Genomic DNA, 69440 nt, shown 5'->3' on the forward strand with positions numbered 1-69440 from the left:
GCAAATTTTTTTGCAAGTGTATAGCCAGTCCTTCTTCCTAGTCTGTCTTAGTCTGGAAGCTCCACTGAAACCTGTCCACCATGGGTGACCCTGCTGGTATTTGAGATCCTGGTGGCATGGCTTTCAGCATTACAACAACATGCAGCCGCCACAATATGACAACCAACAGACGAGTGCTATGGTTCCCTGACCAGGAAACAAACCCGGGCCAGGGCAGTGAAAGCACCAAATCTTAACCACTAGACCACCAGGGCAGGCCAAAAAATCATAATCAATAGTAAATAGAGGGCCGGCCCGTGGCTTAGCAGTTAAGTGTGTGTGCTCCGCTGCTGGCGGCCCGGGTTCAGATCCTGGGCGTGCACTGACGCACCGCTTCTCCGGCCATGCTGAGGCCACATCCCACATACAGCGACTAGAAGGATGTGCAGCTATGACATACAACTATCTACTGGGGCTTTGGGGGAAAAATAAATAAATAAAATTATAAAAAAAATAGTAAATAGAAAATTAAACAGTTGCCCACCCTAGAGAAGCCCAAAATCTCTCAGCAGGCCTGCTAGACAATACTTGGCCTTCCATGGAAAGGACCCACTGCCATCCTTTTGCCTATTCATAAGTTTCAGAAAACTTTTATTAGTCCCCCCCTTATGATGATGAATAATCTCCAAAGGTTATTCTTGATCACAGAAAGCTGATCTTCTGTTTAGACCTGATTCATCTACACAGGTGCTGTAAGAAGTGGTAATTAACATGCACAAGCCTCCTTGTTGGGCCGGTGCATCTAAGCCGTATGGCATTACCCAACGACCAAGGCCAGAAAATCAACTTCTGTCTGGAGATGTCATCATAAGGAATGTAGGAATGAGCCTGTTTTATGCCTGAGATTTAAATTTCTCTTATTTGCTCTTCTATTTCTAGGTTAGGAAACCAAACCAGACTGATCTTCCTCTGTTTTCCTGCAGTACCTGTCCATGTAGGTAAGTTTCTATCTTCTCGAGGACTGTGGTGTCTGCCACAGTTCTTGTCTTCCCTACTACTTGTAAGACTATCTGATATACCGTAATACAGGTACCTGACCAGTGTGGGTTTGAGGGCTGTGTGGGCACTGGTTCAACACAGATGCTACAACCCTTGTGCCTAAGGTGGGTGGGTCATACTGAATCACATGAGATGTATTCTCAAATATGACACCCACATAAGGCCTTGGTTGCACAATCAATTTGTCTATCCTGGTAAAGAGGAGGACTGATTTCTATTGAAACTATGCAAATAACTAGATTTCTATTAAAAGTGAAGATTCAGTAAAAACTATTTTTCCTGAATTCTGAAGTGAGAAAATATCATTTGAAGAATGTTTTACTTGTTTGTGAAAACACAGTCTACTAAATTAAAGGTTCGAGATAGATCAAGAAGAAAGAAAAAGGATTTTATCTTACTTCTGCCAGACTTCTTCTATCTTCTGCAATAGAACATTAAAAAATAACACCAGTGCCCTTCTCCTTGCCCCTTTTTTGGGTCAGAGCTTTCAGCACAGATCTAATGGTGTGGAGGTGGAGGTGCAGAGTGGGAGGAGGCAGTGATGTTTACAGAGCTGAGCTTTTGGCTGGTACATCTAATGGAGGGGGTGGTGGTTATGTGTCTAGGGCCAAGTTTCTGGCTGATATAGCCCTGACACACAGTGAGGACTGAGTTATGATGAGGTGAATGCATAGAGGCTTCTCACTGTTGAAAAAGAGTTATATAGAAAGGGGGAGGAGTAGAATGAACTCTGTTGGATTGGAATTGGAGCTATCAGTATGAACTCAAAGTTTGTTAATAGATACTGAAAAAAGTATAGGAGTGTGTGTACATACTTACACATATATTTCCTGGCTCTCTCTGCTGAGTGTAAATGGAATCATGCTTTATATTACAGTCTTCTGTGAGTTGTTTCTCCCATTCAGCATTATGTGTCTGAGACTCAGCCATGAGGCTAAGTGGTGCAATTCATTTATTTTAGTAGCTGTGTGCTATTCCATTGTATGGACGTACCTTACTTTATTCATTTTATTGTCCATAGACACTTTAGTTTTTTTCCCCAGTATTTTTGCTATTAAAAACAGTGTTGCTGGAGCTGGCCCAGTGGCGTAGCGGTTAAGTTTGCATGTTCTGCTTCGGTGGCCTGGGGTTCACCAGTTTGGATCCTGGGTGCGGACCTACTCACTGCTCATCAAGCCATGCTGAGGTGGTGTCCCATATAGAAGAGTTACAACTCTACAATTATGATATACAACTATGTACTGGGGCTTTGGGGAGAAAAAAGAGAAAAGAGGAAGATAGGCAACAGATGTTAGTGCAGGGCCAATCTTCCTCAAAAACAACAACAAAACAGTGCTGCTTTGAACATTCATGAACATGCCCCCTGAAGAAGAAGTGCAGGTTTCTCTGGCATACATCTAGGCGTGGAATGTACCTAGGAATGTATATTGGCTTGCCTAGAGCTGGGAGTGGGTATGCATATTGTGGCAGCTTGCAGTTTCCCAAAGTGGCCACAACAACTTCTCCTACACCACACGCTCGTCTTAAAATGTGACTTTGAAACTTCTCTTCACAGGAAGTAGGGATCGGTGTCCTCCCATCTCTCGAATCTGGAGAGGCTTGTGTAGATGCTATGTGACTTCTGAGGCTACAATATGAAAAGTGATATAGGTCCTCCCTGATTCTCTTGGGACTCTTGCTCTTGGAACCTGGCCACCATCTCACAGGGAAGTCCCCAAGGCCCTCAGCCTACAGTCTGAACCAGCCCACCAGCCACATGAGTGCACCATCTTGGACATGGCCCCTCCAGCCTTCAGTGGAGATGCCCCAGCTAGTGCAGCATGGAGTAGACCAGCTGTATCCACTAATCTTGCCCAAATAGCAGATCTGCGAGCAAAAGGAATGATTGTTGTTTTGAGCTATGAAGTTTCAGGGGTGGTTTGTTATGTAGCAATAGATAACTGATACACATGTCCAGTTTCATTGGGTAATGCCATATTATTTACCAAGATAATTGCACCACTTGACATTCCAGCCAATAGGGTATGAGTGTTTCAGTTGACCCACCTTCTTGCCATCACCAGGTATTGTCAGACTTCAACGTTTGTGCTCATTAGGTGTGGTTTTAGTTTGCATTTCCAATTACTAGCAAGGTTATCGGCCCCTTCTATGTTCTTCTTTGCAAGGAATATAATTATCGATTTTGCCCATCATTCTATTGGCTTGTCTTTTTCTATTGGATTTGAAAGGGTTCTTTATATATTCTGGAGACTAATCATATCTTCTGGTTTTTACTTTTTCATTCTTCATTCTCCTTATGGTCTTCTCAGGAACAAAAGTTGTATGATACATACTTTCCATCCCTTTTATTTTCAATTTCTCTGTGACTTTTTTAGGTGTATTTCTCGCAAACAGTTTTTGATATTTATATTCCAATCTGAGTCTCTTTGTAATAGATGAATTTAATTCAATCATGTCTCTGATTACTCAAACATTTGAATTTATTCCTGTCATCTCACATTATGTTCCTTATTTATCATGCATTTACCTTTTTCTCTTTCCTGCTTTTTGTTGGCACAATTTTTCATTTCAGTTTTCCCCAGCTGTTTTGAAAGTCGTAAATTCTATTTCCATTTTTCTAGTGGAAACTTTGATATTTTAACATTTTTCTATCAATTCTAAAATCCTCTAACAAGGGGGCAACCTGGTGGCATAGTGGTTAAGTTTGAGCACTCTGCTTCTGAGGCCCTGGGTTCCTGGGTTCGGATCCCAGGGGCGGACCTACACACTGATGGTCAAGCCACGCTGTGGCATGATCCCACATACAAAATAGAGGAAGACTGGCATAGGTGTTAGCTCAGGGCCAATCTTCCTCACCAAAAAAAAAAAAAAATCAGATCTTCTAACAATACAAGAACTTTAGCATGCTTTTACTACCAGCTTCCCCCTCCCCTTGCCAGATGCCATGTTGAGTTCACCTGGGATTTTCTGTCAAGTTGTTATTTGATTTTCTTTTAACAGTCCAAACTGGTTTCTTTGCTGGCATTCATGTCTCACTCTTGAATTCACTTTTCATTTTGCTAGAGTATATCTTTTAGTAACTTTTTAGAGACTGTGTGTGATAAACTTGGATGTTTATAGGCTGTGAACATACCTTTATTTTGCTGCCTCACTTGAACGCTAGTTTCACCGTGTATGGAATTCTAGGTTCCGTTCTCTTAGAATTTTGACAATCGCTCCTTTGCCAAATGACAATCAGGTTCAGTCTGATTAAAGAAGATCCTTCTTCTCTGAAGGCTTTGAGGTAGTCTCTTTATCCTTGGAATTCCACAATGTCACTCTGACATGCCTATGTGTGGGTCTTTTTCCTTCACTCCTCCTGGGCATCACTTCCATCATTTGAGAGGCCATTCTCCTTGTCTCTCTCCTTTTCTGTGGAAAAGGGTTTTGTGTCTTTCATCTTCTCTTTCATGAGATTGTCTCTTACTTTTGCTCTGTGTTGTGGGAGATCCTCCAGCTTGTTGGTTTGCACCTGGCTTTGCCCAAGGTGTTGGAGAGAAAGGTGCAGGCCCCGCTTGCTTGCCCTCCACTGTTGGCTGCTCAGGCACATTGGGACTCAGATAAGCAGATAAGAGCGGAGGAGGCACTTGCAGCCCCTGGGTCTGGTGCAGATGTGGTTGGGGCCCCAGTGCTGGGCCTGCCCCACCTTGACACAAGGATGTGTCTGAAGGGGGCACTAGCTTCGAGGTGGAACCTTGCTCAGGACTGACCACTGAGTGACCTTGGCTGCAGTCCTAACCCACTCTCCAAGCCTTCACGTCCCAACCGGTACACTGGGTGCAGTGGGGCACAAGTACTGGTCAGCAAAAGGCCCGTGGTGCTCCAGCCCCTATGTAGGACACTTGGGTGGACAAGGCCAGTTCACTCCCAGTACGGCATTTGGTGGAGGGTCCTAAGCAGTGGACCCTGCCCTGCCCGCCCATGTGGAGGAAGGTCTTATTGGCTCAGAAAGACCCAGTCTCTGCCCTGGGGGGGTGCCCCTTTTCTTCCTGAGGGGCTTCCCCTGCTGCCACAGGCTGGGGGCCAGCTGCCAGCTCCTTTCCCCTGGGGCTGGGCTCCCCACACAGTTAGGGGCTCCTTCATAGCCACTGCACTAACCACAAATCCTCGAAAGAAACCAAGGAACCATCTAGGCTTCTCCTTCCTCTCAAAACACTTTGGGATTTAATCTCTGAATGAAAACTGTCATGAAACCACTGAATTTTAAACAAAGGCCAAAGTGAAAGCAACTAGAGGGAGTAAGACTCAGGTCCCTGAACTATTGCTCAGGGGACCCTGTTTTACCTTGATCTTAGGGAGGGTGTTCAGGTACCTAATTACCCCCATACTAGGCTTGTAACTTGAAAGAGGAAAGGCAGAGCTGAAGCCTACCCCTCAGACCCTGGCTGCCTGATTCCTCCTCCTAGCCCCCACACCCCTACACTGGAGGCACCTCCTCCAGTCTCCACACTCCCCAATGCTCCCCCCATCCCCTACCAGTGCCCCTCTTCCTCTCCTCCACCACCAGCCCCTGTCCAGTGGCCCCCTTGCCCCACCTGACCTCCTCTCAGGTCCCCTTCTCCCAGTCCCGTGCCCCTCAGGTTCCCTCCAACCTCCTAACTGGCCCAGCCTGTCCCCCTCTGGTTTTCCTCATTCCATCGCTGGGGGTTCCCTTTCCTCCCAGCCTAGTGCTCCCCCAACAACCTGCCTGGCCTGTTCCTGTCCACTGTTCCTCTACTTCTTGTCCAGCCCCCCCATCCATTATGTGCCCTCCCTGCCAGCCTCCCCTCAGGCACACCTTCTGCCCTGTACACTCTCAGTTCTGCTCCCCCCCCCACCCCCCCACCCAGACACCTGCCCCTGTCTGGTGTCCACTCGGGCTGTTCCCCATCCAGTGCCCCCTCAGGTCTGCCCCACTCCCAGACCCCCACCCATCTGGCACCCCGTCAGGTGCCCCCTCATATCACTCCCCTGAATCCAGTGCCCCTCAGGCCCCCCATGAATTCAGTGCCTTCTCGGGTGGGTCCCACTTCATCTGGTCACCACCCATCCCCTGACTCCAGCTCCTCCTCAGGCCTCTCAGGCCACAGCATCTGGTTGCTCCTGTTTCCCTCCCCTCAGGTCCCCCCCAGCCCCCTAGTCCCATTGCCTCAAGTCCCTCCCAGCTCCAGTGTTCAGTCGCCCCTCAGGGGCCCCGCCCCCACCACTACCGCACCCCCTAGGCCCCCCCTTAGCCCCAGTCCTGTCGCCCCTCAAGTTCTCTCCACAGCCCCCTAATCCAGTCACCTCCTCAAGTCCCTCCCAGCTCCAGTGTTCAGTCGCCCCTCAGGGGCCCCGCCCCCACGCCCAGTCCTGTCACCCCTTCAGGTCTGCCCCTCCCCTGCACGGCACCCCCTCAAGTCTCTTCCAGTCCCCCAGTCTGGTTGTCACCTCAAGTCCCCCTTAGCTCCCCAGTCCAGTTGCTCCCTCAGGCCCCCTCTGTCCCCCAGTTCAGTCACACTCTCAGGTCCCCTGAGCCCCTTACTCCAGTCGCCCTCTCAGGTCCCCCTCAGCGCCACAGTCCGGTCACCCCTCAGGTCCCTCTCAGCCCCCTAGTCTGGTCGCCCCTCAGGTCCCCTGAGCCCCTTAGCTCGGTCGCCCCTCAGGTCCCGCTCATCCCCCTAGTCCAGTCGCCCCTCAGGTCCCCTGAGTCCCCCAAGTGCGGTCGCCCCTCGGGTCCCCCTGAGCCCCCCAGAGCGGTCGCCCCTCGGGTCGCCCCTGAGCCCCCCAGTGCGGTCGCCCCTCGGGTCGCCCCTGAGCCCCCCAGTGCGGTCGCCCCTCGGGTCGCCCGAGCCCCCCAGTGCGGTCGCCCCTCGGGTCGCCCCTGAGCCCCCCAGTGCGGTCGCCCCTCGGGTCGCCCCTGAGCCCCCCAGTCCGGTCGCCCCCTCAGGCCTCGCCCTCCCCCCGGCCGGCGGCGGCCCGCGCGTCATGGCGGCGGCGGGCGGGGCGCGTCTCGCACGCAGCGCGCCGGGCGGAGCGCTCGCCGCATTGTTTGCTTCGCTGGGGAGCGAGCGAGCGAGCGAGCCGGCCCGGGCGTCCGCGCCAGCCCCGCGCCCCGTGCCCCGCGCCCGCTCCGCCGCCCGCCGGCCGGGCTTCGCGCCGGGCCTCCCCGCCCGGCCCCGCGCCCGCCCGCCGCCTGCCCGCCCGCCCGCCGCGCGAGTCGCCGCCCGAGAGCCCGCGGCCGCCGAGCCGGGCCGGGCCGCCGCCGACAGGAGCCCGCGCCCACAGCGGCGGGCCGGGCCTGCGCGGCCGTTGGCGGAGGAGCCTGGGCGCCATTAGCGCCGCCTCGGCCGCGCCGGCCCCCGCGCCCGCCCGCCGGGCTCCCGCGGCCGCGGCCCCGAAGGTGAGTGGGCGGGGGCCGGGCCGGGGTCGCCGTCGCCGCCGCCTCCCGGGGCCCCCGCCGCCGCCCGCCGGCCTCTCGGGTGGTGGTGCCGACGCCATGTTTGGCGGCCGCGGCGGCGGGCGCATTGTCCGCGGGCGGGCGGGCGACGGAGGGAGGCCGGGTGTCGGCGGCGGGCGGGCGGCGGGCGGCGGGCGGGCGGGGGAGTCTGGGCAGGCCGGGCGGGCCGCGGGGGTGTGGGGCCGCGAGGGCGGCCGGGCTGTCGGGGAGGCGGGACGGGGAAGCCGGGGCGGCCGGGGCTCGGGGCGGCCGGGCGGGGCGGCCGGGCGGCGGGACCGGGAAGCCGAGGAGGCCGGGCTGTCGGGCCGCCTGGCGTCGGGCCGTCCGGGCTGGTCCCCGGCGCTGGTCCCCGCCCGGGCGCCGGCGGCTGATGGCCGGCCTGGCCGCCGTGGGGGCTCGGCGGAGGCCCGGGACGGCGCGGTCATTGTGCCGGCGCGGCGGCATTATGTAACAGAGGCGCTCGGGTGGCGTGGCCACGACAGGAAACTCCCTGTTAACAGGGCCGCACTCGGAAGGGGTCCTGACGAGAGCCGGGCAGCCCCCGCGGCGTCGGCAGTTGGGTGGACAGAGGACCCCAGGGGCGGGCGCATAGCGCCGGCATCGTCCCGCCCGCTTCCGGGCGTGTTTGCAGCGAAACACCCTGAAGTGGACTTGCCCTTCGGCTTTCCTGGGCTCTTTTTAAAGAAGTAACTTTATCGAGGTGTAGTTTACAGAAAATCCAACTACTGTTAGTGCACAGTTGAGTGTTGGCAAATGTATATACGCCCAGGAAACCACCACCCCCGTCGGAAGCCTCCCATCACCCTACAAAGGTCACCCCTGCCCGGGTCCTCAGGTAAAATACGGTCTGCAGGAGGTGGGTGGGGTTGGCCCAGCACCTGCTCTGCCGGGCGCCGCTCTGAGCGCGGTCGTTACCTCCCTCCTCTTCACCCGCTGGTGAGGTGTGCACGGTACCATAGCAGAGGCTCCGAGGGTTTAAGTGTCTTGTCCACAGCCGGCCAGGAAGTGAACTGATTTGAGAACGTGAGCTGATCATCAGTGTGCAGTCTTCTCCTCTGGTGGCCCTCATGGCTTTTCAGGATGTATTTTAACAGGATTATTTTAACAGGATGTATATTTAACAGAATTATTTCTGGAGAGGCTTGCTGACTGTCCTTTCTGATCCCCTCCCTGTGGAAATGCTTGTCCCTGTTCTTCGGAAGTGCCAAGTGTGGATGGAGCCAGAGGGCCAAATACAGAACCTGCGGGTGTAGGGAAATGCTGAGGCAGATGAGGTGGTCGGTCACTCTGTGCTGGGCAGTCCTGCTAAAGACCTTCTTTCCCATCACAGCTACATTTTCAAATTACAGAGCTGACGTGACCAGCAAGTGTTAGGTGAAGTTCTTCTCCTGGAAAGTGGTCAGAAAGAGCTTCAGTGCCCACTGGGAGAGTGTGGGTTTTGAAGGGCTGGTTGTAGTTAGAGCTACTTGGCACTTTGCTGGAGAGGAGAAAATTACATGTTTGGTTTTAATCTGGTGAGGAACCAGCTGTTGCTTCTGCTCCACCTCAGTAATGACACGTGAAGCTGTCCTTGGGTGCATTAGGGTCCCCTCCCTGCAGGCGGTGGTGCTGACACCCTGGGGGCTGTACCCAGCTCCCTTCAGAAGGGATTGCAGGTCCAGGGCCGGCTGGGTGGTGGCTTTCTGACTGCTGGCTCAGGAATCCAGGGCTGAGCGGGCACCTGAAAGCCCCTGAGATGCAGGTGAGTTGGGGTTTCGCTAACCATGGTGTTTTCCGTACTCCTCTTTATAGGGAATTCCTGTCAAGTTTCAACATAAAAAGTAGATTTTCTATTTGACAAAAAAAAAAAAAAAAAAGAAAACCACAATCTGAAGGGCCTGTCTTAAAAAGTACTTTTAGGGTCTGCTGGGATTTCTTTTAGGGATTTCCTTTACAAAGCAAAGCCTGCTATCTGAGGGCTTTTCCTGAAGACTAGCTAGGTCTCTGTGAGGCTGTGATTCAGGCTCCCATGGACGCCCTGTTGCCAGGCTTCTCCACCTGGCGGGCCACATGCAGCAGTGAGCCTTGGGCTCCAACTCGGACATTTGTTTGTAAGCCAGTCTCTTAAAAATGACTTTGCTTCCTGTCAGTAAAATGTGGTCATTTGGAGGGAGGTATGTGAGAGGTCTCCGTCGTCATTTCCTAAGGTGACACCTGCTTGGCAGGTGGTGGTCCAGAGTCAGGAGTCTTCAAAAGAGGGCAGCTGTGGAAGTAGACTCGGTCAGTGCCATTCAGACAGTGGAGGTCAGAAAAGAGCAAATTCTCATAAATCTCTGTGGCCAAGATTTCAGGCACCTGAGCTAGTGCTGGCAACCCCATAGTGGGAGGCTCTGCAGGCAGTGTGGGGTTCTTGAGGGTGGCCCTCGCTATGGAGCGAGAGCAGAGATGCTGTCTGTGGCCTGTTGCATGTTTCTGGGTGTACTTGAGAAGGAGGAGGGCATGGCCTGGCGTTGTGGTCACCCAAGAGCTGAGAAGTGCCCCTGAGGGGAAGGGGCAGGCTGCCTGGCCCATGGAGGGTTTCTGTGGTGGTCACTGCTGAGGCCCTGCAGAAGCTGAGTTAGGCACTCCCCTCTTAGGTCCTGATGTGGCTAGTGGCCTTGTGCCTTAACATGGGCGTGGAAGATGTGTTCATGGAGAGGACACATAGGCCATGATTAGATTGCTGAGGCTTCTGGTCCCTAGTAGGGGTGCTGCCAGGACCAATGCACTGGGGCTCCAGGGGCATGCTCCAGGGGCAGTCTCCTGGGCAGCAGCAGGGGAGGGGAATAGCGGGTTAGGGGCAGCATTGGTCAGGAGCAGGGAGCTGCTGAGCACGCTTGCCTTGCGGTCACAACCTCTGTGCCTGCTGGAGTCCAGCCCTGTGTGTGGGCTTCCGTGTGCTCAGGGCTAGGACCCTTCTTGTGAGGGATGGTGCAGTCATCTTGATGACCTGTTGGCTTGGTCTAAGAAGGTGACTGGTGAGCAGTGGTAATCACAGAGCATCCTAGAGGGACTTGTTCACTGCACGTGCCTCTTGAGGGCCACTCCTCACTGCCTGCCGTCTTTGGTCCCAGGAGTCCCTGGGGAGGGGTGGCCTGGTGGGGATGGGCTGTTGAAGGTTGTTGAAATATGATCGTGAGTCCTGGGATGAGTGATTTTGGAAACCTCAGAAACGTTAGCCTGGAGTTTCGTTTTGATTTAGTGTGAGTTGGTTAGTTAGCTCTACCCAAGCATACTTGATGGTTTTCTCATCTTGTGTCTTCTGTGTGGAGTTAATTTTATCTCTGCCTCTGTTTTAGGGAGTCAGTACCAAATGAGGAGGAAAGGACGATGTCATCGAGGCGCTGCAGCGAGGCACCCTTCCTCCCCGTGCAGTACTAAACACTCCCCAACGCGGGAGACCCTGACCTACGCACAAGCCCAGAGGATGGTTGAGATAGAGATTGAGGGGCGCTTGCATAGGATCAGTATTTTTGATCCCCTGGAGATCATATTAGAAGATGACCTCACTGCTCAAGAAATGAGTGAATGCAACAGCAATAAAGAAAATAGTGAGAGGCCCCCTGTGTGCTTAAGAACTAAGCGTCACAAAAACAACAGAGTGAAAAAGAAAAATGAAGCCCTCCCCAGCGCCCATGGCATGCCAGCCTCAGCCAGTGCGCTTCCTGAGCCCAAGGTGCGGATTGTGGAGTACAGCCCTCCCTCCGCCCCCAGGAGGCCCCCTGTGTACTACAAGTTCATTGAGAAGTCAGCTGAGGAGTTGGACAACGAGGTGGAGTATGACATGGATGAGGAGGACTACGCCTGGCTGGAGATTGTCAACGAGAAGCGGAAGGGTGATTGTGTCTCAGCCGTGTCGCAGAGCGTGTTTGAGTTCCTGATGGACCGCTTCGAGAAGGAGTCGTACTGTGAGAACCAGAAGCAGGGGGAGCAGCAGTCCTTAATCGACGAGGATGCTGTGTGCTGCATCTGCATGGATGGTGAGTGCCAGAACAGCAACGTGATTCTCTTCTGCGACATGTGCAACCTGGCTGTGCACCAGGAGTGCTATGGGGTACCCTACATCCCTGAGGGCCAGTGGCTCTGCCGACACTGCCTGCAGTCTCGGGCCCGGCCTGCTGACTGCGTGCTGTGCCCAAACAAGGGAGGTGCCTTTAAAAAGACAGACGATGACCGCTGGGGCCACGTGGTATGTGCCCTGTGGATCCCAGAGGTTGGCTTTGCCAACACGGTGTTCATCGAGCCCATCGATGGCGTGAGGAACATCCCTCCAGCCCGGTGGAAACTGACATGCTACCTCTGTAAGCAGAAGGGTGTGGGCGCCTGCATCCAGTGCCACAAGGCAAACTGCTACACAGCATTCCACGTGACATGTGCCCAGAAGGCCGGCCTCTACATGAAAATGGAGCCTGTGAAAGAACTCACTGGTGGTGCCACGACCTTCTCTGTCAGAAAGACCGCTTACTGTGACGTCCACACGCCCCCGGGCTGCACCCGGAGACCTCTGAACATTTACGGGGATGTCGAAATGAAAAATGGTGTCTGTCGAAAAGAGAGCTCAGTCAAAACAGTCAGGTCCACTTCCAAGGTCAGGAAGAAAGCAAAAAAGGCTAAGAAGACACTGAGTGAGCCCTGTGCGGTGCTGCCACCTGTGTGTGCTCCGTATATTCCCCCTCAGAGGTAAGTGCATGCAAGCATGGGGTCGAGGGTGAGCTTAGAATGAAGGACACCAGGGAAGGGCACAGCAGGGCTGTGTTAGAGGATCATCGTGCTGTTTACGTAGCTCCCTAACGGTCCTCTAAAACTCGGCTGCGTTCATTCACTATGTTGTGGGAGCACGCATGTTGCAAAAGACTTGAGTCTGAGACCTGGAAGGATGTATGGTTTCCTTAATGCAAACAGGCCTACGGGGTAAGCCAGACACCCTCAGGGTGATTGCGGCTATGCTGACTGCAGTAACCAGAGTCGGGGGCCCCATAGCACTCCAGGTGTTGTCACTGTCTTTGACACAATAAAATGCTATTCCGCGCCCTGCTCCCCCACCAAAATTTGGGAACCTGGTAGGACTTTTGAGAGAATTTGTTGGAAAGTGAAGCAGCATGGCTGAGTAAGACAGACACTGGAGTGGAGATCAGAGTGGGGCCTACGAGAGCTGCACGGAGGGAGCCGCTGACCTCCTTCCTGTCGTGTGACAGCCTCTCTGGTTTTCCTGACCGTTTCCTTCGTGGTGCGAGCATTGCCTGGTCATTACAAGGCTCTTTGACCTAGGGCGGTCCACACTGGTGGGGCGTGGGGCTCTGCTGGCGCCTGCTGCGGGCAAGCCGTCTTGCTCTTGCCTGTGTCCTGGGGCTGGTCCCCATCCAGCTGTGTCTGCTCCTGTTCCTGAGCTTGCTTCCTCCTCTGCCTGCTCCTCTTGTTACTGACTTGGTCCCTTTGTTCTGTTATCTTTAAAAACGCTCTTGTTCAGAATATGAGGTAAGTGACTTGATGAGTTTCACACCAGAGCCTGTGAGTGCCATGTGAGTACCGGAAAGCAGACACCCCACTTGAACACTTCCTTGAGCTTTGAGGAAGTAACACGCTTTATAATAGGGCATGGGGCTTTAAAACAGTTTGTTTAAGGAAGTAAAGCACCGAGATGATGAAGTAAAGATGCAAATGAACGTCTACTCCTGAGAGCAGTTTATGTGATGTGTGTTGTTACCTGGACTATTTTTTTATTTGGAAGTGAGTCACATATAAATAAAATTGTATTTTTCCTGAAATTGAGTGGATGACAAACTTTTAGAATATATGTATTATTAAAGAGTAAAAGTTATCTTCAACATATTGAATATTAGCTTTTTGTATTGTTTTTCTATATGTCTCTGATATAAAATAATTCATGCCTACCAACACGTTGTAATTAAATGATATAGTTTGGTTTTCATGTGTCACGAATTTCGTGAAGCTCACTAGTTAGGTTGTAAGACGTAGTGGGATCTGCCACTTAGAGTACTGGTTTTATCCCGAGGGGAGCAAGCACTTACTTTGTGTTAAGAATTAGAAGTATAGCTTTTTTCCCGAAATGAAATCTTTTTTCTTTTTACAGAGAAGTACATACTTATTACAGAATCAGTGAATAAGTGCTCATAATCTCTCTCATCCAGAGAAAACCGCTATCAAAACCAAGGTGTCTTCGAAATCAGTCAACCTGCCTTTTAAAAGACACTTTGACTTGGGCCGGCCCGGTGGTGTAGTGGTTAAGTTCGAGCATTCTGCTTTGGCAGCCCGGGGTTTGCTGGTTCAGATCCTGGGCGCGGACCCACTCACTGCTTATCAAGTCTTGCTGAGGCGGAGTCCCACATAGAAGAGCTACAACTCGACAACTGTGACATACAACTACCTACTGGGGCTTTGCAGAGAAAAAAGATTAAAAAAAAAAAAAAAGAAAGATTGGCAACAGGTGTTAGTGCAGGGCCACTCTTCTTCTTCAAAAAAAAGTTTCACTTGGATTTCTTCCAGTAAGTCAAAAAACGTAGGATTTGTATCAAGAGCCCTAAAATTTTCAGCTTTACTGAAAATGAAGTAAATGAAACAAAAAAAATGATCTAACAAATTGAAAAACCAGACGTGTAAAGTGCTGTCTTCTGTGTGTCCGGCACCATATGATTACCTGCTCCAGGTGAGGGGTGCTGAACATGGGGGCTGTCCTGTGGGGCTGCAGGGTCCTTTGTAGGAGAAAACGTTTGTGGTTTGAAAATTCAGGCACTTGAGGGTCTAAGATGGCCAGTTCTGATTGAGAAGAAAATGCATGCTTTGGACCTAAATATTTCAAAGTGGGTGATGTAGCTAAACCATGTGCTAAAGGTATAGTCTGGCCCATGTTTGTTTTTTTTCTCTAGTTTAGGAATAAACTGTTATTTCAGTTTAGAGTAGAGTTAAAAGCACTTATCTGGATAAGTATTCGAGGCTTCAGGCCTTGCTGTCTAGGTTGCTCGGAGTCTCTGAGAGACCCTGGTGTTTTGTGCCACCTTACCACCCGAGGACGATCTCCCAGCTGCCCTTGGCCTGTCAGTAACCTGGCACTGGACCACCCCATGGGTTGTCAGGGCAGGTGCTGGGGGTGGTGGACGGCCCAGGCTTCCCAGCCACTGCTCTTATCTTGAAGCTGTGGCCTGAGGTGCGGTGGGTCTGGCTGCCACATTCTTAGGACCATGGCGTTAACCTTTGGTGTGTGCAGGAGGTCCCACTAGAGTGTAGATTGGGGTAAAGCCGGGCATGCCTTGTGCATGGGGAAGCTGGGCACTCTCCATGGCCTTTGGTACAGGACCTGTCTAGAGCTTCTGCTACAACAGTGTTCTAATGCAAGCTTGGGAGCAGGCCTGTGGTGCTGGAAGAGGGATGTGGGATCCATCCATGTAGTCACTTTGGAGATAAGAAGAGGATCTCTCTTACTCCCTGCAGAGAGAAGGGTCCGGCTGTGAGAAGCCTGGAAGCGGGGGGTGGGCACGGACTCCTTTGTAATTTGAGTGGTTTAAAAATTAAGTTTTCGGGGCTGGCCTGGTCGCGTAGCAGTTAAGGGCATGTGCTCTGCTTTGGCAGCCCGGGGTTCGCAGGTTCAGATCCTAGGCATAGACTGACACACCGCTTGTCAAGCCATGCTGTGGCGGCATCCCATATAAAGTAGAGGAAGATGGGCATGGATGTTAGCCCAGGGCCAATCTTTCTCAGTAAAAAAGAGGAGGTTTGGTGTCCGAAGTTAGCTCAGGGCTGATCTTCCTCACAAAAAAAGTAAAAAAAAATTCTTTAGTAAAAAAGATAACTGAGACCAACTAACTCTTAAGTTGCAGTCTGTTCTAAATGAGAGGCGGAGGATATGTTTAGTTTTCTAAATATTTAACGTTTTTAAGCCACAAAGATTGCTCTTTACTTCTCTAAGAAATAGACTCAGCAGTAAAGATGGGGGTATTCTGAGGCTTTGCCTACCCGTTGAAGGATTCTGAGTCAGTGGAGTCAGGCTGGGGGCTCTAGGGCTGACCGGCCTCCCTGGCACAGTGGTGGAATGCTGTGCTCTGTCCTGGGTGAGGTGGATCGAGGCTGGCGGGGTTGTTGCAGGCTTCTTGGTCCTTCTGCCTGTGAGGGTCCCAGCCTTCAGTGTGGCCTGCATCTGCAGAGGTTCTTCAAGTGACTTTTGAGGAGTTGTCCCGATGTCTTGGGGTTGTGCTGATTTGTGTCCATGTCTTCCTTACCTACTTTCATTCTTCCTTACCTCACCTACTTTCATTCTTCCTTACCTCACCTACTTTCATTAAAATAAAAATGGTTTTCTAACCGAGAAACAACATATTCAAGACGGAGAAAGATACAAAAAGTCAGGTCTAAAGAAGAGAGAAAACTCCTTTTTCTCCCCATTTTTACCTTCCCTTCTGAGAAAAACCATTTTAGCAGGTGCTGTTACAGCTCTTTTTCTGTTCTGAGTGGTGTCTTTTTTTTTTATATTTATTTAATTTATTTATTTTTATTTTTTTGTAAGGAAGATCAGCCCTGAGCTAACATCCATGCTAATCCTCCTCTTTTTGCTGAGGAAGACCAGCCCTGAGCTAACATCTATTGCCAATCCTCCTCCTTTTTGTTTTTCCCCCCAAAGCCCCAGTAGATAGTTGTATGTTATAGTTGCACATCCTTCTAGTTGCTGTATGTGGGATGCGGCCTCAGCAGCGGTGTGTCAGTGCGCGCCCGGGATCCGAACCCGGGCCGCCAGTAGCAGAGCGCGCACACTTAACTGCTAAGCCACGGGGCCAGCCCTGAGTGGTGTCTTTTCCTCGCATAGTCACTCTTCTAATTGGATCCTTCTCTGGTTTCTCATCCGTCTCATGTTGCTTCACGGGAGAGGGAAGGGGTCAGTTGAGCTGGGGACGAGCTGGAGCTTCCTGGTTCCCTTGGAGTAATTAACTAAGTTCCCCCAGAACCCCAGATGTAGTGACTCTCCTCTCTTTGGCTGCAGTTCGGGTGTTGCTCTTCATCTGTAGAGGAGAGTGACCTCTAATGAACCGAGAAGCAGGTGTGCGGCATTGGTATGGACCCCAGCCTGATCCTTTCAGCCACTCATACCATTTACGTGTATGTTATTCAGTGCAGATGCCTACGAAATAAGTTGCTACTTGAGTTAATGACGAGGATGAGGGTCGGGTCCACAGCTCTCTTTCCTCAAGGGTGCTGCTGCTGGGTGCTCTCTCGCTGTCCCGATGCCAGATGAGGACAGAAATGGGAGGGTGAGTGCTTAGTAGCCATTGGACAGAGGAATTTTATGCTTATTGCATGTAACAGTAAAAAGTTAGGACTTGAATTTTGTATGTCTTTTTTTTTCATGTTTCTGGCAGTTAATTTTATTATATTTTATCAGAGTTCCAATGTGCCGTGGATTGGGGAAATGAGAGAAGTGGTGGCTCCGCCCTTCAGGTGGAAGCCCTGCTCTGGCCCCCACAGCAGCCAGCGTGGGCCCATGTGTTTGCTCCTGAGGACCCGCTACTGGAGGCAGGTCACGGGAGCCTGTGCTAGCCAAAGGTGACAGCTCTCCCCAGGGTCCTCAGTGGAAGGGCCTGTGTAGTGTCTAAAGCAGCAGCTACTCTGGAAAGAAGCAGTAAAAATCAAGCTGAAAAGTAAAAACTGCAGATTGTGAAATGCGTGTTTTGTGGAGAACACGGCTGGCGTTTACCTTCCTGCCAGATCTCTCTTTCTGGTCACTTAGGAGTGTGCCATGACTGAGTCATCTCTACAGCCCTTGCTGTCTGAGGGGAGAATCTGTTGTGGTAGTGTATTTCCCTGGAGCTATTTTAAATATTCTAATTCTCACCCTACTAGGACTTCATTGCTTTCCTTGTTTTTTTTTTTTTTTTTTTTAAAGATTTTATTTATTTATTTATTTTTCCCCCAAAGCCCCAGTAGATAGTTGTATGTCATAGCTGCACATCCTTCTAGTTGCTGTATGTGGGACGCGGCCTCAGCATGGCCGGAAAAGCGGTGCGTCGGTGCGCGCCCGGGATCCGAACCCTGGCCGCCAGCAGCGGAGTGTGCGCACTTAACCGCTAAGCCACCGGGCCGGCCCTTTCCTTGGTTTTTAATTCAGTTGAGGGGTGGCTGGGTGTCTCATTGTGCGAGTCCTTCTGGGTCCAGGCTGCTGGCTTCTCCCTCTGTCTCCAGGATCCCCAGCCTGCAAGAGTGTTCCTCCAGTGAGGCGGGATATGGTACATCTGGTGAGCAGATTTGTTTTGATGAAAGAGCTGAAGTGAGTAAAAATAGTGCTGGGAAAAAAATCTGCGTGCTTAAAGCATGTGTGTCTCACCACTGTGTTAGGATGCTCTTCTGATACATTAGACTTTTTTGGGAGGTGCCTGTATTTATTGAACTAAAATTAGTGTTTCTGAGTGCAATGCTGTGGGCCACACTCCATGGTCACTCAAGCATTTAGACACCTTGGCCCATGCCCTGCTTGGCCCTAGCCACCGTTGGTCCCCCTTCTGGGATCTCTGCTTGGTGGCCTCCTTTGCCGGAACTGCCCTAGCGTCGCCCACACTCAGCCCATCTGCTGTGCTCACCGCTCCAGCATCCACACCGTGCCACTGGGCCTGGGTCTCTTCCCCAAGCATCCGAGGCACGCAGAGCAGGCTCTAAGTCCATGGGAAGAACCCGTCAGAGTAGTAGAATTTTGCCGTTTCTGTTCACGTTCACTGTATTTGCTTTGGCAGAGATAGGGTTGAAAATGTGACATTTTCTTTAATACTGGCAGTGGATAATTGCCACAGACAACCTCACCACCACTCCTGCCTCGGTGTTACTTGGGCTGACACGTGGGAAGTGTCATTTTTGACATACACTTTGAGTCAGTACCCTTAGTCAACAGTGGGATAGACGGACGAATAGTGTTTCGAATGCTAGTGGAGGTTTCCTCCTTAGGCACACACCGAGACTGGTATCGGGTCCAGGGTAGTATCTTTATTTCAATTTTTTATTTGGAAAATACTCCAAGTTTACAAAATGTTGCAAGAATAAGGAGAACAGGGAGTACCCAAATCCTCTTTACCCAGAATCACCTCTTGCTAATGTTTGATCCCATGTGCCCTACACATGGAGCAGGTACACGTGTCCCTGCGCCCCTTTGAGGGTGATCCATGCGCCCCTGCGCTGCGGTGCTATCTCCTAAGACCAGGGCTGGCCTCTGGGCAGGCACTGTGTGGGCTTCTGTGCCGTCCGACTGCAGGGAAGCAGGAAGTGTCGAGCTGCCCCTGTAGCCTTTTCCACCTCCAGTCAGGACCAGTCCTGGTCAGGCTCCTTTGTTCCGGACGTTTCCAAAGCTTCTCAGGGTCTTCTGAGATGTACCATTTTTGAAGAAGACAGCCCTTCCCCCTTTAGTAGAGCGTTCTGGGTTTGTCTGGTATCCTCACGGCTAATGGAGGTGTTCCCAGGTACTGTGTAGGCAGTCTGTGTCCCCAACCTCGAGGCATCGATGTCTCCTTGCTCATTGGTGACCAAGGTGTCACTGGTGTCTCCGTGGGACAATTTCTGCTTTTGTCTCTTCTGGCGTCCAGTCCGCCGTCTACGAGATGCTTGAAGGCTGCATCGCCCCTCTGCTCCTCTTCACAGTCGGCCCAGATGTCTTGCCCGGTGGTCGTTTTCCCCGTGAGGGCTGGAAACGAGTGTCTGCCTCAGTCGTCCCTGCGGTTTTCCATCAGTGGGCTCCTTCCCTTCTCACGTCATTGTGGTGCTGGTTTTCAGAGAGCTTCCCCCCTGCAGGACCTGGCACTAATGTGGACTCATGGGTGTGGCTGGCAAGGTCAGGGCAGCTCGCAGGAGGCAAGTATCTGGTGGGATTGCTAATAAAATTGGGCTCTGGCCGGCTGGCTGTCGTTGTCGACCTGACCTCAGGAATCTTGGCTCCTGGTTAGTTAGCCCAGGGGTGACCTCTGTTGCAGGCCACCTTGCTGTGACCATGGGTGATGGCAAGGCCTGGCCGAGATGTGTGGACATGTGCACCCCAGCAATCTCCGGGTGCTGTGACTGTCATCCGTGCATCTGGAGCACTGAGGAGGATGTGGATGGTCCTGACTCTCGTCAAGCGAGGTAGGGGGTTCTCCCGGGAGCCAATGTGTGCAGAACCACTTCCCTCCTGAGGCAAATTCTGGGCTTTTCAGATCCAGAGGGTCAGATTTTACCTCTCTCTGACCTCTGAGTTGTTGTAAAAGTGAGTCATGCCCATTATAGAGATGCAGAAAATTCAGAAAGTTAGAAAGGGAGAGCAGAGCCAATCTCCAGAGATGACTTCTGGGAACATTGCAAGAGCCTTCTTCCAGTGTCTATGCACATGTGCAGGCAGAAATAATTTTTTAATGGCATTTTTTCCTATTTTTTATGATTTTTATAAAGTTTAAAAACAGTAAACTAGAGACTAATGTACTCATTTATCAAATGTAGCAATTTTTTTAGAGAAACAATATTAAATGAACACTCTAAGTCCCTTTGGGACCCCTCCAGTCCCATTAGCTTACCCCTCCTCACAGCAAACACTCATTGTGAATTGTTGGTGGGTTCCTTTAATCCGTATTTGTCTGGCTTTTCTACACTTATACGCACGAGGTCTGTCATAGGTTTACACCTTGACCTTGAACACAGTGTTGTCATACAGTACACGTCATTTGGCATCGCAGTGGGTCTGGTTCATTCTAACTCAAGTTCGTTAGTCTCCAGTGCCCACTCCCTGCTGGTGGGCGGGTGGTGTCACTGGCATTCATGCTGCTAGTGCCAGAGTTTTCCCGCTTCAGAGTGGGGTGTTTCTGGGTCTTGGCATGTTGCCCATGACCTGATCTGTGTCTCCCTTTTCGCTGGCCTGGGGGGTTTCCATGTCTCCCTGGGGCCGGGTAGGCCTCCGCCTCAAGCGTGTCTGGCAAGTTGGTTAGGTTATACTCTTTGCAAATCTCTTCCCCTTGGCTTATCTTCTCGTGTGTGTGTGTGTGTGTGTGTGGAAGATTAGCCCTGAGCTCACATCCGTTGCCAGTCTTCCTCGTTTTGCTGAGGAAGTTTGGCCCTAGGCTAACATCTGTGCCCATCTTCCTCTACTTTGTATGGGACACTGCCACAGCATGGCTTGACAAGCGGTGCGTCGGTCTGTGCCTGGGATCCGAACTTGCGAACCCTGGGCCGCTGAAGCAGAGCACACGAACTTAACCACTACGCCACCAGGCCAGCCCCTATCTTTTCATTTTTAATGATGTCTTTAAAAAATCTTGTAAAATTTGGAAATCAGTTAAGTGGGGAGAGCCCAAATCAGTTAAGTGGGGAGAGCCCACCTGTCTTGTGCCCCAGCTTCAACAGTTAATGCATTTGCCCAGTCTCCCTCACCTGTTGCTTCCTTTCCATCATTTTGAGGCAGATCCCAGTCATATCATTTCACCTGTAAATGTGGCATTGTCGATAGCATTAGGATTCTTAAAAACATAACCATAATCCTACCGTGTCTTGATGAACTGAAGTTTGTTAATTTCAATGCCTTTTTCCAGTATATCGTGTGCGTTCTGGGTCTGGTCTGAGGACCCCATCCCTTCCCCAGCCTCCTGTGTTTCCTCCAGGAGTCTCTAGTCCTCTTGCAACCTGTTGTCAGGTGCACCAGGAAGGGTCTAATGTATGTCTTCCCCCGCACATGGCGAGTCCTTCCTGGCTGGATATGTTGGCTTCCAGGGCTCATGGCCCTGTGCGTGCACCTCTGGCCACCCTGTCTCAGAACAACGCAGTGGCCTCGCCGAGCCTTGATCTGTGTGGGACTGGCTGCCTTGTTCTTCTGTGCCCTCCCTATACACGGCTCCAGGCCTCATCCTCTCAGCCTTTGGTTAGAGTCCCCTGACATTTGTGTCCCTTCATGAAGCCCGGGCTCCACACCACTGATTTTACTTAAACACGAGAACATGGTCAACTTCGCTGCTCGCTAGGACTTCTTTAATGTCTTCATGAAACTTCATAGTTTTCTTCATAAAAAATTTAGTATTATAGTATTTTTTAAAATTAGCATTTTTTTTGATTGTCTAGATCTAGGTTTTTTTTTAGATTGATGTAACACATTATAGATTCTCTTAGATTACCTTCGTGGACAATATCTATGACAGTTTGGGCTGGCTTTTCCATCCTTCACCTTTTTCTCTCTTTGTCCAGACTTAGCCAGTCCGGGACTGCCAGCCCAAAGTTGATTTGTCAGGCTGAGAGCAGAAATCCTTGTCTCGGTTCTGGCGCTTTACAAGGGATCACCATTTATTTTTTTAATATATTTTTATTATATTTTATGGCTAGTGCTTGTCATATCTTCCTTAAATAATCCTTCATTTCCTTGAGGGCTTTAAGATTTTCTTCTGAAAGCTTTTGAATGGCCCTCCCTGACCCCGTCCCGCCTGCCCTCCTCTGGCTTTAGTGTGATGTGTTTTGCTCAGATACCTTGATTTGTTGGCTGTGTCTTTGCTGCAGTCGGTTGGCCTCCCTGTAGCGTGTCAGCCCCCAGGACAGGTCTTAGCTTTGCTCCCTGAAGTGTCCCAGGGCTTGGAAGTGCTGGGTCACTTGTTGAATCAGTGTGCCTCACATCACTCAGGGATGAGTTTTCTTACGAGGTGAAAGTACGGTTTTATTTTTCAGTGCAGATACCTATTTCTTTTCTCATCACTTACTGAGTCATTTCTCCTTTCCCTAGGGATCCGTCACAGCACTTCCAGCCACTGTCCAGTCTCCCTGGGTGGGTGGGGCTGCTTCCCTGGCCTCTTGCAGCTCTGGGAGGCGTCTCTGTCTCTGCTGGAGCAAGTTCGTCAGACATGTGTGGTTCTTGTTCACCTGTGGTTCTTTCATGTAAGTTTTGGAGTCATCCTGTCACGTTTATTGACAAACCCTCTTGGGAACTTGGAAATTCCATGGAATCTACAGACCAATTTGGAGATAATTTGTATATTTTTATAATATTTTGTCTTCCACTAACGTCATTTATTGTTGAGTGTCTCCACTTATTTAGACCGTCTTTATTGTCCTTCAGTGACGTTTTATACTTTTCTCCCTTGGTAAAGGGTGTGCACATGTGCTCCTTAAACCATTAAGTTTCCTCTCATTCACATTGGTGAGACTGTCCCCTTCAGTTCTCGTGGGAGCAGGGATGGTAGGCATCTTACTCTTGGCCATGATTTCGAGGGGCAGCTCCCTGTGTACTCTGAGATGAGGCTCTCTCAGGTCTCAGGACGAGCCTCTCCCACCCCTGCTTGCAGGACCCTCACTCCTCGGTGCGTGTTGAGTGTTGCGGGTCAAGGTTGACTTGCTGCTTTTCCGCATCTTTTGGGATGGTCACGTTCTGCTCTCTTATCTGGTGATAATGCAAGTTGTTTGTAGAACTTCTAATCCCAAGACCACTCTTGCCTGCCTTCCTGGGACATACCCCCTTGGTCCTTGCCTATAGTGTGCAGTGTCTTTTTATACTTGAGTGGGTTCAGTTTGGGCGTTCTGTTTCAGTTTTGCATGTATGTCCGCAAGTGAGTTTGGCCTCGAACCTCTTTTCCCCACGGCCCTTGCTTTGTACACTTGCCTCGTTGGAGTTGGATGCCTCTCCTCTCTTTCTGGTCAGTGGGTCAAGATTGGGCTGATCTGATCTTCTAATGGTAAACCTCTTCTGGAAAATCATCTTTTTCTTTTCCTTTTCTTTTGGGAGTGGGAGGAACATTTAAAACTACTGTTTCAGTTTCTAAAATAATTATTATATGACTGTATTTAGGTTTTCTTTTTTTCACAAGTCTGTTTTGGTAAGTTACATTTTCCTACAGATTTGTTTTACATCTAGTTTTCATGATACTCATTTTTAGTTGGATTTCTGTTTCATTAGTCCTTATCCAGTCCTAATATTGTTTTTGTCCTCTCTCTTTCTTGATCAGTGGTTGCCAAAGTTTGTTTACAAGTCTTTGCAAAGAACAAAGTTTTGGTTTTTCTGAGACTTTCTCATATGTTCTTGTTTCCTATTTCATTATTTTTTGCTCATTTGTCTTTTTTCCCCAGGTTTATAGAGATATAATTGACAGGTGACATTGTCAGTTTAAGGTGTACAGCGTGATGATTTGATACACTTATGTACTGTGAATGTTTAGCCCGATGAAGTTAGTTAACACAGCCTGCAGCTCACATAGTTGCTGTTGTGGGGAGAACAGTAAAGCTCTCCTCTTATCAGCTTTTGAGTTCCCCATACATACGGTGTTGTTCACCAGTCACCATGCTGTGCCTCAGGTCCCGGCACACGTTCCTCTCTTTGTTGTCTTTACTTTTTTTTCCTAAGTTCTTCAGTCAGACACTTAGCACGTGACGAATCAGCCTTTCTCCTTTTTGAGAGGCATTTTGGATATAACCTATCAAAGTAATTTTGAAAAGCAGTGTAGCGCCTTCCACATTTTTGAGTTGAAATCCAGCATTTTTCACCTCAAGGTCAAATAGTGGAAAGGTATAGTTTCTGGAATACTGAAAGTAAGCACATGTTAAAAGGCTCATCACTCTGAGAGTGAATTTAGTGGGATCTGGGTGGTCTGGCAGTTTGCCCTGGCGTCCTCCACCCAGGGCTGACTGCCATCCAGCTACCGTCCCTGTGTTAATCTGTATGTCACTCTCACTGGACTTGTGGTGTTGGGGTTTCTTCTCAATCAGGTTGTTGTTACAATTGTTGGTACACACTTGAGCAAAACAAATGTACAACTGGAAGGTTCTTAACCATAAGTGTCATGTAATAGGGTGCATCTGTTAATGAGACTGGGCTTTAAAAGGACAAGTGAGTGTTTCCATGGATGGATTTACTGCTGTGATGAGATAGCTTCTCCTTTAGTTCTTGTCCTGGGTTTTGTTATTAGAGACAGGAGTGCTGGAAACCTTGATCACATAGGTAAGTAGATTGTATAAAAGCAGTTTTGTTGAGCAGTGTACTCAATTTTTAAAATTTCCTTCCACGTTATGTGCCAGAATCACAAACTGATGTTTATCAATTGACCTTCAGTTGGGTCCTCCTTCAGTTTCTCCAGAAGCTAAAAGTGGGTAGCCCCTGGCCTGCAGAGCTTAGAATAACCTGCTGCTGAGAGTCGTTCACTGTCACCTAATGGGTCCTCAAAGGCTTTCTCACCAGAACTCACCATGTATCTGGCAGCTCTGCCTGTTTATCTTTCATTTGGAGGCAGCTTGTTGATGAGACGTATTCAGAAAGGCTTGAGAGAAAATAAACTTTTGATTCTTTCAATATACTCTTGCCAAATACTGTATTTTTAAAAAAAAAATTTAAATATAATACAAAATCAGAAAGTTTCATAAGACAAATGCATAGCTTAATGAATTACTGTAGGGTAAACACCCTTGTAACCACCATCTACTTGAGAACACAGGACCTGGCCAGCCCCCTGGCCCCCTCCGTGACCCCTTCCCATCCCCAGGACCACCGCTGCTCTCACCTGTGTGGGACTCACCTCCTCACCCTCTTCCTGGACACCTGGGTTTACTGTGCCTTGAAGGCACTCCTCTTTTTTTTTTTTTTTTTTTTTTTTTGTGAGGAAGATCAGCCCTGAGCTAAGATCTGTTGCCAATCTTCCTCTTTTTCCTGAGGAAGATTGGCCCTGGGCTAACATCTCTGCCCACCTTCCTCTACTTTATATGGGATGCTGCCACAGCGTGGCTTGACAAGCAGTGTGTTTGTCTGTGCCTGGGATTGGAACCTGTGAACCGCAGGCTGCTGAAGCGGAGTGCGCGAACTTAACCACTATGCCACCGGGTCAGCCCCAAGTCTCTCCTCTTTTAAAGGTCCCCCTTGGTCTCTTTCCCTTTGGAGTTTAGTTGTTGAGGGAGCCGGATCCCCGTCCTGTCTTGGGTCCCCCAGGTCCCTGTCCCTCGACTGGGCGTGTGTTGACTGTGTTTCTGTGGTGTGGTTTAGTGTGTTCCTCTGCCTTCTGCTTGCTGTGAATTGGTGGTGGGCTCTGTGGGTGCAGGGTTGACGTGGTGGATGTGTTCACTGTTGGCTCTGCCGCTTCCCGGAGGGTGCTGTGTGTCCTTCCAGGAGGCCCATGGTCGATGCCTGTGACGTTGCAGCCTCGGCGCTTAGCTCCAGCCCTGGTCCTTCTTTGTGACTCTTTGCAGCTTGTGAGGTAGAATCAGTGCTCAGAATGCAGTTTTTCAATAAATACTTTAGGACAGCTTTACATATATTTTCATCAAAGCCTTGTTGCTCACACCTGTGGACTGCTTATGGCTCAGAAATCCTGACTCTGGGGGAGATGGCGACTTGTTTCGTTAGGTTCAGAATCTTTATAACGTGTTGCCAAACGGCATTTCTTTGGACCCTGAAATTGTTAACAGATACTTTTATCTGCATTGCCTTGTTTGACCATTGAAATAACTGTGTGTCTATGTGTTAAAATGTCTGTCTGTATATGTGGAGATCCATGGACCTGTGTGTGTTAGGGTTCATGCACTTTACTGCACTTGAGTTGTGCCTCATCAAAAATGGTAAAAACAAAACCCCACCAAAAACGGCCCCCGTGAGGTGCCCAGAACCGGCACAGTCCTGTCTACAGATGAGCAGCCTTGTGTGTGGGGCTGCGAGCAGTGCCTGCCTTCCTCAGTGTGCCTGCTGCTGGATCCCTTGAGGGACATTGGAGCTGTGCTGGGTGCCGCTGGTGGGCGTTCTGTCCCTGCCTCCTGCTGAGGCCATGTGACTGGATGTCCTTGAGCATGCAGACCTGCGGCCCCACGGTTGTGGTCAGGCTGTGGACACACTTGAGCTTGGGCTCTGTACCTGCCTATGGAAGCTCTGGGCACCTTCCTCTTGGGGCTGGATTCGACAGGGCCACTCTTGCGAAGCCCCCAGCCTGTGTCTGGCGTGGAGCTGCCCCCGAATTCAGTACCTCGGTTGGTCTCTCTGCATGACTAACACTCGAGCTGTGTCCTGCCAGAAGAGGTGGCACTGGGGTGGCTGCGTGGCGTGTGTGTCTTGGTACCCCAGGAGGAGGGCGGCCATGCGTGATGCATATCCTTCAGAACTCAGCATGGAGGCTCACCAGCAACATGATTTGGAGTGGTCTTGGAAATGAGCTGGAGCTGTTGTTTTCTTTGGTGAGGATGATCAGCCCTGAGCTAACCTTCCTCTTTTTTTGCTGAGAAAGATTAGTCCTGAGATAACATGTGTGCCCATCTTTCTTCTGTTTTGTATATGGGACGCCACCACAGCATGGCTCGATGAGCAGTGCGCAGGTCCGCACCCGGGATTCGAACCTGCAAACCCCAGGCTGCCGAAGCGGAGCGTGCGAACTTAACCACTGCACCACCGGGCTGGCCCCTGGAGCCATTGTTTTTAAGAAGACCAATGTGGGTCTGGACATGGCAGAGCTGGGAGTGTTCTGACAGCTTTGTTCATTGATTTTTTTGTAAAACTTCTGATTTGAATTTTTCAGGAAATTTGGTCTTAAAATTCCTTGATTTCTGTCCTGAAATTTTGATGTTTGGTACACAATGAGGAAGGCTTTCCAGTTGCGTTTTGTATTTGTTCTGTTAAGTTTTTAGTTTACGATTGAATTTGTGTCATCTTTCGTGTCCTTGTGAGGCAAATTGACGAATCCGCCTTTGTTTCAGCAGGAGGGAAAACAACAGGGAGATGGACACTTTCTGTCTGGCCTTTTTAAGAGTTTTTAAATGAGCGTCATTTCCCCTCATGCAAGTGTTTTTTACAAACCCCTTGCACTTTATAGTCCCTAAAAGGATAAGTCTCACAAGAGCCTTGAAGATGACCATTGTCATTTTAGTGACTAATAGCTACTTTCTGTCTTCAGCCCTGACCTGTCAGCTGCCTCTGCCTCGAGTTGTCCTACCTCTTCCTCTTTGAGGTGACTGAGTGGGACCAGTGCCCCACATTTGCCCACACCATTTCTGAGAGTGAACAGTTCTCGAGGGATCTATTCACACGTACACTGCTGCTCACGAAGCTTCCGCTAAACGCTGGTTAAGGTCAGCGTGCGTGTGGACAGCATAACACGTAAGGAGTTAGAAACATTCAAAGCTTTGCTCAGCATATTTTCTCTTGAGGTGTTTGGTCTGATAGACACTTGAGTGGATTAGAAGTGGATGAAACTTGCAGATGGTTGGAGAGCGTGGATTTTTTTTTTTCAGCAGAACCAGGACACAGGAGGTAGCAATTATGTGTGCCATGGCTGAGAGAAAAATTAGGTGTGAACACATGGTTTATTAAAAGTCACACTGTCGGGCCGGCCCCGTGGCTTAGTGGTTAAGTGAGCGCGCTCCACTGCTGGCGACCCGGGTTCGGATCCCGGGCTCGCACCGACGCGCTGCTTCTCCGGCCATGCTGAGGCCGCGTCCCACATACAGCAACTAGAAGGATGTGCAGCTATGACACACAACTATCTACTGGGGCTTTGGGGGGAAAAATAAATAAATAAAATCTTTAAAAAAAAAAAAAAAAAGTCACACTGTCGTTTCTAGTTTCCATGATGAAAACATGTTAATATACTGCTTTAAAGCTAAACTCTGAGTTTTTCCATGTTTCAGATTAAATAGGATTGCGAATCAGGTGGCCATTCAGCGGAAGAAGCAGTTTGTTGAGAGAGCCCACAGCTACTGGCTACTCAAAAGGTTGTCCAGAAATGGCGCTCCCCTGCTGAGGCGACTCCAGTCCAGCCTGCAGTCCCACAGAAACACGCAACAGGTACGTGGCCCTTCGCACACCTCTTGGTGTCTCTCTTGCCCCCTGACACACTGAGCAGACACAGCAACTCTGAGGAGGGAGTGCCTGCTTCAGGCTGGATGTGTTGCCGAGCTCAGGCCCCAGGCTTCTTGTCCACATGCCCCAGTCTTGTCCAGTCTTAGAAGCGAACGAGGAACCATGTGTGCCCTGAGCTCTTAAGCGTGAGTTGTGCAGGTAACTCTCATCCATCTGTGTTGCCTGGTGTTCCTGCAGTGAGATCTACTTCCTTCCCCTCTCAGCATAGTCTGGGGACGCCCGGAGAAGCCATTACCATGCTGACCGCCTGGGTGGGGACCCCGGGGAGGGGGCAGCAGGAGGTGAGGCTGGGCCCTGTGTGCACAGGTCTGTTTGCGGGGCGGAAGTTTGGATTCTGGAAACGTTGTGCATGGGGTGATCTATTTTCAGGATCTTGCCCTGAAGGCTGGGTTAGTGTTGACCGCAGTGAGCAGGGAAGGGGGTGGGAGCCGAGATGAGGGAGAGGGGGCAGGGATTGTGCTGTCTAAAAGAATAAAACCCTGCAAGCTCTTACATTTTAGTAGTTAATTTGGGTTTATAGAACCATCTGATATTGTAAAGCAGTTCTGAAAGAATAGATTTAGAAAGTAGGAAATTGGCTCTGTAAGATGTCCCTAAAGTAAATTGAAAGGAAAAATAGTTCTGCACATTGCCCAAAATTCTTGACTGGCGTTGTCTGCTCACTTCATGCCGTGAGGAGTGGCCAGTCTTGTAGGAAGACCTGTGTCTGTGGTTGGCCTTTGGGCTTAGCCACCTCCTTGGGCTGAGAGGCCAGAGGACTCAGTGAAGAATGGAGCCTCGTCAGGATCCCCTCGTGCCCTTTCTCTGTGGTCCTGAGTGCACAGTGGGGCCGTTCTTCTGAGGACTTTTTATCGGATCCCTGTGCTGCTGCCAGCACCACCATCCTCTTACGGGCTCTGCTGCTCTCTCCCTTTCGATCCTGAGTCTCTAGGCAGCTGAGCAAGTCTGAAGGGACACTGTCAGACGTGGCAGGACCTTGTGCTCCCTGGGTGGCTGGGGACAGGGCTCTCTGGATCCAGCAGGTTCCTGGTTTGTGGGATTCTCTGCTGTGGAGTGTTCTGGACCTTCCACGGCCTACCACTTACATCGCTCTCTCCGCTGTGTTCTGGGGTTGGGGCATGACTCCCTGGGAGGCTGGTTTGTAAAGTCGGTCCGTTACTGAGCGAGAATCCCTGTCCCTCATGTTGCTACGCTCCACAGTGCCTGACACAGAACCGAGGCCTAGATGAATGTTTTTGATTGTTGAGTGAATCAACACCTTTTTCAGCCCATTATGTATTGAGATGTCACTTTCTGTCTCTCCGCCATCCTTTCTTCTCAGTCCCGGCGTGACTCCCGGGCTGAGCATGTCCCTCTGCACTTGGTGCCCGTGCCTGGACGTTGATGTCATTCTTAGGGAACCCCTCATCTTAACTTTTCCTACTTCTACTATGGTGACAAACAGGTAATTTAAAGTATTTACATATTTAAATGCTCCTTTTTAAAAAAAATTGGATTTTAACGTCTTTTTTATAGTTTTTGGAGACCACAGAGAAACCAAGACTGGGCCTCACGGGTGGGCCATGCCCCTTGACCCTTCTCATCTTTGGGTAAGGAGGCGTCTCCAGGTTTAAGGGTGTGCTTCTTGGACCCACTGCCCCTCTGAGGGTGATGATTGGGCTGTTCTTCCCCCTGGTGGTCCAGGGCTGGTGCCCACGGTGCCATCTGAGTCACAGCCCAGGAAATGTGCAAGGACGCGGTCTCAGACAGTGGTGCGGGACAGAACTTGAGGCCTTTGTAAGGACCTGGAGTCGCCTTCCTTGTCTTAGGCCAGCAAGGATTGCTGGAGCTGGGGGATGCCAGGTTGGGTATTCCAGCTCACTGAAGGGGGCTCCTTTAATTTGAGGTCTCGGCTGCACTGGATGCGTATGTAGATGAGGCCAGGCTGTCCCAGCATCCCCGAGTGCTTCTGGCCTGCCAGATGGTCAGGCACCCAGTTCTTGCCTGCCTGCTCCGTCAGGCCACTGACTGCTTTGGACACATCCGTTGTGTCTCGTCGTTTGTGCTGCTGACTCTGGGGACTTGCACGTCCTGCCCTCACTCACTCGGGTCTGGATCTCTGGAGTCTGTCCCATACCCATGTGTTGCTCCTGGGATCTTCGTTGTGACGTCTGCTTAGCTGATGTGTTGCATACTTGTCCCTCCTCCTCTCTGGGAATGGGGTTTGGGGTCCCCTGTCAGGGCTGCGCCAGGACTGGTGCCCATAGGACTGGTGGGCTGGCAGGAGTGACTGGCCCGGTGCTGGCATGTTGTTGGGGGATGCTGACCACAGGGTGCGGGGATGTCTAGGATGCTGCATGGCAGGAGGACCGGGGTGCTTGGTGTGCTTGCCTGGGGCCTGTGTTGGGAGCTCTTTTGGGAGGTTGGGGCCAGAGCCTACAAGGCCTCCAGTGTGAGAGGAGGGGCGCCGGGCCTTTGCGGGTGGACGGGGTATTGTAGGGAGATTGTGACACTGAGGTAGGATGGAGGCCTTAGTCTTCATTCCAGTGATGGCAGAGGAATGGAAGGAAGCAGAGAATGCAGACTCGGGATTCTCATCTCGGGGCTGGAGGGGATTCTCTTTTCATATAGCCCCCGGTGAGCCACACTGTATATGGTGGCTCGTTGCCGCACACAGTCCCGTTAGAAACGGGCAGAGGACATGGCAGGGGCTCAGCTCAGGCTCAGCTCTGCCTGTGTGGTCTGTGGGTGGGACTGGGCCCAGACCAGGACTGAGACTCCGTGTGGGGAAGCCGGGATGAGGAGAAGGTTGGGAGGGAGGGAGGTGGGGGCACGTGTGCACTGAGAGGCCTGCTGCCGAGGCCTGCCTTGAGAACACCAGGCCTCCAGAACACGCGGCTCTGTCAGAGGAGGCCTTGACACATGGGTTTGAAATCACTCGTTTTAGATTTCACATTCTGCTACATACAAAATAAATTCACCCACCAGAAAACGAGAAATGAAAGTGTCAGCTTTCTTGGCAGAAGGAATTGGGAGGAACCGCGTAGATTTGAGTCCATACAACTTGGGTTGGTTGGTGTTGAGAGCCTTGAAGTGTAGCGCGGCTTGACGGGGTGTTCCGGCAGGAGAGAATCACTGACATGGTTGTAGATAGCTCACTTGTGCGGCTTGTGTAGTTACCCAGCCACAGACGTGGGTTGGCCCCCGGCACCCGCCATGCTTGGGGGCATTAGGTCCTGCTTCCTGGGAAGGACACGACGTGGACCGGTGGAAGGGCTGCATGCAAACTGCTTTCTCCCCTCCATCCTGTGAGGGTTGGCTTTTTCAGAGGGGTCCAAAACGTAATGTTTCACACACAACATTTAAGACTTGGTGTGATTTTAATGTTTTTTGAAACTTTAAAAATATTTGATGTGAGAGTATAATTGGACTCATTTGTCCATGTTTCTGGGTGCCCTCCCTGAGCCAGGCCCTGAAGGGGGTCAGGCGCAGCCCTTCCCTCCCCTGGCTGACCTTCCTTCTGATGGGGGCCAGAGACAGACAGATGGGACGGCTGGTCTGAGGGCGAGGTCCCCCGTGCCCTAGGAGGCGAGGCCCCTCAGGCTGGGCCTTGCCCGGTCCTTGCTGCTATGCACTGCGCTGCTATAGGATGCTGCCTCTTCTGTGGTGGTCTCTTTGGAGTCCACAGAGGCCTGGTCTGGCTGCAAGTGCGGGGTCCCCTCAAGCCCTTGGCTGGGTGAGAAGTACAGGCACCTTCCTGGGAGGCCTTCATGGTGACCCTGGCCGGATCCCATCCTCCACCATCCTGCAGAGCCTGGAGGGGGTTAGGGTTTGCAGGCATGTGCCACAGGTGGTGGTGGGGGGGCTCCTCTTCATCCTGTCCTGCTGTTGAGTGAGCACGTGTGCCAGCTCACCACGAGGTTTCCCTCTGACGGAAGGGCGTCTCCATGTCCTCTCTCTCTGGTGACTTTAGGAAACACAGTCATTGTGCTGTGCTAGGTGCAGGGGCCTCGCCGTTCACCCTCCTGCTGTTGGCATCAGGTTCAGCAGCAGAAGCTGGGCCCCTTTGTGTGTGTCCCACCTTAGGGGCTGGGACTGCTGCCCCTTGGGATCCTACACCCTTGGGAGTGTCCTGGGACTCAGGTGGATGTGCTGAGGCCCTTACTCCGTGGAGCTGGCCTGCCCCTCACAGCTGGACAGCCCTGTCCCCCTAGCACGGGGAGTTTTGATTTGACCAAGCTGGTCCTCACCGTTGGGAGTGGTTCTGGCCGTCTCCCCCACCCCAGCACTTGTGTCTCCTTCCAGGCAGTGGGCGTTCTCTTCTCATTCTTCAGGTAGAAGTTGGCTCAATTTCAAACATGGTCTTCTAAAATTCTCTTTCTGATAGCTTTTTGGTACTAGAAATAACTTCCCTTCTATCCCACTTTATGGAGTCTTCCGGGATTGGTTTTTACCTAGGAAATAAAGGCCACTCAAGAGCAGGGTCAGACAATTCAGGCCCTTTTGAGCAAAGGAGGCCGTGCATGTCTCGGTCAGGTCCCATCAGCAGGCCCCTTTCTTGTGGGGTGGGTTGTGTGCAGGGAGAGTGGCCCTTGGCCCCGGGCAGGTCGTCTTCTGACCCGGGCAGTGAGCACACTGGTCAGCAGGGCGGATAGCATGGGGGTTAGGGTTAGGATTGCTGGTCCTTACCTGGCTAAACACCCTTTGGTTGATGTTTTCAGAGTGTCTATTTCAAACTGATGGACAAGATGACTTCCAGATGCTCTTGGGAAATTTGGTTTATAAATCCACCTTTTTATGTATTTATATCTTGTTTATATAGCTGATGTTACTGTTAATTCCTATTTAATACCTGAGAATTTTGAATAACATGAAAATAAGCCTGGCAATTTGCGTCTGGTGGACATTGAGGCCACCTCCTGGTGGAGCCAGAGAAGGGCTGGTTGAGCTTGGAGGCTCAGGTCCAGCCCTCTCCGTTCCCTGCGCCACTGGCCGGCCTCATTGGCTGGAACGCCTCTTCTGGTCTCATCCCCTCCTGTGCCTCGTCTTTGTCTGCGTTTTGGTGGCTGTAGTGTGAAGATTCCTCGCAGTTCTTGACAGTGAGTTGTTGCCCTCAGACCCTATATCCTTTAGAAAGCAGTGTGGGCGGGGCCGGCCCCGTGGCGCAGGCGGTTAAGTGCGCGCGCTCAGCTTCCACGGCTCACAGGTGTGGATCCCGGGCGTGCACCGACGCACTGCTTGTTAAGCCATGCTGTGGCGGCGTCCCATATAGAGGAAGATGGGCACGGATGCCAATATTACTCAAGAAAAACAAAGGGGGAGGAGTGGCATCGGATGTTAGCTCAGGGCTAGTCCTCCTCACACACACAAAAAAGAAAGCAGTGTGGGCTGTGGACAGCCCTGTGCGCTGTGGCCTCAGGTTTGAATCCCAACAGAGTCTACTCTGTGGGCAGAGAGCTCTGGCCACTGGTGTTCAGACTGGGAGTAAGGCCGTTGTGAGGTTGGGGCACTGGGGGCTGGAGACACCCCTTGTCCTGTGGGTGTGGTTTCAGTCTGCATGGGACGGGGTGGAAACATGCGGGGCACAATGGTCCAGAGATAGAAGAGGATCTCACAAGTGTGGCATATGTTCTGGAAACTGATGATGAGCGACCTACCCGTGGCTTAGGTGTGTGTGTCCGTGGGAGTAGTAAAGGAAAGCGGTCTGAGGTAGGGACCCTCCCTCGGTCCAGGGAGATGTGCACATAAAATTGGAACAGGAGCGGGGCGTCCTGGGCTGCTGGGATCAGGAGGGCCCCAGATGCCAGTCAGAAGTCGTGATGGGGACAGATTTGAGCATCTCAGCGGTGCGTGGTTTCGGGATGAGGTGAGGGAGCACCCCAGCTGTGCCTTCCTCCACCATCTTCACTGGCTCCACCCGGTGTCTGCCCAGGTGGAGCTGTGATCAGGCAGAGGGTGGGCCTCCAGTGATAAGCGGACACGAGCAGGCAGGCTTAGCTCTGGGCTTGTGGGTGCTGTGTCTTGGCAGCAGGCGGGTAGAAGGTGGCCCAGAGCAGAGGACGGGCAGCAGCTATAAGAGTGCATGGTGCCCGCCTTGGACATGTGTGAGGACCTGGGCCTGGGCTACCCTTGGAGGATGGGAAAGAAAGTGTGAGGAAGCGCTGGAGGGCAGTGAGCTGCTGTGAGGGAAGGGAGCCCCGAGAGTGGGGTGAGGTTGGACAAGATGCGGAGCGTCGCGGCCGGCGGGTCCTCAGGGCAGAGCAGCCCGGTGTGAGACGCGTTGTCGGGAACATGGTTACCTTGGTTGTAATTTCCTGGGGTTTGAATGCTGGCCCCATGCTGGGAAGGTCTCTCTGGCCGTCCTGTTGGGGACTTCTGTGGTGGCTGCCATGGGAGCATGTGTCTGCCAAGTTGCTTGTGTCCTGTTGTGGCCGCGGCAGCTCTTCTGTGCTCCTTGGTCCAAGGTGCATTGGGAGGGGGCCTCCCTCCTCAGGCCCAGTCTCTCCCACCACCTTCCCTTTCTTTGCTTTTTCCGTACGACATTTTTGGTTTTGAAAATGCTAGAAAGGAAACAGGCTTGTCACGGGCTGCGTTGAGGTCAGTGGCACGTGTGTCCTACTGAGGCAGGAAGAGGCGCTGCAGTGGTGACCATGGAGCGCTGATTTCAGAGGCGCCAGATGCTGGCACACAGGGACGCGGACCCACTTGTGCTGGGTCTCCACAGTGACCCCAGTGGTGGGCAGTGGACGGAACTCAGGGAAACGGCCTGTCCAGGGCACAGACCCTCCTGTTGCTGGCTCGGCCCCGGCGTTTTGTGTATTTTGGTTTCTTCTCGGATTGCTTCCTCCATTCCCAGTTTCCAGGAGGTGGGAGGCCCCGGCCCATGATGGCTGCCCTGGTCACTGAGGCTCCTCCTGACCTGGGGTCAAGGCATGTGCCCACATTGCGGGTCCTTCACCTCTTCGAGTCCTGTGAAGGCCCCTTGCCTCCTCGTGCTCATGGAGACCCTGTGGCTCCCTCCAGGGCGGAGTCCGTGCACTTCTGCCCCCACCCTCCTCAGCCCTGCTGGTCAGCGCCCAGGCTGGCTCGCAGCTCCACGTGCTGTCACGGGCCTGTGCTCAGGGCTGGGCTCCCGCCACTGCCTCTCACCGTGAGGGCATCTGAAGCCAAGTCTGGATTGATTTTCTCAGAGAGAAAATGACGAAGAGATTCAAGCCGCCAAAGAGAAGCTGAAGTACTGGCAGCGGCTGCGGCATGACCTGGAGCGGGCGCGCCTGCTGATCGAGCTCCTGCGCAAGCGCGAGAAGCTCAAGCGCGAGCAGGTGAGGTTCTGCGCGGAGCTGTGGCCCTTTGAGCATCCCCAGGGTGGTTCGGAGACCCCAGCTGGGTGTCGCAGGCCGTAGGCTGAAGACTCCTGAGAGCTGGCCCCTGGGGTTGGCCATGCCACCTCCGGCCCTCCACCAAGTCGTCCTCCCTTGGGGCACAGGCCAGGTGACTGCCTGCCCTGGATTGCCGGTGGCTTTATGGAGGGGGTGGCACGGGGGCAGGGTGGTGTCCAGTGCTGTGTCCTGGGATGACATTGGGCTGGGGGAAGTGGGAGCCCGCTGGTACAATGTGTGATGTGCCTTGACATAGGCTGCAGGCAGTTTGCTGGGCAGCGGGCAAGATGAAACGTGCACAGCGTTTAAAGTAGGAGCCTTTATTGGCTGTGGGATGAGTGATGATGCCTAGCACTCGAGACAGGAAGTGCGATTTTTCAGAGAGAGAGGGTCCCATTGGGAGTGTTGAGACTGAGTGCAGTTGTCCTGCAGGTGAAAGTGGAGCAGATGGCCCTGGAGCTGCGGCTGACCCCGCTCACGGTGCTGCTGCGCTCCGTGCTGGACCAGCTGCAGGAGAAGGACCCGGCTCGCATATTCGCCCAGCCGGTGAGCCTGAAGGAGGTGGGTGTTCACGTGCTCCTGACGGTTTGCTCTGCTACTTCATGAGTAAACATTAACTAGATAAGAGTGTACGGTTACTTGTATTCCTAATTTCTCAATTTTATTTAACGTGTTTCTTTTTTTTATCATAAAAGTGATAGATTTCATTGTAAAATATTGGAAACGGGATGGGTGAAAGTTGCTCTGTAGAGCCTCGTGGCAGTTGGCAGGTGTCTGCCCAGACCAGTGCACCAGATGCTGGGTTTTTAATTAAAGGAATTTGAGTCAGGCGGGTGGGTTCCTGGAAGGATGTGAGGTTTAAGTTTGGTGTGTCTCTGTGCTGCCACTTGTTACTGTGAGAACCATTTGTGCCGTGTGTGTGCTGTGCATGTGTGTGTGTGCACCCGTGGTTCTCATATGTAATGGGTATATTGATTATATAGAAGGAATAAGAGTGCTTTTTTGTTTGTAAATGATTATTTTTCCTCTCTGAAATTAGGTACCAGATTATTTGGATCACATTAAACATCCCATGGACTTTGCCACAATGAGGAAACGGCTAGAAGCTCAAGGGTATACAAACCTCACTGAGTTTGAGGAGGATTTTAATCTCATTGTAGATAACTGCATGAAGTACAATGCCAAGGACACGGTGTTTTATAGAGCCGCGGTGAGGCTGCGTGATCAGGGCGGTGTTGTTCTGAGGCAGGCCAGGCGCCAGGCGGACAGCATCGGCTTCGAGGAGGCCTCGGGGATGCACCTGCCTGAGCGGCCTGCTGCGGCCCCTCGGCGGCCTTTCTCCTGGGATGACGGTAAGCACCGGGCCCTGCATCCAGGCACAGACAGGAGAACGCTCCTTCCTGCAGACTGCGCTGGCATGGTGCAGTAGAAATAGAGTGCAAACCACATATGTAACTTGAAATTTTCTAGTAGCCTCATGAAAAAAGGGAAAAGAAATAGGTGAAATTTATTTTAATGACATATCTTTAACCCAGTACATCTGAAGTATTGTGATTTCAACCTGTAATCAACATAGAAACTACTGAGGATATTTTTCATTGAGTTTTAATTCTTTTTTCCACCTGGTTTGTGTTTTACACTCACAGCACATCTCTTTTCAGAACAGCCCCATTTCAGGGGCCTGCTTCGGAGACACGTGGCCGGCGGCCCTGTCTGGGACTGCCCAGGTTTACCTGATGCAGACCAGGCAGCAGTTTAGTTGGGGACTTGTCCCCGGGGGGGCCTTGATGACTTCCAAGGGTGTCTTGTGGCTAGAGGGAGACTGTTAGCTGAGTTTCAAAGTGAACAAGACAAGCACAGGAGCTCGCGTGGGCTTTCCCTCTGAGCCCTTTGCTCCTGGTGTGCACACGCTGCAGAAAGGCCTCCAGACTGGGCTGTGCCTCCCCCTGAATGTGGGCATGTGCTCCTCAGACATGCCAGGGCTCTGCCCACTTGTTCTGATCCTTGGAAATCGGGAGTTCCCCTCACTGCGTCTTGCTCCAGCCACCATACTCTGGCCACCACCGACCTCCCTGGAACGGGCAGGGGTTTGGGGCTGCTCCGTGTTGGGCCTTTCAGAAAATGGCCTACAAGATGCCTTGGTGTTGCCTAAGTAAACTTGAGCACCCGCTTTTTCACTAAGGCTAAAATTAAGGATGAGAAGTCCTAGTGTTTCCTGCCTCAGTATCTGGGCAGGGACATAGGTGAGCTAGTGGCCACACGTCATGGGCAGTGGGTGCTCCTCTCTCTCTCTCCATTAAGTGCATATGGGCACCGAGGGCCTTCACGCTGTGCTGGGGCCTGTGTGGTGCACACGCAGGGCTGGTCCTCAGCTTAAAGGATCAACAAGATATTCTGAGCTGTTATTTCTTCGGGGCTTCAAATGACATGATTTTTGTTTTTGTGAAGGTTTTTGAGGTTGTATCATCTATGAAGATTTTTTGGAATGATGATTTATGGATACAAGCCAGGCTATTGTGTTTTAGGCAATCTTATTTATTTCCCTATACTAATGTTCTGTTTACTTCATAAAAAGACAGGTTTTTTTTGTTTTTTTGTTTTTTTTTTTGCTGAGGAAGATTTGCCCTGAGTTAACTTCTGTGCCAGTCTTCCTCTATATAAGTGGGTTGCCGCCACAGCATGGCTGATGAGTGGTGTGGGTCCGTGCCTGGGATCTGAACCCACGAACCCAGGCCGCCAAAGTGGAGCGTGCTGAAGTTAACCACTATGCTACGGGCCTGGCCCCCAAGACAATTGCTCTTAGTAAAAGGCTGTTTCTGGAGGATGGGTCTGCATTCACTTCTGCCCAGGCTTTAGCTTCTGTCTTCTTTCTCTCGTACGCTCTCACTTTTATTTTCAGATAGCTCTGAAGAGTAGTTTCTTTTCTTAGCCACTTCTCACTAATTTAAGATCATTTGTGCTTTATAAATTTTGGTGTTTTGCAGAAATTGAAATTGCTAGGGATTTTTGTAGTAAGTATGCCTGAAATTCAGAATTATCTGTGAGTTTTGCAGCCCAGTTTTAATGAAGCCACACAACAACCTGGGTCTGCAGACTTCTGCTCAGACATCAGTTGTGCTGTACAAACAGCCCCACATTGGTACAAGTCAGCACAGGTGCTCTGTGCCTGTGGTTAGCGGGGCGCATACCTCCCTTTTGGGTCTTTCTCTTGTGCCCTCACCTGGCACAGGTGGCTTGTCTTCAGTGAAAGGCATAGTTTGGTTGTGCACCAGGAGAGGTTGTAGGCATCACTTGGACGCTGTCCCTGCTTCAGTGCACTGTGCCTCCGTGCGCCTCACCAACCGTGAACATAGAAACTTTCCTCCAGGAGCGTCCCGACACCCACAGGGTGAAACACAGTCTCCCCATGGTAGCGACCTGTCGTGGGTTCGGAGCACGAGTAGAGGGGCCTTTGGGGCTCTCCAGTGGGTGGGGCCTGTGCTTCTGCATCACGGGGCTGTGCTGGGGCCTCAGCCAAGGGTGATTTTAAGAGGCAGTTGGGACCAGTAAGGTTTTCTTGTCTTAGAAGGCAGCACCAGCATTTGATGGCTAATGGAAGTGTGTCCTTTGACTTCAGTGGACAGGTTGCTGAACCCAGCCAACAGGGCCCACATGGTCTTGGAGGAGCAGCTGAGAGAGCTGCTGGACAAACTGGACCTCACATGCTCCATGAAGTCCAGCGGGTCGCGGAGCAAGCGGGCCAAGTTACTAAAAAAAGAAATCGCTGTCCTTCGAAACAAGCTCAGCCAGCAGCACAGCCAGCCCCCACCCGTGGAATCAGGTATTGGAAGCTTTGAAGAGGAAGGTGCTCGGCTGGGGCAGGAGACTGGGGAGGAAGGTAAGCACACATCTCACTGTCAGTCTTAACTAAGTCCCAGGAGTCACCACTGACTTTGTGTTTTGAAATTCACAAAGCCTCACCCAGCGGGTGTTTTATTTCCTTACAGCTCCTGCCATCTGTGCTGTATTTTGGCACTTAAATGGTTACAAAGTTTAAGGCACAGAATAAGAATTTTTTTCTCAGCTTGGTCCTGAAAAACTATTTAAAAAGAATGGTTTAGGTCTTACACAACCATCCAGAGTGGTTGAAGAGTAAAGGTGGCTTGTATGATAGGAGTAATGATTATTTTGTTGTGCTGTGTAAGTGGAGGGAGAGCCATCTAATTATGCACTAGATTATCAAATGCAGCGTTGTGAAAGGGCTGTTTTAAAGTACTCTCACTTAACGTGCTCCTCTCTGGTGTTTTGAAGGGTGGGAAGGTAACACACACCACCAGTCGGTGGGGAGCAGGCAGCTGAACCAGAGCTGCCCTGTAGGCTGCCCAGACACGGCCCCCTTCTCAGCAGCGTTCTTGCAGTTCACTTGCATGGTGTTGAAAGATGAGAGCTTACCTTAGTCATCGTTGGAGTATATTTGGGAAAAGAGCTAGACATCAGGGATGTTTTTATGATTAGGAAACACATAGAGAAGAAACCCATCTACCCAGTAAGAAAACTGTGAAAACCCACAGTGCAAACGTGACCTTCGGTGGAGTGGGTACTGGTGGGGGCCTTGTGTTCCGTGAAGGGGACTTCAGGTGAAAGCTCTCGACTCCATTGTGTGAGCATGTGGGATGTGGTGGAAAACCCTTTCCTCTTTTTTGCCTCTCCTTTTCTGTTTTAGAGTCAGCGCATTTTAGTTACATAAAACAGAAAGAGGACTAAGACTCCTTCCCACCACAGCTGTGTTTTTCTCGGCATATCCAAATAAGAACAGCAAAAACATTAAAACAAGACACACAAAATTGTACAATTTGCTTTTTTAAAAAAAATTTGGTCTGCTGTGGACATCTTTATTGGTGGGTGCGGCCCTGCCATGTACCTGTAAGGACCACGCAGTGTCTCCTGTGAGGGGCACCATCATCCGGCCAGTCCCACGAGCAAGCCTGCTAGTGGTTGGCTAGTCCCTCTGAGGTGAGGCAGTGCCCCTGTGTACCCCTCTAGCGTGTTGCATGAGGCAGCTGGCAGAGCCAGAGCAGAGCCCTTGAGTCTCCTTCCTCCGAGAAGACGGCCTCCTGAGTGTACAGCTGAGCCCTGTTCACGCAGCCTTGCCTCACTTCATACCTGGTTTGTTTCAGCTCTCTGGTTCCTCTAGTTAGGTTACCGTACTGTAAGATACAGACTCTATACCTTCTCTTTTGGGGGATGTAAATGATAGTCAGTCCATAGAACAGAGAAGCAGCTTCACCCTTCAATGTGGAAGCCTCTGCTGTGAACACATGGCTTTCCACTGCCTTTGAGGCCCTTGTGGGTTTTGTTCTGAGGGGCACTTGCTCACAGGGACCTTTGACAGCCAGATCTATCTGGGATCCTGGGCTGCCAGCCTTTTGTGCCCTGGTGGGTCCTTGGGAATAGGGCAGGGCCTAGTGTGGGGTGGATGCCTTCCTCCTGGCCAGCCCCCCTCCCGCTCCCTGGCTCTCACTCTGGCTGAGGTGATCTGATTCTCTTCTTTTGGGAAAACTACGCTTTGTGTATTACTTGCGCTGAAAAGAGTGAGTTGAGGAAAAACCTTGTCAACAAGTCAGTTGACCAGCATCAGGAGAGCTCTTGTGAGCGCCTTCACCTCCCTGGCATTCCTGGTCTTCTCTCTGCAGAGTGCTGTGTGGCCTTGCTTCTTCTTCCCGAGGGCTTCCTCCTGGCATAGTCTTCCTCACCTGCCAGGCCGGTTAGGCCCCCTCATGCTGGGCAGGAGCAAGCCCATTCCCCTGGAATGCCACCTTTGCTGCTCTGTGGCCCTGGGTCATTTTGAAGGAAGCACACACACAGTGAGCTCTGAGAGAAAAGATGGCTGGAGTTGTCTGTGGAGTGTTAGGCCTGTTGTTAAAAATGACTAAATACGTGGAAAGGGCATTTTCCTTTTAGCTGATGGGAAAGGTGGTTGGAGGGGTAGGGAAGGGAGGGAGGGAGTACCCACCATAAGAATTTATTTATATTTAATTATATTTAATTACATAAATATTGGTGAAGACAACCAGAAATAGACATTTGTGAGTTAGGATAGAAATCTGAACTCGTAATACTTATCATGGGATAAAAACCAAGAATCTTCTGAAAAACAAGGACCCATGACTACAATATTATCATACACAAAAGTAGTAATTCTTTAATATGAAACACTTAATTGTAGTTTAACATTTGCGTGGTTTCCATTTGAAGGGAAGTGATGGTTGGGTGTCAGGCCTGCTGAGGCCCTCTGATCTGAAGGAGATCCTCTGACTGGGCCACTGGAGTTGAGGAGGCCTGCAGGCGGCGGTGGCTGTGGCGGCAGCAGCAGGCCCCGTTTCCTTCCACGCACTCCCTGCAGTTTGGGGCCACTGGTGCAGCAGCTCTGCTGTTGCCTTACCTCCTCGACGGTTTGGGTTTCAGTTTGGGGCCGTTCTCCTGGGTTGACTGCGGAGCTGGGGAGGCTCAGTTACAGCTGGAAGTGGAAGTGCGCCTCGCCCGCTTCAGCTGGTGAGCCTTGAGGGCGTGATTAGCAGCTCTTAGAGGGTTTTACAGAAAGTTTTACAGAAAGTTTGGTGTTAGTTAACTAACATCACACTAGTTGGTTGGATGCAGAATAATGAAGACAAGGTGGCTTTGCAGGAGAGCAGTGCACGGCAGGCTGGCAGGGTTCAGGCCGCCATCACAGCGTCGCTGGATGGGGCTTTCGTCTCCAGTTGTTGGGGTTTTAAGTTGTGTGGTGAGCTCTGCCTTCACTGTGTCAAGACTGTGCCTTTCTCCTTTTCTGAAGGCTCCAGGGGGTCTGCTTCAGCTCAGGGCAGCCGAGATTCTGTTCAGCCTGCGGGATTGCGGTTTGGTGGGTCCTGCTTTATACACACGTCACGCTGGAGCATGCCAGGACCCTGCTGTGTTTATAAAAGGATGGTTCACTTGGTGTGAAGTATACATGTGTGTCGTGTTCTCCTTTTAGGATTGCGAGGGAAGGAAACACGAGGCAGGGGTGATGGTAAAGATGGTGTACAGTCATGGGTCAGAAATGGCCGATTCATTCATTGTGATTGTCCCGAGCTTTCTGTGGCTTTGATACAGGAGCACTGGATTGTTGTAGCTGGCACCCAGGTGTGTAAAATATTGTAGACCTGTTCCTCCAGAGTTAGCTGCATCTTTTAGTTTCTTAGAGTAGCTAGTTTAGATCAGGCATCCTGAGTGTGAAACCACTTTATGGTTACCCATTTGCTATTTAGTATTGTAATAAGCCCCATTAAGTGGAATTTTAGATGCTGATTTCTGTATTTACAGACTCTGAGACTCTACGTTCAAGTCGCAGAATTTATTGTAGAAGCTAATTGAGCATTTCTCACACACAGTTAAGTAACATATAACTGTTAGCAGCCAGTGACTTTCTAACAGAATTTTCATACTTGTATATTAACTTACAGTAGGATTTCCACTCAGGGTCCTGATCGGGCACGCCTGCTCTGTCGGCGGGCCGATGGGCACGATGGTGCAGCCGTGGGGTTCACCAGGCACAGGTGCTGTCTTTTCTCATCTCGTGGTTGAGGAAACTGAGACCCAAAGGGGATCAGTGGCCTGCGTGGGTCCCACAGCTGGTGGTGCAGGTGGTTTGTACCTGGTCACCTGAGCAGCCTCTGCTTTTGACCACTGCCTTTTCTCTGTCCACTCCCTTAACGCCATGGAAATGCTTCCTGTGAGGTGCCCTGGCAGACCACAGAGCAGGGACAGTGGGCGCTTGGAGTGACTGCAGAGCAGGGATGGTGGGTGAGCAAATGTGGCTGTGGCTGTGCCACAGGGGCCACTTTTGGATAGGAGGAGGGTTGAGAGGCCCATCTGAGAAGGTTGTGACCTTCGCGTCTGGTGTGGGGCTCACATGAGGGCAGGAGAAGCCCCTGTGTGGGCGGGCTGTGCGAGGGGGAGAAGGTGTGGACCGCAGTGGACCAGGGCCTTGTGTGTGCGGCCAGGACGTGGGCACCTTAGCTGGCTCCTGCCCAGGCAGGAGGGGGCGGGCTCTAGGTGTTGAGCCAGAACAGGAGTCTGCGTGCCTTTTAGCCAGCACCCCGAGTGGGACAACCCAGGGAGGCAGGAGGAAGCCACAGGGGCCAGGTAGAAGAGTCTGTCTCAGGCTGTAGTTGCTGCTGCCCAGTGCAGCCGAGGCCACTGGGCCAGGACTGAGGCAGACCACTGGCTGTGGCCCCGCAGAGGCAGCAGGGATTTTGGCAGGCACTTACGGTCTGATAGTCAGGACAAGAGCCCTATGTGGAGGCCTGAGGGAGAGGCCAGAGGGAGGAAAAGGAGGCAGGAAGTAAGCTGAGGTACTGGCTTGAGAAGGGAGAGGGGAAGGGGCCCTGCAGCCCGTGCTTCCCAGAGGCCGGCCAGCAGCGGAAGACTGCAGGACAGGTGCTAAAGCTTCTTCATCTGCACGTGCGCCCTCGGGGGCAGAATAGGAGTTTACAGTTATTAACACAAAGCTTTTCAACAGTAATTTTTCATGTTCCCCAATTTCCATCTGATCAGTATTCCTGTGTGTTTTGTAAATAGTATTTTCTTAAACCTGTTAGTGACTAAACAGTGGGTGGGAAGACTTTTGTCACCAGCCAACGTGTCAGTCAGTATGGTTCGTGATCCAGTGTTTCCACTTTCTGGATGTCACACATGCCAGGTCAGTGTGCACCTGTGGCGTCAGTTTTATGCACCAGATAAGTTTGTGTCTTCTATCTAAAACTGACTTTTCTAGGGCTTTTTGTTGAGGAAACACCTTCCCCTGGGTGTGTGAGTCTCACCTGTAACATGCTCTAACAGGCTTTGAGTGGCATTTGAAGGCAAAGGCACCTTTCAGGCAAGCCTCCACCAGAGCCCGCCAAGGCCTGACCAAGGCTGTTTCTGAGAGCAGATCAGAGCCCCCCGCAGGTCAGGTGCTGCCTGCTTCCAGCGGTCTGAGCTTTGCTTCTTTGATTCTTCTTACGTTAGTTGGGGAGAATTCTGAAAACATTTGCTCTGAGGCATCAGTGAACCCTAGTTGTGTAGCTTTTCATCTTCAAGATGACTTTGGAGTTAATGTTTTAACCTTACTTATTTCAAATGGTTTTTGGGAAATTTGCAGATTTAATAAAATGAAAACTACACTAGTGATAATATATACATCTTAAGCTCCTTTAAATTGTTATTCTTGGTTTTATATCACACGTCCTGTAGCCAAAATCAGTCTTGCGCGGAAGGAATCCACAGTGGCTTATCGCAGTGGGTATAACCTTGCTCGCTCAGCCTGCTTCATCCCTGGAGGGTCTCCTCTCCAGGCACTGGTGTCAAACAGATAAGCCTCGCAGGGCCGAGGGCTAAAGGTCTGCTCCGTGCGTTTTTCAGACTTCTTGTTCTATTAGAAAATTTTGAAAGTCTTTTTTAAAGAGGTTAAAATAGTCTTCTTCCAAAGACTGTATTTTTATTTTTAAAGTCAGATTAAAAAAAAAAAAAAAGAACCTATAGTATAGCATTTCAGAATGTGGTGTAGAAGTTAGTGTGTTCTGAGAACTGGGTGGGAAGTTTTCCTGCTTTCCTGGAGAAGTGTTCACAGTCACTCCCCACTCCCTGTTTTTGACATCAACTTAGGAAGCCCTGGTCAGAAATCAGATTTAAGTGTTTCCTTTTGTCTGCTAACCTCGTGGCCGGGGTCAGGACTGTGTGGGAATGCCTGGTTAGACCCCTTAGTTATGTGAAATATCTTTTCTTCTTCAAGGTAAGTGAATTGTTGATTGCAGAAATTGTCATGAACTCGAATGATGTGTTTAATGTTGGCGTATGTGAAGTGACCTTCCACAGTTGTTTTCAGAGAGTAACTTTATACACCTGGGCACCTGGACCTGGGTGCCAGGTACCCCAGTGTTTGGGGTTAGGGAAACGCACACAGCCACACCCCCGGGGCCGGGCCGCAGTGGCCCTCACTGCTTTCAGACAGTTGTGTGTGATGCTTTGTTTCCTTAATTGAATTAGTATTTTGGTGGACTTCACATTTATAGTAAGTTTTATAATAGATTTTATAATTATCAGTTTTCAAAAATCACTTTATTTATAATTTTTTCAGGAGATAAATCTCCCCCTAAACTTGAACCATCAGATGCATTACCTCTTCCTTCAAACTCGGAGACTAATTCAGAACCACCAACCCTCAAACCAGTAGAACTCAACCCAGAGCAGAGTAAACTATTCAAAAGAGTCACATTTGATAATGAATCACATAGCACTTGCACTCAGAGCGCACTGGTAATCGGACACCCTCCAGAGCCCACCCTCGCCAGTAGTGGCGATGCGCCGGCGGCGGCGGCCTCCGCGGTGGCGGAGCCATCAAGCGATGTAAACAGACGCACTTCTGTTCTCTTCTGCAAATCGAAAAGTGTAAGCCCCCCAAAGTCTGCCAAGAACACTGAAACCCAGCCAACTTCTCCTCAGCTAGGGACCAAAACCTTTTTGTCTGTAGTCCTTCCGAGGTTGGAGACTCTTCTGCAGCCAAGAAAAAGGTCGCGGAGCACCTGCGGCGACTCCGAGGTGGAGGAGGGGTCCCCGGGAAAGCGCCTGGACACAGGTAAATGCCACAGAGTGCCCTCGCCGCGCGTCCTTTCTCCTCCAGGGACTCCGGGCAGCGTTGTCGGGAGGTGCCACCGGCTGTTGTTTGTGCAGTTCACTGTCCAGAGCTCTCTTAATTTCAGAAAAGAAGACAGACCGTGCAGCTTTTCTTCGAAAAGCCCTAAAGCATAGTTCTGAGGTGGTGCCACTGGGGGTGGCTGTGGGCTGGGGTTGGCCTGGTGCGTGTGGCCGAGCTCGTCCCTTGCCTCTGTTTTTTTTATACCAAGAGCGGCTTCAGAGTGTGGTTGGTACTTGGTCATTTTGCACACAGTATGCGTCCAGGTAAACTGGTGGCGTGTGAGAGGCTGTGCCTAGTTCGAGGAACTCCCTTGAAGGGACACACATGAGGGTGACTGTGTGGGGCCGAGGGGTGTCTGGGGGCCGGGTCTAGTCTCTGCCGTGCCGCAGGCCTCCCTTTCTGAAGACAGCACGTGCCCTGGGCCCTCTGACAGGATTCTGTCCTAGGGCTGAAGGCAGCACTGGGCCCAGTTGATTAAAGATCATTTTGACGTTTTCTCACTGTTCTGTGCAGCTTTGTTAGTACACATATGACGAATTCTTATGACCTGCTAAAACAGTGCTTGAAAGTGTCTCTCATTTACTACTAAGCTTTTATAACTTAAATTTGTTTAATTAATTTACCAAGAAGTTCCTATGCACGTGTTACATCGGTAGCATTTTCATGGAATTTCCACTGTGCTGAGTTTGAAGGAAGCCGCCTTTGCTCTTTCACAGCCTCTGTTTCTAACCCTTCAGGTTAAAGCCAAGGAATTTCTGAGTCGGTTGAACTAGCAGGACAGTTTGTCATCCGTGTGTTGTTCAGTGATGGCCGTGCCTCTGGGAGGTGGTGGGGTTACGTCTCTGACGCCTCCTCTTGGAGGTGTGTGTGAACGTGTTTGTCCTCTGGCTTCTTGTTGGGGCTCAAGGCCTGGTTTCTGTTGGTTACTGGTCCATCTGCTGTGTCTAGACAGACGGAAGTGCATTTCTTCTTCCAGCTGTGTGTTAGGGCGCCTTCTTGTGCATTTCAGCCATGAGGATGTGGGGCTGGGTGGCCGTGGCTTTATTTCCCGAGGCGGCAGCGAGTGAATCCCCGTCCTGGAGCCCCGCCAGGGCGGGGTCGAGTTGGGGGCTGGTGGGGGAGGAACCCCGCCGACGGCTGTCTGCCTTCCTTGTCCATCCTTTCAGTCTGAAGCCTCTGTGGAGGAGACGGAGCTGTTGGAGGTCTCTACGCTGAGGTGCATTTTTTGCACGTTGACAAATAGTTCGTTCTTTTTGTTGCCAAAATAATTTCCCATGAATTTCATTTTAAGGTGTGGGAAGCTTTTGCACATATAATTAATTTTATAGAAATTCTCTACTTAGGTGCTTTTATTTTGATGGATTGATAATGAGGTTGGAGTTTTTTAATAATTTGTTAAAGGCTTTTTTGTTTCGTATTCTAAAGTAATAGGAAGCCACTTGAATGTTTCATAGGATATAGATAAAAATATAGATGGAGTTTATTCCACTGCTTGGGAATTCCCCTTTACACCGTTGCCTTTCTCAGCCAAATTTAGTGGAAGACTCTTTCCACTTGTTTTTTAAGTGTCCCAGCGATTAGCAGTAGGAGGTAAGTCGGAGTGTGCTGTGCTCTGGGCTCTAGGGCCTGTCTGCTTGGTGACAGCTCAGGACGCCAGGCCCTGGCCAGCGCTCTCCCCCGTCTGGGGTGCCCAGCCGACACCAGAGTCTCCGACCACCCTGTCTGCAGCATGAGTGCAGGACACCGTTGGTCAAGGGCCCCACCGTGAAGCTGGTGTCTGAGAAGTAGTCCGTGAGGCCCCACGGTGGCCTTCACCTGACCAGTCAGGTCCTGCTGGAACCATGGCCACCTGTAGGCCTCTGACCATTCGTGAGAGTCCACCAGCCTGGCGATCATGACTTTCAGGGGCCTCTTGGCCTCCCTCACCAAACGTCCCTTGTAGAAAATAATGTCCCCCCTCCTACTTTTCCGCTTCTGAGTGAAGGATTTTGCAGGTTTTTGGTGGTGACGGTGAGTCTTACCGTGGAGGAGTTTTACCACGGGCCTTCAGTGAGTGGGCACCTGGAGGAGCTCCTGCACCTTTGGTCCTGACTGAAATGGAGGTTTCTGCTTTCTTATTCCAGAATGGCAGTAGATTCAGTGGACACATGCTGAGTCCTAATGCTGTCCTGTGCGCCTGGAGCCTTAGTAGCACTAGGGTCCGCTCAGCACTCAGGCAGAGGGCCGGCGCTGCCTGGTGTGGCCTTCCCGGCACCCCTTCCTGGCCTCACCTTTGCCCAAGCCTCCTGGTGCTGTGTGCACACCCTGGATTTCTTGGTCCGAGCTGCAGTCTTTGCAGTCTGAGGACTTGAAGTATTCTGAACTTTGTGGTTTTTCCAGAGATTCATCCGTGTGCTCTGCCTTGTAGGGCGTTCTCTGGTGTTCCACAGCGTGCTGCAGAATTTCCAAGTTAGAGTAAAAACAGATTTGTTCATTCTGAGACACCGGCCCTGCTGTGGGTCCTCCCTGCTCTCGCAGTGCTGGAATCGCCTTTGGGCGAGTTGTGTGGCACTTCCTGACCTTGTGGAGCGTTAGAGCACCTGACCCTGCGCTTCCTGGGGTCACGTCTCGCAGAGCCTGCACTGTCTCCTAGCTTCCTTCTTCCATGACCACTGACTTGTTTCCAGTGCTGAACAGTCAGACCAGAACTTCTGTGCTACTTGTCTCTTCTCTTGAGACTCCTGCTGCATGATTCCCGTTTTGCACTGGCGGGGTGTGTGTGGGTGTGAGAGAGAAAGGGAGAGAGTCTTTTGTGTCCTTAGGCTATTCAGGGAGGAGGCTGGTCTCTTGGTGCCTTTCAGTCAGACTAAATGGCTTTTTCGCTGTTTTCCAGGTTCTCATTTTAACTACTAACATGCTGGGTAGCTCACTCTTTGGATCCTAATTATTTTCTCTTACTCAACTTGGACTGGAGTTCTGCTAAGCGGTCATTTTGGAGCGCAGAGAGATCACTGCATCCTTGCATTTCACGTAATTCTTGTGGATAACGTTGGAAGCATCCGTTCAGCCATCCTCCAAACAAACACAAACACCAACACTTGGAGGAGACCTACCCCACCCCACCCACCCCTTCTGTAAGTCAGAGCCAGAGGCCCGCGGGAGGACCGCGCAGGGGCACGAGGACCGCCAGCACCCTCTTTGAGCGGGCAGGATGCTTTCTCGGCCCCTCCTGTGGATAGGTGTGACCGATGCAGAGGGAAGCCTTAGAGTCGAGTGCTTGGAGAGCCTGCTGCATCCACAGATGACTTACGTGGACAGAGATTCTGATCCCGCCCTCAGCCGGCACAGAACCGGGCCTGAGATGACCAGGGGATCTGGGTTGGGGCGCCCGGGCTCGGGAAGGAACTCCGCATGCTCCACACGCCACAGCTGGAAGATCTCTCCCTTGGTTGTTAGCATCTTTGTTTCCCGGTTTCTCCCTGATCTCCCTTCTCTTTCCTTTACTGCCTCCTGGTCCTCCCCGTGGATTATTGAGCAGCGGCAGCCTGGTCTGTCTGGTCACTACATGCAACGCCTGCCGCAGCGAGCAGAAGTCCTGCCCGTGGGACTGGAGGTGTCCCGTGCCAGGCATCCCGTGTGAGCCTTCCCCGCCACTGCTGCGTCTTCTTGGAGACAGTCTAGGCAAAAGCAGGGTGGCTGGGTTCTACATATTTGCTGTGTTTTTATTGAAAGGTTGAAAAACGCACGTGAAAGGCAATTCTATTGCCAATAGTAAAAATAAAACATGTATGTAACAAACTGATGGGCATGCCCCACTGCTCCGAGAGGCTGAGTGCAGTCACGGTGCCTGTGGCCTCTGACGCTGGTCCCATGTCTGTCCCGTGTCATTGTGTTCAGCAGGAGCCGAGTAGCAGCCTGGGTGGTGGTGGAAGCGCTTGCGCCCACACCACGTGGCCCGGGGTGGTTGAGTGCAGCCCTCTGCTTGCTTTGCCTCTTGCCGAGCTGCTATCCAGAAGGTTCTTCAAAGCCCAGCGAGGGCGTAGTGGGTGTGGACCTTGGTCATCTGTCACACCTGGGGGAGCACCAGGGGTTCTCGCTCCCTGGCGGGTGTGAACTGTGCAGGGCGGAGGTCCCAGCTTTGGGAAACTTTCTCTAAAGATCCGATTAAGCCATTGCTGACCAGTGTCTCAGGAGGACCCTTGGGGCACCCCATCTGCACATGGCCTGGATGTGCCCTAGAAAGGCCTTGATGGGTGGGAAGCGGCAGGGCCAGGGCACCTCTCGGCTCAGTGGGTCGCACCTTTGAGGGCAGAGAAGGAGGGTTAGTCTTTGCTGCTGTCTCCTGAGAAGTCCGTATGGTGCCCAGATGGCACGGGGATGGGCACAGAGTCTCGAGTGCCCCGTGGGGAACGTGCAGCTCATGTGTTGGAGGGCATTGGCTTTTTCCTGATAGCCACCTTGTCTTTTAATTTATTTTTCATTGCACACTGACTTTACTTTCAGCATTTAAAAAATTACCTCATGCTGAGATGGTTGCTGAAAGTACACTCTGCTGTGTGCACGGTTTTGGTGAGGGGCTCAGGCACTGCATGGATGCTTGCTGTTTGCAGATGGCCCACAGGCCCCTCTCGGTGCACACCTCCAGAACCTGCCTGACTGTGTGTCATTTCAGGTCCTTGCAGGGTCCCCAAGGCGGGGTTCCCTGAGCTGCAGCTGGCAGGCAGGGTTTGCACAGGGAGCCTGTTGGCAGGGGCCAGTGAGGGAGGTGGGGAGAGGTCGTGCTGTGAGGGTCATGGCTGAGGGCTGGGCGGCCCCTCAGACCCCGCTGCTGTTGTGGAGCCCTGCCACAGCCACAGCGGCCTCATACTGTTGGGCTTGTCTTCGGTGCCTGCCACGTAGCAGGTGCTCAGTGACATTTCATGGGTAGCATGTGAGAAACCGTGTATATGAGTAACTCGTCACCCTGGGTGTGTGCTCTAAGTCCTCGGGAAGGTGAGAGGGAGACATGACCATTCTCTCATTTGTCTCACTGAGGACTTTCCCCACGTTTTAATCTTTTCCCCTAGTGTCACTTGTGGAGCCTGGCTTCAGGTTGTTTGTCACCAAGCACATGGTGCAGGTGACGCCTGTGCTGTCTTCCTAGTGGACATCTCAAGTGTGGCCTTGCTCCGTGCTTTGGTGCCAGGTCTCCTTTCTCGCCAGACGCGTGTGCTCAGGCGCCCCACCCTTCGCCTGACCTGTGCCAGGTGCGTCTATAATGGGCACTGCCTGTTCTCTTGCTTTTCTCAGCGGCCACCACCTGCCGCAGGATGGGGAGGAGCCAGTCGCAGATGCCAGACCCCATTCATCCCTCGCTCAGGCTCTTCCCAGGTGCCTCGGCATACCTGTCACGTGGTGAGACTCACCCACTGCGTTTCTAGAAAGGCCTCCTCATCTGGGCCCAGCTGGCTCCTGCTTGGCCTGAAAAGGCATACAGTCAGCTTGCTTTGCAGGCAGAAGCGAAGACACGGCTGGGAGGTCGCAGGGGTGTTAGATGTGGTGGCTTCGTGGCTGTGTGTCCTTGTCACCTGGACTGGTGCCACAGCGTGTGTCTGGACCCGGCATGGCATCGGTGATGTCCTGGGGTCGTCCCCAAGGGGACAGGCAGTGACCTCGTAGCCTCGCTGGTCCCGGGTGCCAGACATGCTCCTGCCTGACTGTGGCCCCTTCTCTCAGACTGGATCCTGTGTCTTGGGCTCCGTCCACCTATCCATCTGGGTTGGGCAGGCTTGTCCCTGACTCAGAGTTGGGGGTCTCTCTGCTCTTGGGACATCCCGGTGGGCCTGGATGGTGCCTTCTGCGCCCTCCTAAGAACTCTTGGCTTCAGAGCACCTTGGGAGTTGAGATATGAGGCCTCTTCCTTTATTCATCATTTTTCCCAACCTGCTGTGAATGGGCTGTAGTCGGTTCATCTATGTTTAAGAGGTGACAGGAAGCTCGCCGGGTCTCAGCCCCATGGGGCTCGCCGGGTCAGCTCAACTGCTGTATTTTATGGGCCTGCTTTTTTCAAGATTGTTCAGTAAACTCTTAATGAGTATAACACCCCCAACTATCTGCAATTACTTCTTATGAATGTGAATTAGGTTTAAAATTAAAAATACTAAGTTTTTCTTAAGGCCAGTGGTGTTAAGACCAACAGAAATGGAGCAGGCTGTCTAATGAGTTCACTTAGGAAAATGCATAGCTTTGGTCTGTTCAGAGAGCCGCAAAACCCGTCCAGTTTCTGCATTTTTATTTCTTAAGTGCAAAGTTTATTCACTTCCCTTATTTAAAAGTAAGTCATATTCATTAAGAAAATACAGAAAAGTATATGAAGCAGATGAAAAACCCCTGTAATCTGGCCACCCAGATTCAAAAAAAATTTAAAGAAAGGAATTTTTAAATTTAAGCTTGGGGAATGGGATTGTTTTTTGGGGGGAAATATGCATAGCCCTCCAGCCGTGGCACACGGAGGGAGCCGGTGGGGCCCAGCAGTGCTGGACACGGCCAAGCCTCACTGTGCCTCTGCGGGTGAGGTTTCTGCACGGGGCATCACCCCTGCCTGTTCTGACATCAGAGGGAGGGAGACCTGGACAAATGTGTTTTTCCTGTTTACTCACATAAAGTCAGGCTTTTCGGGGGAGGATAAGGGATTTGGCTTTGAGATCTGCTTTGATTAAAGCACTTCTCACACATCCAGATGGTGTGATGGTGTTTTGTTCAGCTACTTAGACTATTTGAAAACCAGTGAGTTCTAGCTTCGAGGTGGAGTGGCACTGGCCCACCCCACGGGTCTGCTGCCGATATATCGTCTCGGACGCTTCTGGACGTGGTGGCCTAGGTTAACGAGATGCTCGTTTTTTGTTTTAAAATGTTTTTGAGGTTCACGTGAATACTTTCCTTTTGGAAGATTTTTTTCTTAAACTTAGACTTGCTGTGCCCGTTGGTGCTCCTCGATGTGAATCCAGTCTTGGTGGTGATGTCACTCCTCAGGGAGGTGGCCCCACCGGGCCTAGACTCCAAGGAGCCTCATCCAGATGCGGCTCATTCCCCAATGTGGACTAGATCAACAAGTGTGCACAACCCATTGATCTAGAAGAAATAACTGGATGCCCCTTTCTTTGCCTTTGTGGAACCTATTTAAAATTTTTACTTCTTGAAGAAGAGCACCTTCTTTAGACCAGTGTTCTCTGAACTAGTTCGATTTGAATTTATTATAATTTGCTATCTTTATTTCATTCCACAAGTGCTTCTGTGTCTCCTGTGTCTCAAGCTCGGTGTTGGGTGCTGGGGGCTATGGGGTGAAAAAACAAGATGCTGTCGGACCTCCTATATGAAGCGTCCTCGTACAGTCTATTCCAAGTTCAGAGAGGATGGTTGCACTTGGAGCAGCGGCTCTGGCAGAGCTGAGCTTAGGCGCCTGCGTGCCTGTGTTGCAGGTCTCACCAATGGCTTTGGGGGTGCGAGGAGCGAACAGGAGCTGGGCGGCGCCCCGGGGAGGAAAGCGGCACCCCGACGACGCTGTGCCTCAGAGTCCAGCATCTCCTCCAGCAGCAGCCCGCTCTGCGACTCGAGGTGGGCGCACGACCTCCCTGCCTTTGCCACCCAGTTCCCCCACCCCGACGTGGCCCCTGGACTTTGGGGGGGTTGCGTATTCTGACCTTTAGGGGCAGTTTCCTGTGTTTTATATTAATCTGCTTTGTAGAATTTAACCAGGAATGGGAAACATTCTACATAAAAAATTAGCAGTTTTTGAATGTACAATTACATTTATACTTTATCTTTTCCTCCCAAAGCCTTGCCTTTATCAAAACGACGGCAAGCACAGCCCTGCCCGTCTGCCCCGTGGAGGCCACTTTGTAGCTGGGGGTCCCACGGCCCCGGGCTTGCTGGGCAGGACCCGCTCCCTGTGTGGGTTGCTGTGGGGCTCTCGGCTCAGCTCCCGCAGGGCCCAGCTCTGGGGCCACAGATGGGGCAGAGAGGAAGGAGCTGCTTTCTGACGCAGCTGTACTTTTCCTCCTGAAGTCTTAGCGCACCCAAGTGTGGCCGGGGCAAGCCCGCCCTGGTGCGCAGACACACGCTGGAGGACCGCAGCCAGCTCATCTCTTGCATCGAGAATGGGAACTACGCCAGGGCGGCCAGGATCGCGGCCGGTGAGTCCTCTCTTGGGCCACTATTCCAGAAGGCAGCATGCAGGGACATGGGCGCCCACAGTGGCCACTGTGGTTGCGTTCCACCTCAGAGCTGAGCTCCACACCTCGTCCTGGGCTCCCTCTCCAGCGTCTGTGGAGCTCCCTCCCAGAAGAGGATGGCTGCAGGCGGGTTTGCTGAGCTGGATGGGGCCTGCGGGCCGGAGTCCTTCTAGCCACTGCTGGGGACCATGAGGGGGCAGTGATGATTTTGTCTTTCAGTTGATTGTTTTCTGTGTGGAACACTCAGCACCAGATGGTTCCTGGTCATCAAACGCTGTCCAGGCCCCCCAATGTTTATTGAGGCTCATCTGTCACTTGCAGCCCAATGTGGGACTGCAGGGTGGTGGTTCCCCAAGTTTCAGCATTAGCGGAGGATGAGGGCCCCACTGAGCTGGGCAGCTGGGACTCGGAGTTGGGGGAAGCAGCTTTCGCTGCAGGAGGTGCAGTGCTGTGGGGGGGTGTTGGGGCAGAGACCCGATGTGGGAGGGGCAGGGCCACAGCAAGGAGTGACACAGCCACGGAGGGTTCTGAGCAGAGAGAGGCCAATTAGCGTGGCCTTGAACCTTGCCCTTGGCTGCGTGGAGAGTGGACTGGGGGCTGGGCGGGACCTCCATCACTAGGACATGGACTTGGTGGGCTCCTGGGGAAGTTCTGAGAGGCAAGGCTCTGTGCCGGGTCGGGTGTGGGAGGGAGGAGTGGGGAGGGCACAGCAGGTGGTGGTTCTATGGAGGGAGCCAGGGCTGCAATTTTAAATTTGGGATGTCAGTTGCAGAGATGCAGTGGGGGGCCCTTTCCTTGGAGGTTGGCATGGGGGGCTCAGGAAGGGGGAGATGCTGGGAACCTGGAGGTTGGAGGCCCTGGGACAAGGCTATGGGGTAACGCAGTGTCGCAGCAGCAGAGAGGAGTCAGAGGCCCCAGACACCCACAGCGGGGCAGGGGGTCCGTCTCTTTGCCTCCCCCAGGCCTTATGTGCCCTCAGGCTGGGGGCAGATGCATCTGTGACCGTCCTGCTGCTTGGTAGGTGGCTGCAGGGGGCAACTCGCACCCGGCTGTGGTGGCCTCAGACATTCGCAGCCGTGTCGGGTCCTGGGGACGGGGGCGTTCTGCCCTCCTTCTGATTACTCTTTCCGTTTCTTTCCCCAGAGGTTGGTCAGAACAGCATGTGGATTTCAACGGATGCTGCAGCCTCCGTCCTCGAGCCCCTGAAAGTCGTGTGGGCCAAGTGCAGTGGCTACCCCTCGTACCCGGCCCTGGTGAGCCATAGGACAGGCAGGTCGTGGGGCCAGGACCCAAGTCTGCATATCTCGTGCCGGTTGTATCTGTGGGTCAGGCGCAGGGTTGGCACCACTGCTCTGCGGGGAGCAGAGGCGCTGAGCAGTGTGGCCCTGTGCTCTGAAGTCCAGAGCTGTCCCCCCACTGCTGTGGGGACGGGTGTCCTGTGAGCACCTGCTGAGAGACCTGCCTGTGGGGTGTTGTAGTGTCAGGGTGTCTGTGGAGCTCCTTCAAAACCCACCTCGAGTTGGGGCCAGAGACTCCTCCACGGCGTGGCGTGCAAGTGCACAGACGTGACCCACACGTGTCCTCTCTTGGCAGATTATCGACCCCAAGATGCCACGTGTGCCTGGCCACCACAACGGGGTCACCATCCCGGCCCCACCACTGGACGTGCTAAAGATTGGTGAGCACATGCAGACCAAGGCGGACGAGAAGCTCTTCCTTGTTCTTTTCTTCGACAACAAGAGGAGCTGGTGAGTCCAGTGCCCAGGCTGGGCAGGAACAGGCCCCGGGCTTGGTGGCACGCGGGGGCCTGGGCGTCTGTGCAGATGCTGCAGGAACACTGTGTCCTTGTGCCCTGACGTCTGCCACCTTGTCATCGTCAATGTAAATGTAAGCCTCAAAATGCATGGAGATGTGTGTGAGCAGCCAAGCCCTGCCAGTGCTTGCCACTGTTTAAGGTGGGGGCGCTGCTGCTGGCCCAGGCCCCCCCTGGGGACAGGGTGTGAGCACTGAGCACCTGGCCGGATCTCTGCTCCGATAGCTCTCCTTTCTGCCTGGATCCTGCCGGCCGGGCCCTGTCTCCTCATTTCTTACCTGTGTGGGTCCACGTGGTACTCATAGACCTCACATGGCTCCCTGACCCCAGTGCTCTGCCAGGAGATGCCCTGCCTTGGGCCTCCCTTGCCCATAGTTCTCGGACCTCTGACATGACGTGGTTCAGACCCTCACCCCCTGAGTGTAGGCTGCATGTTGGCTGTCGGTGCACGCAGAAGGAGCCGTCCCCACAGCACCTCTCAGCTCTGAAGCCTCACTATACTGATGGCGGACTCCCCAGGCGACTTTGACTTAGGTGCTCTGCCCCTTAGAACTGCGGTGCTTTCTGTACCCAAGGCTGCTTGGCGTGGAGTGGCTGCCTGGCCTTTCGGAGGGTGAGGGTGCTTGAGTGCACCTTGTGGAGCGACCCTGTGGGGCCTGAGGAGATGCAGCCCTGCCAGCCCCCAGGGCATGTGTGGTGGCCATCAGCACCCCTGTCCCCATCTTTCTTCTCACTCTGACTTGCTCCTAGTCAGACCCAGACAGAGGCTCACGCCAGGCTTGGTCTAGTCTGAGGGCTGGCGGCCCCACTGCTGGGTTCCCATGCTGCTTTCATGGGGTCTCTGTGTGCACATGTACTCATGTGTGTGCACGTCTCTGTGTGCATGTCTTGTGTGAGTGCATGGCTGAACACACGTACACATATGTGTGTGTCTGCACACGTGTGTACATGTATACATGTGTGCACGTGTTGGTGTGTGTGTGTCAGTGTGTGCAGACATGTACATGGGCGTGCTCATTGGCACGTGCCTGTGCTTGTCTCGTGCGGCCCTTGGTGGATGACTGATGGGTGTGCCTGCCTCCCACCAGCCTCCAGGACACAGTGGCTCCTTGGGAAGCCTCGTGGAGGAGAGGAGGTGACAACCTGGCTCTTGTACCTTCCGTGAACCTCCACCCCCCCGAGATGTGCGGTGGGAGAGTGGGGCCGTATGCCTGCCCTGGGGCCCCCAGGCTGACCAGGCTGGCCAATGTAGCTGCCCCGCTCTCAGGGGTTTTCCGAGAACTTCTCTTCCCACCCTTGGCCCCAGAGTGCCTGATGTCGTCCAGAGGGCTCTGTGTTGTTGGATGATTTCGTGAAGTGTGTTGAAGTTACTGTGTGGGCGGTTCTCACCGTTCCCATCTTTCTTCTTTTAAAAAGGCAGTGGCTCCCTAAGTCCAAAATGGTTCCCCTTGGTATTGACGAGACGATAGACAAGTTAAAGATGATGGAAGGGAGGAACTCCAGCATCCGGAAGGCTGTCAGGATCGCCTTCGACCGCGCCATGAACCACCTGAGCCGCGTGCACGGGGAGCCAGCCAGCGACCTCAGTGACATCGACTGACGGCGGTGCACCCGTGCCTTGTCCATAGTGTTGATAAGCTGTACATTTGTATATTGTTCAAGACTTAACTTATTCTTGTTTTTAGGCATAGTTCTTGGATTCTTTTTCCCTGGGGAGAGGGGAGGTTTTATTTCCAAGTTTTCTATAAAACCATCCCCGTCTGGGCGCTCTGTGGACAGCATGGGCGTGTCTTCTGAGCGCGACTCTGTGCCCATCACAGGTCACACCGGAGGGTGCTGCTTGCGTCACTTTCTTTGATCTGTAGCTTTTTTTTTTTAAAGACTTTTGAATGTTTAATAATTTTGTAAATCATACTCTTTACACAGAGTACCACTTATTTAATAAGACGGGATGTAAATTTACAATGACAAATGTGTATTTTAAGAAAGAAAATGACATTATTTTGAATGGTACTTTGTGGAAAGAGGTGGAGAATAAATTTATGCTGTGTACATCACTTGCAAATCACCAAAAACACTCCGCCGCCCCTTGAGGGCTGGGGCGGGCGCTTCCTCTGGGTGTTGCCATCCTCTCCCTCCCCCTCCCCCTCGTTCTCCTTGTCCACCCGCCAGCCTCCACCAGCCTCCGCCTGTCCGCCCCAGCCTCCCACGGGTGTGCCTCCCAGCGGATTATTTATTGTAGAAAGTGTATTCATTTGCTTTATAATGAAAAATAAATTTGCAAAAATATATTGATATGCATTTTTATACAGGCACATAAAAATTCAACTTGCTTTGGGAGCAGGATGTGTTGGTTGTTGTATAAATGACTCTGGTTGTGTGTTCTTTGATTTTGTAACTTGTAATCTTTTGTTTACAATGAGGGGCTTTCTGTAACTTGTTTTAATTTAGAACACTTTGGTAGCAATAGAAACTTTGGATACATTTTTGTATGGTACATGTGATGTATATAGAATTAGTACTTTATTTTTATTTTTAAGAGGTAAAGCATTATGTTAGGGGAAAAGGTAGGGTGGGTTTCCAAAATTGCATTTTTTATATTAAAAAATAAAGTCAAGATTTGGACGGTGTGGCCATTTCATTCCTACATCTCCGGAACGCTGGGCGGGCATGTGGCCTGGAGGCTGGGCGAGGGGCGAGGGTCCTGGCGGCCTGTCCCCAGCCAGCTAGCTCATCGAGGCTCGTGACATGTCTTCATCTTAAAATTGTCATGGGATGGCATTATTTATTATTTTACCTAATCATATTTTTATTTCAAAGTGGTAGTTTAAAATTTTTAAATGTTTTTCCTTTTCAGTCTCCATTGTTTGTAATATCTCCATAGAAACTTGAAAATAAAACGTCTTCCTTTGCTAGTTTTGCTCTGTGTCTGACAGACGCTTTCTCTCTGTTGTGGTTCGCTGGGGACCACTGACTCTCCAGGGCAGAAGGCCAGTTGGTTGGGCGGAAGCATCGCTGTGGGCGAGGCCCTGGCTGTGGTCAGCTCCGGGACGGGGTCCTCACTCAGGGTTCGTGCCTGGAACTCCTGCTGGAGCCGTCACAGTCCATCCGGGCCCTGGAGCTGAGACACGTGAGCCCCCTCCTCTGGCTCTGCAGAAGCTCACAGCTCGGTGCTGACCACCTGGCCCCACACTGGGCATGACTGTGCAGGGGCTCGGTGAGGAAGCAGGGGACCCTGCTGTCCAGGGCAGAGGGCAGCCTGTGCCCTTATCAGGACCTTCTGGGCCCCACCGCCCGCTTCGATCAAGCACCAAGGGGCCCTGGGGCTCCTGGCCATGGCTTCCTTTTTCTTTCTTGAGATGTTTTACAATATAGGAGAAATATGTCAAAAAAGTCAAGTTTTCTAGGACCTGAGACTCCTTCTTACTCATCCTTTGTGAGTTTATAAAAATGGGATCATGTCCATGCTAAGCTCAGCTGCTTATTAAATTAACTATTTCAGACAAGTGCAGAACTGAAATGATGCAAACAGCTGGTGGGTGGCAGGCTGTCCCTCTGCCTTGCTTTCCAGGGCTTTGCTGGTACACAAGGGCAGGTTTCCTTGTCCTATCTCTGACCCACTGTCAGGCTGATTTGAGGCATTTCAAGGCTGTTCTGGATTTCTGTCCCTTGCAGGGTGGTTTGAGGTGGGGACACCTCATTTGGGGTCTCCTTTGGCTCTGGGTCTCGGTGGGGCTGGGCAGGTGCAGGCGCTGTGGGTTGTCTCCAGCTGCTATTTGGGGGTGACGTGGAGGTCCTGGAGGATCTCTGGGTGGGGGGGTTGAAGGGGCTGCTTGGAGCTGGGGGATCCCAGGGGCAGCTGTGGTGTGAGGGCCCCCTACCCTTGCAGGACCCCTGGAGGAGTGCCGTGGGTGGTGGGCAGTTGAGGCCCAGAGCGCAGGCCCCCCTCAGCCTCCTGTTTCCAGAACCAATTCGTTCTTTTTGGGCGAGGAAGATTGACCTTGAGCTAATGCCTGGGCCAATCTTCCTCTATTTTTTTGTATGTGGGAAGCCTCCACGGCGTGGCTTGATGAGCGGTGTGTACGTCTACGTCCAGGATCCGAACCTGCGAACCCCAGGCCACTGAAGCCGAGTGCGCGAACGTAACCACTACGCCACTGGGGCGGCCCCCAAGTTCCTTCTGTGTGCAGCATGCCCCCTGCGGCTAGGCTAGTAGCCATCCCTCGTGGACAGGGAACCCAGGTTGGAGAGCTTACCCGACTCCCTCCAGGGCGCTCGAGAGGCAGTGGTAGCCGTGGGGAGTCAGCTGGCGTGAAAGGAGGCATTACAGGTTAGCTGGGAAAGCCAGAACTGCTCAATAAACGGTGCCTGGACGGTTGGTTTTCCACTTAATGTGAGGAGTCAGCTTCTATTGCAGCCCTATTGCACGGAGCTTTCCTACCAGTCCTGAAGACTTTTTTATGTGATAGTAACATACATGTATACTCTTTTAAAGCCACAATTATTTTTCTTTACCTCAGGTAAATTTTAAATGGGTCAAAAATGAAATAATTAAAATTCCAGAACAAAATCGTGAAGTGGTTATACCTTGAAGTGGGGTGATCTTTTAAAATATGACTCAACCTCCAGAAACCATAGAAGAAAATATTAATATATCTAACAATGTAAAATTTAAAAATTTGTGCATGTGTGGCCAAAAAACCGTCTCACAATGTCAAAATTTGGAAGAATATTTGCAACTCAACAGAAAAAGGGCTCATTTCCTTAACACATAAAGGTTCTACGAATCCTTTTTAAATTAAAAAGATCACCAATAGGATAGAAAAAATGGGCAAACTATGGACTCATTTCACAGAAAAGTAAATACAGATGGCTGTAAACATTAAAAAGCGCTCAGCCTCACTCGTAGTAATGGAAATGCAAGTTAAAACCTCACTTCGAGGCCATCTGTGAAATGGGAGGGCTGGCAAAGGGACAAAACCACAGGAGACGACAGAGGGAGGGGAGAGGAGCCTCTGGACAACGCTGGTGTGCGAGGGCGAGAGGGTCCCTCTGGAGAGAGCTGGGCACCTGCCTCAAGCACCCTTTGACCAGTAATTCCACTCCCAGGCGTTTATCCTACAGACAGTCTCATCAGTGCGGAATGATTCTGTGTAAGGCAGCAGCGTTTCGGTAAAAGTAACAGAAACAACCTAAATGTCCACCCAAAGGGGACTGCTAAAATAATTAAGGCACACCCACACAGTGGGGTCCTAGGCAGCTGTTGAAAAGAGTGAGGAGGCACTTTATACACTGAGGTGGAAAAATCTTCAAAATTAAGTGTAAAGGGAAAAAAGCATAGAAGAGTGGGTGCTGTGTGCTGCCATTTGTGTAAAAAGGAGGATTTGCATCCAATATTTCATGAAGGGTGCAAATAAAACGTGTAACTGTGGTTGTCCATGAGGAAGGGAACAGGATCCTGGGGTGGTGCACGCCCTTTTGTACCTTCTGCGTTTTCAGTTGTGTGAATGTCACACCTTCCCCAGTTCTGCCAGGAAGGCCTTCCAGCTCCCTCACCAGCCGTCGTGGTTGCGACGTGCACAGTCGTGCACACTCACCATTTCTGACTTGGGCAGTTGTGTCTGTGGATAAGTCCCAAGAAGAGGGAGTGCCAGGTATCATTTGTCACTTGGCTCCAAATCCACCCTCCTGTGGCCTGCTTTGTGGGGGGAGCTGGACCCTGTGCAGTGATGGGCTTTGTGTAGAGGGTGCTGGAGGGACGCCACATGGCCGAGCAGAGGAGGGGCTTGCTGCCTTTCTTCAGCGTGCTGTTTTGCCCACGGGGATGACCTGGCGGCAGTCAGCTCAATGGCCTGTGGTTCAGCCTGCCCCTTGCCTTCTGCAAGTTTCTCTGTCACAGCGAGCTTGTGCTCCCAGCAGGCACCGCACAGCCGTGAGTGGGAGGAGCCCCCCTCCGAGATTCGGAGTTCCCTCAGCCCTGGGGGTGGTGCCTGTTTCCAAGGATCCCCCCCCGAAGGTGCGTGGTGCCCCTTAGTGATTGTCCGACGTTTACTAGTTAACTGTTAAATTTTCCTGTTCAAATTTCTGGTGTGGTTCCTGTTGCCTGCTGGCTGCGCTCCAATGGACAGGGAATTGGTCCCAGGAAACAGACCCTTCAACATGGGTTTTGGGGATTAGCTTGGTCATGACCTTGGGGGTGGAGCAGTGTTGAGCTCCTGGCCAGTGAGGATCGCGGGGTGTGGGGATCTGTGGCCTGTGGCTGCATCACAGTTCTCACCTGCGCTTGGCCGTGAGGGCGGTCCTGATGCAGACAGGACTGTGTGCAGCACAGGTTTCCCTGAGTGACCGACAGACAGAAAATGTCAAGACCGGTTCTTTTAACCCTCCGCGTGTCTTGATCTGAAGCCAGGGGGCCTCCATGACAGCACTAACACCATCTGTTTCTTGTAGTTACGGGGCTGACGTGGCTGAGAATCAAACACAATCAAACTACCCAGGCTGCAGAATTACGACTGCATCCATGGCCTGGCAGGTTTCTCGTGTGGAAGGAACATTCAGAATCTTGACTTCTGAAGCCTCCCTGCTCGCCGTCCGGAGTGCGAGGAGCCTAGACTTCCTCTGCATGGAGAGCCTCCGATCTCCAGGCTGTGGAAGCCGTTCTGCTGGCCGTGGTGGCGCTGGTCAGTGTGCTGCTGGGGAGGCGTCCTGCCTGCTGCCCAAGCCCTGCTCCCCATTGCGGCCGGACCGCCTGCCTGGCTCCTAACCTGCAGTGGAGGCTGGGGGGTCCCGGTGCCATGAGAAGGCCGGCAGCGGCCAGGCCAGAGGAGGAGTTCTTGAGGGAGGCAGCAAAGACAAGAGGAGGGGTGGGCAGTGCTGGGACCATCCTTGGAGGGGTCGTCTGACTTGTGTCTGAGCCGGGTTCGGAGCTCCCTGCTGTGTGAGGAAAGGGCTGCGGGGTCCAGGGGGTGGCACACGACAGGGGCAATGGATGCAGTGGGAGGGTCGAGTTGGAGGATCTTTGGGAGCAGAGGTCCCTGGCCCTGTGGATGGTGTGGCTGAGGGGGCCCAGGGGGCCGAGGAACAGGTGAGGGTGGGTCCATTCCCGGAGGGGATTTGAGGAGACCCAGGGTCCCGCTAGGGCCGTGAGGGTGAGATGCTGCTTAGCTCCTGGGTGACGCTGAGCGAGCAGCTGCAGTCAGGCGGGTTCCCACCGAGTTCACCCCCCAAGGCCCACCTTTCCTGCTTGTCCCTCCATTTCTTCTCCTCTCAGACCATCCCCTGTGAAATAGGTCCAGCGTCCTGGAGCCCTCCCAGTGTCAGCTTGGCTAATCCAGGCCTCAGCCCACTGCTCCTCCCTCCTGCCCAAACCTGGGCCCCTCCTCCAGGAAGTCTCCAGCTCTCCAATGACCACACCCTCTGACGTGGAGCGCCAGGGCAGGACCATGAGTGTGTACTGAGCTGGCTTCTGTCCCAGCCATGCTCTGGGGCCACACGTTGCCCTGGCCGGGCTGACCCTAAACCAGACACCAGAGGGCAGCCAGTGCTCAAAGGGGGAGCTCACCATGGGTGCAGAAATCCAGTGATAGCAGCTCCTCAGGCAGCCGAGAGCTCAGGGAGGTCCTCAGTGGACGGTGGTGGACGACAGGTGACAGCTGACGGAACTGTGTGCAGAAACGCTGCCCTGGAGCAGCGGGTATTGGGGACCCGGCAGATCTAGGAGCAGGTGGAGACAGAGATGCCCCCGCCCTCCACAGGGAGTGTGTCCAGAGGGCCCAGAGGTGGCCGGGGGAGGATCCTTCCCAGTGAGGCTGGTGGGGGTGCAGCCTGGGGTCCCCATGAAAGGACAGGGCATGCCAAATGGACAGACACTTCCCACCTGCTGCCAGGCAGCAGGGGCTGCAGGGAATCGGCCTTGGGTGGGGGGGTCGCTGGGCTGGCACTGGCCCAGGTCTCAGCCAACCTTGGGGACCCTTCCATGGGGGCATCACGTTGCCTCCCCCACTCCCCCAAGGCTGAAGGAGAAGAGCAGAGCTGCTGTCCCAGCTGTTTATAACCCAGAAGCTCATTTTAAAAATGCCTCATTTCAGTAAGAACCAATGTGATGCATCACAGGTTAACAGCACTCAATTCCCGCTGAGTTATGGGGCTTGGTGTGGGAACAATTTCATGGTTATCTCCACCAGTTTACACACGAGACTTGTATTTATAAATAAATGCTTTGATATCCTGGAGGGGTTATTTTATTTGGTCTTAAAAAATGATATACACCAAGATATTGAAAATTAAAAATTCATCAGTGCTCTGAGACTCCATCTGTGCCTCACTGAGACACACGCGGTGGTTTGTCAAGGTTGGGGGGCTGGCCTTGGATCTTTTCTGTGGATTTGGGGAGAAACAGCAGAGACCATAGGCTCCCCTGGGAGATGCATGTGTTGGGGAATGTGTGGACCACGCCCGGCCACCACAGAGGGCAGGTGCTGGGCTCCCATTCCAGGGATGCAGAGCAATGCTGGCAGCACCAAGCAGGAGGCAGCACCCTGGGCCAGCGGCTGCCTGGGCTGGCTGATGTAGACCAGCTGTGTGGACAAACACGGGGAGCTAAGCTATGCACTTGAAATCTTCTTCTCATCAACTTTTACTGGGATTCTATGACTTTATCTCATTACAGTATTTCTCCTGTTGCAAATGAAGTGCATCTCTTGTGCAACAAGCTCCAGAGTTTCAGTGTCAGCCCAGCAGAGGGGGCTCCCACCTCGAGGCCCCCAGACCCTCCAGCGCCCAGTCCTCCCTCCACCTGCCCACCCAGAAGGGATCCCCAGGATAGAGGGAAAGAGAGGTCTGAGGGCTCAGGTGTGGGGGTGTCCCAGGCCCCTGGACAACAGTCACTGCAGCTGTGTCCAGGCTGGTGGGGGACAGTGTGCAAAGGCTCCCGGGCCAGAAGGGGTGGGAGGCCCCGAGCCTGCTGCTGTTGTTAATAAAACAGCCCAAGTCCAGAGCAGCAGCTGTGGTCCCTCCCCTCTCCCTCCTCCCCCTCCTGTCTCCAAGCTCACCCTGTGACCCCCAGCCTTCTGACCTGTCCCTGTGGGGGTGGGGGCCTCCGTCAGGTGACTGACAACAGCCAAGGCCAGGCTGGGGTGGCTCAGCCCCCAGAGTCAGGCCGGGCATCCGAGGTGCCTCCAAGCCGGCCCTCAATTCAGCAGGGGAAGCCGACTGAAGCCAGAGGCTGGGGTTGGTGTGGACCCGAGGACTGAATTTCTGTGTGACGAATGAACAATAGTCACAGATACATGTATAAATACACTCATGTCTGTGTTTATCTTTTTAACCCACTGAGAGTATTTCCTCCGACGACTGTCTGTGGCGAGGGTGTGCATTAACAAGTGACCATGAACTTGGGGCTTGGCCTCTGAGGGTCTGCTCTGCTCCGAGGGCGGGTCTGCGGCTGACCGGCCCGGGGTGGGGGCTGCCACTGCTGTGCCCAGCCCTGTCCACCCCCAGAATGGACCCTCCGAGCCCCAGCTGGCACCACTGAGGAGGAGCAGCCCTGGCGCTTAGGCCCAGGCCTGTGACTGCTGGGCAGTGGCGTCCCCTCTTGGTGTATTAACGAGTGCATCCGACGTGAACATGAGCTTCTGCACACAAATCCTATACAGGACCTGGTGGCTGCGGCTCTTACAGCCGAGTGTCCTCAGAGAAACAGCAGATTTGTCGTAATGTATACAGAGCAGATGCTTCCATTTCACTGTCACACCAAGTGAACCACCGCCTCGCACTGGGGTGGTTTCGGGGCTCCCTCCACTGGCCTTTGTGAATGTTCAACAGCCTGGAGCCTGTGAAGTGTCTCCGAGCCGTGAGGTGCAGCCAGCGGAGCTGGGGTTCTTTGGGGCGGGGGGAGCTAGTGTGGAGATGCCAGTGGACCCAAGAGGCTTGGGGGGAGGCAGCTGGCTCCTCGCACTCTGCTTCCCACCCCAGCACCGGGAGCCCCTCGTGCACATGTGGTAGACACCCTGGACCTCCCTTGTGCCTGTGGCCAGACTCAGGCCCCAGGTGTGCTCACCTGCAGCAGGTCCACTGGGGAGGTGGGGCTGGAAGAGGCCTGAGCAGGCTCTGGCAGGGGCTGCGGCGGTTCAGGGGTTCTGGGGTTCAGGGTGCTGGGCTTTGATCTAGAGTGGGCAGTGGGTGCCCAGCGATGGTGACTTAACCCTTTGCTGCCTGTGCCCGGCCCTGTGGGCTGCCCGTGTCCGCTCGGGGGGTGGACGCTGCAACACTGGATTCACGGACACGCTCGGCCCACAGAGCCTGAGCCTTGGGGCCGTTGGCTGGGAGCCCTCCCCACGTTTCCTCTGACGACACCTGTAGGGTGTTAACTGTTGAAGCTGTTGGTATGATTATCCCCATTTCCAGAGGAGAACTCGGGAGCCCAGGGGTACAAGGGAGAGCACCAGCAGATCGGAAGCCACGGTGCCTGTGACCTCATCTCAGAATGGACATCGCATTGCTTGGGCGTATTCTCTTGGTTAGAAGTGAGACACCAGGTGCAGCCTGGCTCAGGAGAGGGGTTACTCAGGGCCGGGAGCCCTGGGGGCCACCCCAGAGGCTGCTCCCACAGCAGTATATGTATTAACTCATCTTCTAAAACTGAGTTCAAACCTTCACTCTGAAAGGGGTTAGCATCATTGAGGTTAATTCCTAGATACCTGGTAGTTTTTGTGACTGTTACGGTCAGCGTCTTATTTCTGTTACGTTTCCTAGATCTAGGGAAACACTAGATTTTCATAAGTAGGTATTCAATTTGGGAACCTCCTGAACTTTTATTTGTTCTGACAGCTAATGGATCCTGCCGGGTTTTCTGTGAAAATCACCATGTACCTGCACGTAACGGGAGGGACGTCTTCCTTCTGATTCCGTTATTCGTCCACTTCTTTTTCTTTTCGACCAAGCACTGGCTGGTTCCTCCAGGGCCACATCCCCCTACATCTTGACCCCTCTGCAGTCAAAGCCGAGAGAGGCCCAGTCAGTCTGAGGACGCCTCCTCCTGAGGGTCCTTGCCCATCAGTGAACCCCCACGCCTGCCGCAGATCCCCCAACATCAGCTCCCATTTGCTGAGTGCCCACTCTGGGGCTTCTGCCGTGACAGACTCAGGGGACGTGTCCGAGAAAGGCCTCATCTGCGCCCTCAAGGACTCGCGGTCAGGAGGGCTCAGCAGAGGAAGACGGACAGGGACTGGCACAGCCAAGGTGTGTGGACAGTGCTGGAGTGCAGCCGAGGAGCCGCTGGGAGGGAGCTGTGTTGGCGTGGAGGTGCAGGGGGCACCACCACCGTTCCCCCGACCTGCCCGCTGGACTCCAGGCTTTCTCTGCCCCTCTGGGGGGTGACTGGCATTGTCTCCCCTCCCCCAGAGATATAGCCCTCATGGCACATTCTGGGTCTAGGGCAGCTGGGCTGTCAGCAACCCTGCTGGTCACCCACACCAGCTCCCTCTCCGTCCTGCCCACCTGCCCTGCCCTCCCCAGCTCCCGGCCCGGACCCCACATCTTTCTCTCCTGAGCTTTGTCCAAGATCCGCGTGCCCGACACGGCGCCCCTCGGGGCAGTCCCCCCTGCCCGGCCCCATTGGCCCAGGCTCCCTTGCTGGCTCTTGTTTTCTCCCTTCAGCCTCCACCTCTGGCTCTTTGTCCAGTCTCCCGCATCCCGAGGATCCCTTCCTCAACCCATCCATCCTCTCCCACATTCCTTCACGTGTCCACCTGGTCCACAGACAGTTCCTGGGACCTACTATGTGTCAGCCTCTGTGTCAGGACAAGAGACGGGGGATGACGAGAGACAAGAACCCACTGCCCCTGCCCAGGCAGGAGCTGGGCAGCAACCAAAACCAATGACGAAGGAGTCACAAGTGTGCTGGGCAGGCTGCCTGGAGGAGGGAGTCTTACAGGACGCCCAGGACAGGGGAGCTCCTGGGTGGACAGCTGGGACAGATCAGGAAGTGGACCAGCCCAGGGAGCAGAGTGGGGCTGGGTTGGAGGAGCCGCTCAGAGAAGGTGGGCAGGGCGAGAAGGCCACCTGGACAGGTGGGTGGGCCTCCATGCCAGCCAGGGTGGCTGTGCATCTGGAGGCATCTGAGCAGAGGCTGTGATGTGGCCGGAGTGAGCTGTAGAAGGGGCCGGTCTGAGGCACTGGGCTGCAGCAGTGGACTGAGTCCGGCCCCCACGGGCTTCCAGGTCAGAGGGGGCTCAGACAAGACCTCACAGGAACTACATGACGAGGGGGCGAGAAGCTGGCGAGGCGGTGGGGCGGTGACGGCAGGCTTCTCTGCCACGAGGACACCTGAGAGACGAGAGAGGCCCCTAGAAGCCACCTGCACAAAGAGGGGCGTGTCCTGGGGAGAGGCAGCTCCAGCACATTCCGGGCCTGCACAGAAGGGCCCCACCCTTGGTTATTGCTCTGCTGTTGCCGTCTTGAAATTCTTAATAATTTTTGAACAAGGGGCCTTTTTGTTTTGCACCGGGCTCTGCAAATTACGTGGCCAGTCTGCGCAGAGGGGAGGCAGGTGCAGAGACCGGGGCAGGAATGTGCTCGGAGCACTCAGCAAGGGGCTGGTGGCTAGAGCAAAGTGAGGAGCGGGGAGGTACTGGCGGGGGTGGAGGTTATGCTGTGAGACTTGGGACGTCACCTGGTGGGCTCTGAGCAAGGTGACACCATCTGAGTTATGGGGACCCGGAGGCCATGAAGAGAGCTCCAAAGGGCGAGGTGGAGACGGTGGGCAGGGGTCAGCGCGGAGGTGGGGGCGGGGCCAGCGCGGAGGTGGGCGGGGCAGAGGTGGAGGCAGCGTGGAGGTGGGCGGGGGCAGGGCGAAGGTGGGCGGGGGCAGCGCGGAGGTGGCGTGCGGTCTGCGAGCTCCGGGGGAGCCCACAAGTTTACGACAGGTGTCCTGAAGAGTGGGATGTGGTGAGTGTAGAAAGCCGGGTCGGGCCATCGGCCGAGCTGAGGGTCCTGGGGAGGCTGGGGTGGGCTCCATGGCTGGTTTTGGACGTGAGGCTCTGGGATGCTCCAGACTTCCCAGTGGAAGCAAAAAGCTAGAGAGAGTGGGAGTTGGGGGAG

At 52.6% G+C, this 69440-nt stretch overlaps 1 protein-coding gene across 11 annotated transcripts; it reads left to right on the forward strand.

Moving 5' to 3' along the window:
- The first annotated feature begins 7169 nt into the window (after positions 1-7169).
- On the forward strand, positions 7170-59261 carry BRD1 (bromodomain containing 1). 11 transcript variants are annotated; one of them, XM_058568115.1, is made up of 13 exons: positions 7170-7438; positions 10813-12193; positions 28079-28235; positions 35480-35611; positions 36101-36229; positions 36708-37020; positions 39285-39545; positions 45783-46280; positions 53777-53912; positions 54363-54490; positions 55673-55782; positions 56123-56277; positions 57759-59261. In XM_058568115.1, exons 2-13 carry the CDS (start codon positions 10827-10829, stop codon positions 57940-57942), a joined length of 3570 nt encoding a protein of 1189 aa, XP_058424098.1. In that variant the 5' UTR covers positions 7170-7438; positions 10813-10826; the 3' UTR covers positions 57943-59261. The 11 variants fall into 11 exon arrangements, with proteins under 11 accessions (XP_058424098.1, XP_058424099.1, XP_058424107.1 ...); XM_058568116.1 differs by lacking the exon at positions 7170-7438 and adding an exon at positions 8616-9236; XM_058568117.1 differs by lacking the exon at positions 7170-7438 and having other exon boundaries at positions 10327-12193; positions 36708-36781; positions 36872-37020.
- The last annotated feature ends 10179 nt before the right edge of the window (positions 59262-69440 follow it).

This window comes from Diceros bicornis, chromosome 25 (assembly GCF_020826845.1).
Source record: "Diceros bicornis minor isolate mBicDic1 chromosome 25, mDicBic1.mat.cur, whole genome shotgun sequence".
NCBI lineage: Eukaryota > Metazoa > Chordata > Mammalia > Perissodactyla > Rhinocerotidae > Diceros > Diceros bicornis.

What these genes read in the sequence shown, in the direction of transcription:
- BRD1 (XM_058568115.1), top strand. Translation starts at nt 10,827, where the DNA reads ATGAGGAGGAAAGGACGATGTCATCGAGGCGCTGCAGCGAGGCACCCT. An exon ending in CCCACAGAAACACGCAACAG is followed by an intron (nt 28,236 to 35,479) that starts GTACGTGGCCCT and finishes TGATTTTCTCAG; the next exon opens with AGAGAAAATGACGAAGAGAT. An exon ending in TTCGACAACAAGAGGAGCTG is followed by an intron (nt 56,278 to 57,758) that starts GTGAGTCCAGTG and finishes TCTTTTAAAAAG; the next exon opens with GCAGTGGCTCCCTAAGTCCA.